The 58,388-nt window shown below is 44.4% G+C and overlaps 5 protein-coding genes across 5 annotated transcripts; 3 read left to right on the plus strand and 2 right to left on the minus strand.

Annotated features, from left to right (window-relative positions):
* Window positions 4,190-6,422, plus strand: LOC8076043 (aluminum-activated malate transporter 10). Its single transcript, XM_002452720.2, has 3 exons — window positions 4,190-4,746; window positions 4,897-5,034; window positions 5,139-6,422. Exons 1-3 carry the CDS (start codon window positions 4,398-4,400, stop codon window positions 6,152-6,154), a joined length of 1,503 nt encoding a protein of 500 aa, XP_002452765.1. The 5' UTR covers window positions 4,190-4,397; the 3' UTR covers window positions 6,155-6,422.
* LOC8076044 (probable serine/threonine-protein kinase WNK4) lies at window positions 13,909-18,603 on the plus strand. The gene is made up of 7 exons (XM_002452721.2): window positions 13,909-14,686; window positions 15,082-15,119; window positions 15,710-15,937; window positions 16,023-16,243; window positions 17,006-17,163; window positions 17,234-17,627; window positions 17,715-18,603. The coding sequence occupies exons 1-7, from the start codon at window positions 14,609-14,611 to the stop codon at window positions 18,431-18,433; spliced, it is 1,836 nt and encodes a 611-aa protein (XP_002452766.1). The 5' UTR covers window positions 13,909-14,608; the 3' UTR covers window positions 18,434-18,603.
* On the minus strand, window positions 21,200-23,726 carry LOC8076045 (DNA-directed RNA polymerase III subunit RPC10). The gene is made up of 3 exons (XM_002454447.2): window positions 23,532-23,726; window positions 23,322-23,409; window positions 21,200-21,639 (listed from the first exon to the last, which is right to left on the minus strand). The coding sequence occupies exons 1-3, from the start codon at window positions 23,643-23,645 to the stop codon at window positions 21,509-21,511; spliced, it is 333 nt and encodes a 110-aa protein (XP_002454492.2). The 5' UTR covers window positions 23,646-23,726; the 3' UTR covers window positions 21,200-21,508.
* Window positions 23,896-28,021, minus strand: LOC8073912 (probable N6-adenosine-methyltransferase MT-A70-like). The gene is made up of 7 exons (XM_002454448.2): window positions 26,828-28,021; window positions 26,453-26,551; window positions 25,796-25,879; window positions 25,327-25,676; window positions 24,743-24,959; window positions 24,487-24,566; window positions 23,896-24,386 (listed from the first exon to the last, which is right to left on the minus strand). Exons 1-7 carry the CDS (start codon window positions 27,923-27,925, stop codon window positions 24,194-24,196), a joined length of 2,121 nt encoding a protein of 706 aa, XP_002454493.1. The 5' UTR covers window positions 27,926-28,021; the 3' UTR covers window positions 23,896-24,193.
* Window positions 42,276-43,129, plus strand: LOC8073913 (mitochondrial import inner membrane translocase subunit TIM23-3). Its single transcript, XM_002452722.2, has one exon. It carries the CDS (start codon window positions 42,364-42,366, stop codon window positions 43,018-43,020), a length of 657 nt encoding a protein of 218 aa, XP_002452767.1. The 5' UTR covers window positions 42,276-42,363; the 3' UTR covers window positions 43,021-43,129.

Genomic DNA, 58,388 nt, shown 5'->3' on the forward strand with positions numbered 1-58,388 from the left:
AGTGTCAAGTGACTCAGTGATGTCTCGAAAGTTCCGGCCTATGACCAACTTGTGTATGCACGCACACAACAAGAGCGCACACAAATAATTGTAGTAGCAACATCGAGCGGTGCGCGTGTCTCAATGCTCCAATAAGAGTCGTTACGAGAATATAAGTTTAACTAGATTTATAAAGAAGATTATATTTTTTATCTCTGTTTATTATAGAAAGATAGTCACGACTCTAATGATACTAATCATGTATCATAAATTTTATTTATTTTGTTTTATATATCTAGTTAAAGTAAAAAAAATGAACTTCTCAAAAGTGACAATAATACTTTTTATTGAATGGATAGAATACTCATTATTCAGTAGTTGATATCATGTTTTCCTGTGACACATGTGTGTTATCCTTTTATCTTTGAAAGGCTACTTGTCATCTGATTGAGATATATTGGCACAATACACTATCATGCCTGATATTACTCTCTCCATTCTAAATAACAAGGTGACGACACCATCACAATGGGAGGTGAGCAGAACTGTGCCTGCGCTAGCCAGAGGGCCTGGCTCCAAAAAAAAACATCCAACTCCTGTGTTTTTCTGAAGTCAAGCTAAGACCCATGAGTGGCTCGCTGAGGCCTGGCAAGCCTGTTCAACCAAGCAAAAAAAAAAAAAAAAAACAAGCAAACACTACAGAAAACCTGGTTAGAAAATAGCGATGGAACGGGACACCGCCTTGGTGTCCATGTCTATGTAGTACCTAACTCGTTGGTGTCAACGAATTTTGCTGCAGAGGTGACAGTTACAGAAAGAAACATGACAAGCAAGAAATATCTCAAACGGAGCGGTCCACTGCTTGTACGGTCCTGTTGCACGGGCAACTGTGTCTAGTGTGCCACTTTCAGGCTATTGCATTGGTACACATCACTTGCACGGCCCCCCTGCTGCACCCCTCGTCTAGTCATTCCGAACCAATTTGCAATTCCATGGACTCCACTCCACCACACCACCAGATCGATCAATCCAGGTTCCAGAAACGAGCAATGGACAGTGACCGATCACACAACCCACCTCGAACCCAGTAGCTAGGTACCATGCATCTCCATCCGTTCCGTGCGTGTGCGTGGCTCCATTACCGTCCCCGGCCGCGATCCTGAACCACCAGTAGCTAGCTAGCATGCATTCCCGGCCGCTCGACGCTCGCTCGTCGGTGCCGATCCAAGGATGCCCCGCCACGAGCCATTCTGACATGCATAATCCGCCTGTCTCTCGGCTTCAGGTGACTCGGGCGTCCTCATCGGCCGTACGTACGTTCCTCCATCGGAGTGCCTCGCCACTGTGTGCGCCATCCATCATATCGACTGGCACTGGCCAGGTTCCCAACGCCGGAAGCAGAACGGGGCGACGCCCCGTACGAGAAAGTGCGCCGCGGCAGGGGAACCGAGGGGGGGCCGGGGCCGGGGGCCGCCGTCGGCACGTCGGCCGTCGCTCGCAACTTGTTGGAGTTGGCGCGTGAATCGCGATGGATATTTCGGCCGCGCGCTCTGTTGGTTACAGCTGCGGCGTGCTGCCATGCCACTGCCCACTAGCTGAGGCAGGAGCACGCTAGCAAGATAATTTGCATGCAGCTCGATCTCGGTCTCGGTTGCTTCCACTCCATGGCTGATCTGGAGAGTGGAGACGGAACACCAATCAGATAAGCATTATCTGTTTTTGTTCCCCACGTTGAGGAGATTTCAGTTTATTGGAAATTAAAACGACCACTCGTGTTTCTAGAGAGGGGGAAAAAAGGAAAAACAATTGAGAAACTTGAAGCCAGCATCTCGCATATGTTTCACACACCTCCAGTTTATAGAATTCAAACATGTTTTTGTCTGTCCATTTCAGTTTCGGGTTCCAATTGTTTATTTGGTACCATTTTCTTGGGTTTGCAGGAAATGGTGGAGGTAGCACTGCTTGTTTTGTTTCCATTATCCGTTAGAAAGAAAAGAACCATGCATGTGAAATCATCACGAAATTCTTGTGTGCTGCACATGCGTTCCAAAAACCTTTTTTTTTTTTTGCCCCCTCGGTTTACAAAAGCTCTTAAAGTCCCAAGTAAAGATCATTCTTTTTTATTTTCTATATGGGAAAGGAGAGGAAAGGAAACTGGACTATGATTCTACTATGAAACAGCGGTGCATGTGCATCCACTGATATGACTGGCTAGGTAGTACAAAGAGCATGGCTGCCGGCGGGGTAGTGCGATGAGTCCAAGTACAAGTAGTACCACGGGTTCCACGATCCAGTGGTTTCTTCTCTGCTCTTTTTCCTTGCACTTTCCCTTAGGGCCTACGAGAAATCGAATATGCTCTTGAAATCCAATTTGGCTGCGATTGGAGGGAATTTGCCTGCATTTGGACCTTCTTTCATCCAACTACATTTCTATTGAAACAGAGCTGACCTTTAGGTCCACTTTCTATGCCTCCAATGTTTTAGAGGCGTTGATTTTTTTTCTCATCCTGTTTATATTTTTTCACGTCGAATATTATCTTACTATTACTAATTGAAGGCTTGAAAGAAACATTTACGTTAATCCTCATGAGATGCGTTACAGAAAAAGGTAAATCTTAAAAATTCTCATAATAATCATAAACATCTAGACATTAATTTTGTAGATTCTAGCTAACCATCACCATCAATACTAGCTATTGCATCTATTCTATTTTGGATAAATAAAAGCTATCCACATTTGCCATTATGAAAAGACATAAAGCAACCTCCTAAATTTGCATGTAAATCACTGGTCTTTGTCATTATGAAAAATAATTTAAAAAATCTTCTAAGTTTACATCTAAATTACCCACCTCTATTATTATCATCATGAAAGATAATTTAAAATAATCTCTAAAATACCCTAAGATAATGCAAACTAAACCCAAGTTTGCAATTAAATTACACATGCCTATATACCAATTGGAGGTTTCCCTCCATGTTAATCCTCATGAAAAGCGTTAGAAAACAAAGATAATCTTTAGAAATTCTCACAATAAGCTAACCACTGATTTGGTAGACTCTAATAGTTATTGTCAATAAGATATATTGGATTGTTCTGATTTATATAAAAGTTTCCCACATTTTCTATTGCAAAAATTACATAAAGTAACCCCTAAATTTGCATCTAAATTTCTCACATTTATTATTATAAAATATATTTTAAAATAACCACATGAATTTGCATCTAAATTACATTATCAAATATAGTTTACAATAACCAATAAATTTGCTTCTAATACTCACCACTATCGTTATTTGTATCTTTGACCATTGATTTCAAAAGGATTGTATAGATACATATCATAAGATTTATGTTTTTAGATCCACTAGGAGAAATACTTTTATAATAACATAATTCATATGTTGTGAAACTATAATGATTTTTATAAATGGTTGGTCAAAGGTAGCAATGTTTGACTTAGCACAAAACTAATATGACATATAAAAAAGAACAGATGGAGTACTGCTGAGAGAAATTTAAATATGTTCATTGGTATTTGAATCAAAGGTGGTTACATCTTATATACTAGACAAAGAAAGTAATTAAGAGGTAAGAAAAATGATCATGATCTCTTATAGGAAGGCCTAGAAAGAATGGCACTGTTCGGCCCAACATTGTTTGGTCCTCTTAAAGTCTTATCATTTCCTTGCTTTGCCATTTCCGACCCATTTCAACTTATGCATTTAAAAAAGCACTAAAAACATTTTAAACCTTTTGGCCACATTTTACCAGCGCCATTTGTTTGAATCCCCAATGTGGAGTGGCATTCTCACAATTAGCAACCTTTACATGGCCCTTTAGCTACATTGGCTGATCAAAATCGCTCTCACCCAGAAACTAGAAAGAAAGAAAGAAAAAACAAGCCCACAAAAAAACTTTGTGGCGAACAAACATATATTAGCTAGGATGATAAGAAATCGTGCCCTATCTGAACGTACTACCACACTAGCAATCCTATTGCCGATCCACTCGCGCGCATTTTTCTCTGGCCAATGCGCTTTCCAAAATGCATGTATGGCTGTTGCACTTAGTCGTCGGCCTGCTGCGTGCGATGCAGCTTTTGTGCGCCGGGTTGGTCTTGTGCTTTTGTGCCCTACGTCAAAGTCCAATACCCCCCATGTTTGCTATATATATATATATATATCAGTCTCCGGCTTTCTCACAACATTCCATGACGAAGAGATCAAGAAAGCCTAGCATTTTCTCTCATTCCTCTGCTGGAAGGAGCTAGTGAGACAAACAACAAGAGTGCATCCAACAGAGACACACAGAGGTCAACCTCACAGCAGTCAGTCATATTCTGTTGCTGCGTTTCTTACACGCTTACAATAGGGACCCAACCGGTGTTGGCAGCCGCGCTCGTGAACCGGTCAGCATGGACGCCGCCGCGAGGGAAGCGCAGAGTGGTCTGGAATGGCGGGTGACCGTGCCGGAGGGCGCGACGGTGACCATGGAGGAGCACGAGGCCGGCGGCGCTGCCGCCAGGGCGTGCGCGTGGCTGCTGGCTTGCTTTGCCACGGCGTGGAGCTGGGTCGCCGGCTTCGCGAGGAAGGTGTGGAGGATTGCCGCAGATGACCCCCGGAAGGCGGTGCACGGGCTCAAGGTCGGCCTGGCGCTCGCGCTCGTCTCCGTGTTCTACTACACCAGGCCCCTGTACGATGGCGTTGGTGGGGCTGCCATGTGGGCCATCATGACGGTCGTCGTTGTCTTCGAGTACACTGTTGGTGAGTCCCTCCCTGAGTCGGCTTTTGCTTGGCAGAGTCAGTGCACGAAGATGAATTATGCCATACATATATATATATGCGTGCGTGCGTGCGTGCATGCGTGGATATATATTGTCCTGACCTGCAGCTGGTCTTTGCATGCATGGGCAGGTGGCAGCGTGTACAAGTGTTTCAACAGAGTCGTTGCGACGGCGAGCGCCGGCGTTCTCGCGCTCGGCGTGCACTGGGTGGCGGACAGATCCGGCGAGCTCGAGCCGGTCATCGTCACTGGCTCCCTCTTTCTGCTGGGTACGTATTTTGTACTGCCATTGGTGATAGTAATAATCTCTTAACCGACAACGATATATAATCACAGCATGCAGCACTAACACCAAAAGTGCATGTGCATGCAGCTGCGGCCGCCACCTTCTCGCGGTTCATCCCGACGGTGAAAGCGCGGTTCGACTACGGCGTGACCATCTTCATCCTGACCTACAGCCTGGTGGCCGTGTCGGGGTACCGCGTCGACCAGCTCGCGGCGCTGGCGCAGCAGCGGCTGTCCACCATCGCCATCGGCATCTTCCTGTGCCTCGCCGTCAGCATGCTCATCTGCCCCGTGTGGTCCGGCGCGGAGCTGCACCTCCTCACCACGCGGAACATGGACAAGCTCGCCGACGCCGTGGAGGCCTGCGTCGAGGACTACTTCGCGGCGGAGGAGCCGACGCCGGCCGCGCGGCAGAGCACCAAGTCCAAGTCGGACGGGTACAAGTGCGTGCTCAACTCCAAGGCGTCGGAGGACGCGCAAGCGAACCTGGCGCGGTGGGAGCCCGCGCACGGGCGCTTCGGCTTCCGCCACCCCTACGCGCAGTACGCCAAGGTGGGCGCCGCGATGCGCGCGTGCGCCTACTGCGTGGAGGCCCTGAGCAGCTGCGCGCGCGCCGAGGTCCAGGCACCCCCGCACGTGAAGCGCCTCCTCCGCGACGTGTGCGCCAGGGTGGGCGCGCGGTGCGCGCGGGTGCTCAGGGAGGCGTCGCGCTCCGTGGCCACCATGACCACTTCGTCCTCGTCCCGGACACTGGACTTCGCGGTGGCGGACATGAACACGGCCGTGCAGGAGCTGCAGGGCGACATGCGGACGCTGCCGTCGACCGTGCTGGCCGCGAAGCTGCTGGCAGCAGAGACGACGTCCCTGATGGACACCATGCCTGTCTTCACCGTGGCGTCGCTGCTGGTGGAGATATCGGCGCGGGTCGAGGGCGTCGTGGACGCCGTCGACGAGCTGGCGACCCTCGCGAGCTTCAAGCAGGTCGACGACGACGACGATGATGACGACAAGAAGGGAGAGACCGAGATGACGATCAAAGTGCACCCGTTGAACGAGCCGGACACCGACGAGGAGTCACCGGAAAACAAGACGAGGAAGGCTTGATCGATCGATAAACATGAAAAATCCTCGATCTATCTCCAAACCAGGACGGCAGATCAGACACGACGACGAACTCGACGAGATTTAGCTTGGCCACACCATTTGATTATTACTACATATATATTATTTGAAGGCCTCTTCATTATTATTTTCCGTGGATCGGATGAGTTCACGGCTGTATACAAGGGAATAAGAGCATAAGACCGGGCCGGCCGGACCATCATATATAGCAGTTGTGTACATAGGTTTTACAGATCAAAGCATTTTGACACGGATCGCGCGCAGAGGCAAACAAAACGACGGCACTGGCGTACCACTCATGCACGTGTCATTTGTGTATAATTTACAAAGTGATCGTGTCAGCAGCTTCGCATACACCCTCTGTGTTCTCCTGGTGGCTGGTGCTTTTCCCCGGCCGCAAGTTTTAATTTGTCTTGTGCATGTTGTTGCATTACAGCAGCGTCACGCACTAGGGGGGACGGGGACCTAATGCCGGTGCGCGCGCATTGCCTCACGATCGCCACACCATGGCTCGCAGATTACAGAATGAGGGGCCGGGAAAGGTGATGGCAGCGTGCCGCAATTCATCATTTGTTTTCTTGAAAACACAGGGTACACAAGCACCTTGGAGAGACTAGTCGGTATGATATCATATTAGGAATGTCAAAGTCACCACATGATTCGTCGCTGATTGCTCAAAAAAAAAAACATGATTCGTCGCTGTCGAAGACACATCTCACACCTGTAAAAAAAACTGAAAAAGTGAAAAATGCAAACACGCACTTATAAATGATGAACCTGAATACTCTGTCCATAAAAAAAATGTAACTATGGGTTACAGACTTACATGTCAATTAAATTACTTCACATTGAATCATGTTTTATCTATAATTGGTCAAACTTGATATACTAAAATACTGACACTATTCTAAAATTGCATTCTTTTGGAGGCAGAAGGACTAGCTAGTTCGCCGCAACCCATTATTTAGTCCATGAGCGCATAAAGGAATGAAAGCCGTGTCTCTCCTTAGCTCGCTGCGTGATAGGATTATATTCAGACTTCAGAGGGATCGGAGCTGGATGTGGATGGGATTCGGCCTGGCTCATAGTGGAGTACAAAACTTCTGCACTGAAGAAACAGGTAGCCGATGATGATGATACATCATTCATACATATGCATATCTGAAACAGCAGGAAGGACCAAAGTAATAAGTACTAAAAAGCGCCGACGAGCCACTACGCCGGCAGCTCCGGCACGAGCTCGATCGGTCAGTCTGATCTCAGGATCTGACCAACAGCTGAGGGATAAGGATTTCGCAAATATTTAATGGAATGGGTAATTGAGACGCAACGCGATTAAGTGACCCGCGTAACGTCATTAGATAGGATTTGATCGAGCGTTCTGTCAGCAGACACTGCAATCTTAAAACTTCGGTACCGCCTCTCATGTGCTCTGAGCAACATGCTAAAAAGCCTAAAGTTTCGCACTCGCAAACAAACTAGCACTCACGGCTCTTTATATATCCATCAACTTGCTTGCTCTGCAATTTAAGCACTGGTCGTATGGAAATTAACCGTAAACCGTCGGTGCAAAAGTTTATAAGCCACATTCTCAAACCATTGTCGCTTCAACGCCAGAGGAAAAAAAAATTGTATACACGCCGGAGCCCGGACTAGAACGTGCGGAAATCCCGAAAATTCGTACCGGAGCCGCCTGCCGACGAGCCCACTGAGATGGCCCAACTAGCTAGCGACAGCAACGTAGGTTTGTTGTTTCCAGCACGTACTGTTCTATCGATAGGCTAGTAGTTGATGTTTTTTTTTCTTCTTTTTATTTTTTCCTTTCCATTTTTTCCTTTTCTTTTTTCTTTTCTTATCTTATTTCTTTATCTTTTTTATTTTCGTTCTTCATTTTTATTTTTTATGCTTTATGTGATTTTTATTATTCTTTTCATTTTTTCATATTTTGTATGTTTCTTTTATTTTTTTTATTTTTTTCTTTTCTTCTTATTTATTTATTTATTCAATTTATCTTTTATTTTTTGTTTCATGTTAATTTTCATTATTATTCTCTTTTTTTCTTTTGTATGTTTTATACATGTTTCTTTTCTTCTCTCGATATAGGCCAATGGTTGGCGTCTTTTTTTCTTTTGCTTATTTTCTTCTTTGACTCATACTAGGCCGACATTGGTTTTTCGTTTTGATTTCTTATATATTCTTTTTATTTCTTATTTATTTTTTATTTTACTCTAATAAGTTATTTTATTTTTTCACATACATATTTATTTCTTATTTTTCTATATGTTTATTATTTCGTTATTCATGTGTTACATGCGTTTTCTTTTCTTTGCTATTCTTTTTAATTTTTATGTTACTATTGTTTTTATTATAGTTAATTATATTTTTTGTTTCATTTTACTTTATTTTTATATTTTACTCCTTTTTGTATTTCTTTATTTTCTATTTTGTCTTAACATTTTCTATATGTTTTAATTTTCTATTTTACCTTACTTAATTATTTTTTATGTTAAGTTTTCTTATTTTCTATTCATGAGATGCTATGTTCATATAGTATACATATGATGTCCTACGGTGTTTTTTGTGGTGTTCACGTGGTATATAATGTCATGTGCTATAAATTCATTTTTTAATGCTCATGTAGTATACATGTGATGTTGTGATATTTTTTTATGTTCTCATGTTATAAGTATGATGTTCTATCATGTTTTTTATGTTCATGTGGTATAAATGTGATGTTCTATAATATTTTTTGATGTTCATGTAGTATACATATGATGTTCTATGTTTTTTTTCTAATATTCACGTGTTATATATGTGATGTTCTATGATGTTTTTTTAATGTTCATGTAGTATATATGTAATGTTCTGTGTTATTTTTTGTTATGTTTGTATACATGTGATGTTCTGTGTTATATTTTGTGATGTTCACATAGTATATATGCGATATTCTAGATGTTTTTTATGTTCATGTGGTATACATGTGATTTTCTGTTTTTATTTTTTTGTGATGTTCACATGGCGTACATGCAATATATTTTTGGATGTGGATATCGTATAATTTTAATGTTCTATGATTTTTTTTATTCATATAGTACTTATGAAAATAGCATGTGATGTATTTTTACTAATTTGATACGGTTTAATAAAAAAAATTCATATATATCATATATAATAATATGGTGTAGTGGTAGGGAATGTGATCCTAAACCATAAGTTCAAACTCTTCTACCACAATATTTTTAATGTTTTTGTGAATGTTTTATATTTTCTAGAGAATGGAAAAAGTGCACGGAAGAACGGCATCGGAAGAAATTTACGAGGCTTCGTGGCACAGGAGATTGGGCGGGAAAAGGGGGCAGGTCTTAGGTCTGCTAGGCTCCATAACGCGGGAGAGCGTGTGAGAAGTGTGAGAAAAACAGGTGGAACCTGCCAGATGGCCCGTTCTATCCGAACGGCTAGACTGTATCAGACCCTTAGAACGTGGCAACGCTCCACATTCCAAGAACAACGTTCCAATTTGTGAAATAGAAACATAATGAAAATAAAAATATAATGAAACATCGTTCCGGACACTGATGAAACATGATCCACAACACAGGAACCACATCCACTTGGTGGAAAATCTGAGGCCCAAAATTCAACTGATGGAAGAAAAAAAGAAGAGAGGGCGCATGATGAGTTCAACTATCTAATTTATCTTTATTATTGATTTAGAATTTTCTAATTTTTACTTTTAGTGAAAACTTATGCTAATTAATTCATTCATGATATCAACCTATTTAATTAGGATCATGCTCATCGTTTCGGGAACATGTTCCAGCTATACTTGGCACGTGTTCCATTAATAAAAGAAACGAGATTAAGCTATATACCCTTTGTCCCATGAACTTAAGAAACAACAAACTATGTACCGCCTTGGCATACTATGACCCCAACATTGCGAGAACTTGGCTGCTATGGTCATGCACACGACACAGGGCAACAACCAATAGAATGACATATGACAAGCTCCAAGAGTATTGCTCCCCAAAGTCTAATTCCTCTTTGGTAGAGTTTTTGTTGAGACTTTTCCAGCGACTTAATCAAATAACCTTTCAAACATGTCCATGTAAAAATGGCTTGCGAAGTTATAACCAAACTAAATATAAAGAAGTTGAAGTCGTTTTGGCCTCTAAACCGAAGCCCCATAATATTGCTCTTTCTGGCTTCACTATTTTTAGAGACGCCAAAATCTTACCAAAGAGGGTCTAAATAAGAAGAGGCAGCCGCATATAGACAAATCTCCTACAAGTTATAGATGCAAATTAATGTTAAAAGATTTTTTTGAGTGAAAAATGCTAAAAGATTAAGACTGTAATCTTGATGGGCCACGAGATTCTGGGAACCTACTCTTCTGGTCCAAGACGAATTCAAGTTTGGCTTGTTTAGCCACTTTTCGGCAGTGTCGATGGCCCCTCGCTCCCTGTCCCCGGAAAAAGGAAAAGCCATGTGGATCAGTTGTGGGCTAATTTCTCCTTCACTCCAACAATACACTATTGGTGTTCTTTCAACCCATTTTTCTTTCTTTAGGACTCTTTTTTTTGCTAGACATTGAAACCCACTGCCGTGTATTTGTTCTACGCATGCAAGATTTTTATTCTTTATGTATAAACTAGCAAAAGTGCCCGCGTGTTGCAACGGAATCATTATCGATTTCTAACTTTTGTCTGTCTCATTGTCTATATTTAGTGGTGGTGGCCTTGACCTTATTGTAGGCAGAGACAACCATCCCTTAATGTAGACACTTTTCTTCCTTAAGAATCATATCCTAATCTAAATAGATCCCTCTTCTCTAAGTACTCTAAATAAGAATCCAAATATAAAATGATTAGATATATAATATATTGTAAAAGAGTTGACGAGCTCCTTGTATTTAGATCTGAAAAGAGTAGACAAACATGCCTTGTATTTGGATTGAAAAAGCACTTGTGGTTAGTTAGTTATAATAGAAGACAAATTATTGGGCACAAGAAAATACTACGATCGTGAGCCATGATAATAGACCTATATACACTTGTTTTTTTAAAAGACAAAATAACTATTAATTAAGTTCTTAATAATAGATGATGTATTTGAAGTATTTCTAGCTATTAGTCTATGTAATATGTGTATGCCCCGCCACTTCGCCACCACATATAAATATCTATTTAGATAAATATTTAGAAAAAATAATATATGTATACTTTTATGAAAATATTTTTTAAGACAAATCTATTCATATAATTTTCACATTTGCAAACTTAACAATTTAAAAGTTATTGATGATTTATATTCCCGATGTTTGACCCAAACCTTATCAAAATGACTTCTAAATTCTATACAGAGAGAGTAGTGTTTTGAAATTTTTAAATAATTTTTTAAAAATACGATAGATCGAGAATTTTTAAAATTTAGGTGGATACATAAGAAACCTAACCAGTGCATCTACAATGAGTTCGCATCGGGCCTTGTTTTTGTTTTTGTTAACAGAGATACGTATTTGTTTTTAAAAATATTGTTGGAGGCATTGATTCCAGTGCGATTGTGATTGAGATCCGCGTGGCATACACATAGGACTAAAAAAACATGTCAGGATAAAGAAGGACTGGTTGTGTGGCTGAAAGAGGAAAACTGAAAACGCAAGACGACCTGGCCTACCCAACGTAGAAAGACGGCCCGAACCGAGGAGGACCCGCTGCGGCGCTGCCAATCCTACTCCAATCTCAAGTAAATTGGCTAAAACCGAGTCAATTTATGGTTATAGATTGAATGAAAATCTAAGGTAAACTGAAATTTTGCTTCTTTATTATTAGATATAGATATAGATATAAATATTGTGTTCTACCTAAATTTCATGATGTGTTCCATATGTACAATGTCTCCCCTATGTAAGGTCTTGTTCCGCTAAACAAACTTTTGTTCTTATAACTAGCAAAAAGTGGCCCGCGTAAATACACAAAGTAGGTATCTTTTTTTTCATTTAGAATTTTTTCTTAAAAATATTTTTTTGCAAATAGTTTTGTTTCTTTTTTTTATTGTATTGTTCTCAACACGCCCTTAGTTCATCCATCCGCAACTCCATGCAGAGCTACCATTGATCACTTTCTTAGCTTAAAGCCACTGCCAACTCTCTCTCTCTCTCACACACACACTATATCCTACGCTTTTGCAATTTGCAATGTCTATCAATATAATGCTAAATTAAGGTAGTCTTTAGTTTCCTTTTAGTCAACCTGCGTTTCTCATTCTCAATAAAACCATAAAACCACTATCCAAGTCTCTCACTAGTTGTTCAATTTCTCTGCCTCTCTTCTACATACATACTGAGTGGCCATGTCATCGCACCAACATCTATCGACGCCCCAAGAGGCCAAGACTTTCCAAAGAAACTAGAGAGGGAAGAAGAAAAGGCAGGGGTTGAGGAGGTATGGTTGAAAGGAACCTAGGTGCAAGGTTGAGGGGGAAAGGATTAGCTTCAATACTTAAATACTTTCAACGGACAATCTGATACAGAAAGATGAATGCACCAAACAATCTAGGGCTGGGTGGTTCTTCAGAAAAGAACTAACTTGACAGTCCAACTAGGTTATGTTAGAATTGGACTTATTATTGAGTTGGTTGTGCAAGAGAATGTGAGGATTAAACTTTCTGGCAGATGATGTCAACTAATCTTTAAATTTATTGGAATTAGTTGTTAGAAGTGCACTATGGAGATGAATACATTTTCCAACGGACCTATGTAGACCGTCTAGTTAGTGTGTTTTGTAGATGATTGTTGGAACACTCTTTGGCACTGTTTGTCAATGACTCTCTCTCTCTCTCTCTCTCTCAATTTATGTTGCGTTTTTGGCCATGTTTTCAGTAGAGGGAGGTATGGAGCTTGAGGAGAGACAAAAGTAACTATCTAGATATCTCATGAACTTGGGGGTGAGGAACGCCTCTCCCCTCCTGGCTCAGTGCTCCTCTCCTTCCTACACCGCCATGCTATATACTCTGGTCGAACTTTTTTCTAGCAATCTCTTTGGAGTGTCCGAGCTCCTCCTGTCCCTATGCATGGGGCTCGTGATCGCACCCTCGATTACTAAGCTCGTGGCCATGCCCCTCTCGGATGGGCGAGCTCAATGTCATGCTCCTCTTCTTCCTCCTACATGGCTCTTTTTATCCGTGGGCAAGCAATGATGGAGGGGCGAGCCAGGGGGTTCAAGCGACGATGGTGGTGCTAGAGGCAATGTCGGTGAGAAAAACAAGCTAGACGAGCAACGTAGAATAAATACGAGTTTGATATAAAATATAGTACTCACTACAATTACAGATGATGATATAAACTCATCTATCTCATTTGACTCAATCACTTCTCACGAAACAAGATGGATTCATTCCTCTCAGTGACACTAGTGGAGATGATTCCATCCTGCAAGAGAGTGACGTGACTAATTTATTTTATCTCATTGCCGAACCAAATACACGTTGCTGATTGAGTAGCGTGTACTAGCACGATAACGTGTCCCTTGCTTTGCCAAGAGACAAATACAATTCGGCAAATATTTAGGTTCTGTTTAGAACGCACGTTTTCTATCTGTATTATGCTATATATGCTATAAATAAAATTTCCTGCGTTCAACGAGAGCCTTCGAGTTCAAGGGGAGCAGCACCACGTTTGCTGTTTTGTTTCGCAGCGGCAAAAGAAACCAAAACGGAGATAGGCTGCTCGCCGGCTCCCCCGTCGCAAATCGCAACCAGACAGAACAACATCCGCAAGGCCCGAGCGCCCAACTACTATTTCTCCCTCTCCCACCTTTTCCTCCCCACCACCACCACCTACCTCCCTCCTATTCGTCGTCGCCTCCCACCACCACCCCCTCCTCCTCCTCCTCCCCGTGCAGACCTCCGCTCCGCACCGCCAACCCGTCGTAACCCTAGCCTAGCCTAGCCTAGTCCAGCCTGGCCTCACCTGGCCCCGCTCCGTCCATGTGCGCCGCCACCGCCTCCCCGTGTTCGTAGCCGCCGCCGCCGCCGCCGCGGGGAATCGTCCTCCTCCCATGGGTTCCGCATACGCCGCCGAGAGGACGCCGATCGAGGGAGAATGAGGTGCTGCGTCTGCCGCGTATCCTCCGCCGGGTGCCGGGCCATGGGCGTTGCGGGACGGGCGAACCCGACGTCGTCGCTGCGCAGCCGACGCTGCCTCCGCATGCGGCCGTCGTACGCCCCGTTCTCCGAGCCCTTCACTGAACGCCCGGCACCCGCCGCCCCGTCCTCCTCCCCATCGTCCCCTGCTGCTGCCGCGCCGAGGGCGTAGGAGCCGCGGCCGGACCACCGACATCTCCGGCGATCTCGCTGGCCAATCTCTCTTTGCTTCCTCCCTCCCTCTCTCTCTCGCTCTCGCTCGTAGAGTCATTTGCTTGTCGGGGCTGATCCGGAATGGAGGTGTTTGGTTCTGGGGATGAGGTGGTCGATGCTGAATACGCGGAAGTAGATCCAACCGGGCGGTACATGCGCGTAAGCTCCTTGTCTATCAATCCCTGTCTGACTTTATCCTGTCATGGATTCGTATTCGTATTAGTACATTTTAGTTCTGTTCGTTGTGAATGTGATATTGTGATTTGACATCTCCATGGTATTATGTTAAGCTTTAATGGTCACTCAATTAGTCAATTTACTGAAAAACAATGCATGCATACATCATTTTATTTTAGTGAAAGAAAATGCATCCTGTCTCTTGATGTTGACGTGTTTCTGATTAAAACAATATTATTCTGAAGAAATTTATGTTGATGTGAAATGGAATGTTTTGAATTTTAATGCTCAGTCATGAAAACAGGTCATGCAAAAAAACGCACGAAAACGACATGATTCTGCCAGTTGTATTGATCTGATTCTCTTTTGTTGTGCAGTATAATTTGATTCTGGGGAGAGGAGCTTTCAAGACTGTGTATGCCCTCTGCTCCACATTTCTTTGTTAATAGATTCCTTTGCTTGCAATTATTCCCTCTGCTCCTTGGCATCCTCTTTGTCCACTTTATATTTCCTTGTTAAATAGATTCCTTTTGCTGGAATTGGTTGTTTAACTTTGAAAATATATTGGGTGAAAAGGTCTTGCAAACCTGCAAGATGCAGTTGAACATAGATGCACGTTTTAACTGGTCATAGGCTTATATCAAGAGCTGCGAGCCTGTGACCAACTTTTAAAAGTAGATAGGTTTTTGCTAGAGTCAGAGTGTCGAGCTGTTCAGCTGATTCGTTCCTCTGGCATTTTGGTGGTTGGCATGACACTTGACAGTAATAACCATAGTTTAAGATATATCTATCCACCTCTCTTTCACATGAGGAGAAAGACATTACTGTTGCATGCCAAAATGGATTTACTGCAATTCAGAAGGAATATGCTTATTAGAAATTCACTACACAACCATAATGGCACATGACTTATCATGTTTTTTTCTGAATTGTCTTCAACTCTTTAGAATATCTTAATTTTGGTATGTCTAAAATTTCGCATATGCTTTTATTAAATTTGTATAGTTACAAGGCATTTGATGAGGTCGAAGGCATTGAGGTTGCATGGAATCAAATCAACATAGATGAGGTGATGCAATGTCCAGATAATCTTGATAGGCTCTACACAGAAGTTCATCTTCTGAAGTCTCTCAAGCATGGAAATGTTATGAAGTTTTATTATTCGTGGATTGATGACCAGAGTAAGACAATTAATGTCATCACAGAGCTGTTCACATCTGGAAGTCTCAGGCAGTAAGTAACCAGTACTAATAACCATTCTTTATTATTGCTTCCATTCTTATTGAGAAATGACACTTGGACCTTTGTGTGTTTCTAGTTACCGTCAGAAACATCCACGTGTTAACTTGAAGGCAATAAAGAATTGGGCAAGGCAGATTCTTCATGGGTTGGATTACCTGCATAGCCACCAACCTCCAATTATCCATAGAGACTTGAAGTGTGATAATATTTTTGTTAATGGAAACCATGGAGAAATTAAGATTGGAGATCTTGGACTAGCTACAGTAATGCAAACACCTAGGGCAAGGAGTGTTATTGGTAATGATCTTATCGCTTTATTGCTTCAATTTCTCAATTTACTATAAACAAATCTCTTGTTGATCTAATGTCCTTCAGACTGGAGAGATAATCTAGGTGACCATTTCATTGATACCGATATTTTTTATTCCCTAGTTATTCTTGATTGGATTTGAGCTACCTAGGATATTGTGGTTGCACAGAATTTGCCTATCAGTGGTTGTCAGTCTTATTACATGCAGAGCCAATTAGCCACATACTGGTCCAACTTGCTGACATGTGACATCTGCTGCATGCATAAGCATTGTTTCTAAATGGCATATGCCTCATTCAAATCAGCTTGTTTTGTATCTATGGATGCAAGTTGGTATCCAATGGTGTTTTCTGAGCTAGGTTTTGGATATTGCCCCATGCCATTTTAGATCCCCTCTCCACAGGCACACACACATACATGTTGTCGTGGATTACTTTTTATGTGGTACCTGTTTGCACCGTGTCATACTAGACTAGGACTACCACGCTGTAGTGTAGAAGTTCCATCATGGAAAACTGCTTATTTTTTCTTATTTAAAAGAGCTTTATTGCAGGGGTGAATGACTGTAAAATCCTTGTATATGCCTGTGACCAATGGTCTCGTGTTTCCTCTGTTGCTCTTGATGTATTTTATGACATCATTGATCACCATGTTTGAGAGATTAATTATTATTGTTTGACAATGTTAAACTTTTTATCATTTGCCTGATACACTTCTATCATATGGGACATTTGTCTTACATTCTGCAGGTACTCCAGAATTCATGGCACCTGAACTTTATGACGAAAGCTATGATGAACTTGTTGATATATACTCATTTGGAATGTGCTTGTTGGAGATATTTACTCTTGAATATCCATACAGTGAATGTACGAATCCAGCTCAGATTTTTAAGAAAGTATCCACAGTAAGTGCTTCTTCACTTATTTGTAGAGTTGCAACACTATTTTATCTAAACTGCCACCTCACATCTGTAGGGTGTTAAACCTGCTGCATTGGCTAAAATTTCTGATATTCAAGTAAAGCAGTTCATTGAGAAATGTTTAGTTCCTGCTTCTGAGAGGTCGTCTGCCAAAGAACTTCTGCAAGACCCATTTCTTTGTTCTGACAATACACATGAACCTGCTGCCACTAAGTTTACGTCTCCAGCACCTAATAAAACAGTAGATATTTCTCTGGCGTCTTTGCATATGGATGTTGACACTTTTGAATCTAGCCCTACTAATTCAGGCAAGGAGAATGGTTGTGTTGCTCCACATACACCAGTCCTGGAGTTCACAAGAACCAACAAAAATACAGAGCTAAAGCTAAAGGGCGAGAAACTTGATAACAACTCTGTCTCACTGGTTTTGCGAATAGCTGATTTGTCTGGTATGCCTTACTTCGATACATCTCTTTTTGAACCTAATTTTTTTGTATATGTTGGTGCCTTAACAGCTAATACCTTTCTGATTTCAGGTCATGCAAGAAATATTCATTTCCTCTTCTACTTAGACTCTGATACAGCTATGTCTGTAGCTGCTGAAATGGTTGAACAATTGGAGTTAGCGGACTGCGATGTTACTTTCATTGCTGATTTTATTGACCTTTTGATAGTGAATCTTGTTCCCGGTTGGAGACCTGTAAATGAGGCAGCAGCAAACTCGTATAGGCAGCCTGAAAGTGAACTTGCAATCGCTTCCCATCAGAACATCCCAAAGTTGGTACCTGATTATGCATTAATTGATGGTATGATGCACCCAAAAGATGTGAATGCATCATCAACTGGTTTTCTTGATTCTGTCTTAAGTGCAACTAACCTAGGAGGATCACAAGGTTCTGAAGGTTCGGTCATTTCTGTACAGCTTGCTGAGAGTTCCAAAAGTGTGAGTGACTATGGGGCTGAGGATTACAGTACTACTATGGACTGTGGTGGTGTGTACAAAGAGGGAATCAGTAAAGTAGATTGCAGCCATGTTTTAGATGATGGATCGAGGTCCATTTTCCATATAGATCAAGCATCACCTTTCTTGGAGTTGGCCAGCAGTGGTTCATCAACTTCTACGGATAATCAGGATGTGCTGAACGGGGAGCTTGTTTTGATTGAAGCTCAGTACAAACATTTTGTTGATGAGTTGACAAGGATGCGAGAAGAGGCTATGGAAGGAGCTCGAAAAAAGTGGTTGCCAGATAAATGACGATTTTGTTTGAATTTGGCATTTCTTCTAAACATCATAACTCATAAGCTATGTTCGATTTCATGTTCGAAGTGTGAGAAACGTTAATAATCTGTTTTAGTTAAAGCATTGATGTAGTTTGCAAGTCAGCAAACTTCGAGGCTGCCCCCACCTTGATCAGGTGTCCGTTCTCTCGTTGTGGGTGCTTGCCGGCCCTGCCTGGGTGGCGATGTGATAACGTAGAGGCCAGTGGAATAATCAAAATTAGCCATTTGATTTCTCACAAGCAAATCACCGAATATCGAACATCTTGCGTCGTGCATGACTGAAAAATAGTCACGAGCTGTCTAAACTTCTCACAATCAATAATATACGTGCGTCAATTAGTTTAACCCCTCACCCCCAACACACCGCCTAAGGGCACTCACAATGCAGACTTTATCATAGAGTCTAAAGTTATTTATTACCTCGAACAATGTGGAATTGGAGTCTAAAAAAGACTTGGAGTCTTATTTTTTCTACCTCTTTCTTCAATAAATATGCTGCCACATCAGCAAAATACTATAAATAATATGTAATTAAATGTCTTGGACTCTATAATAGAGTCTTGCATTGTGAGTGGCCTAAAAGGAAAAGGTTTTGGATTGTGGGAAGGCAAATGTTCCTCCTCTAAACCCTCGTACTCCGTCAAGTTTCATAATTCTTATGGGTTTAGCAAGGTTGAGATCGAACCTTTAAAGTATTTCCTTTGAAAACACCAATACAACATGTATAGGTTAGTCTTAAAAAAATACTTTAACAAAACTACATAATATATTTTTATGTATATACATTGTAATTACAATATAAAATCATAGTCAAAGCTATGTTTTTTAAGACCGTATTGTTGTCCAAATTGACAAGATATGTGGAGATGGAGGTAGTCATTTCTATTGTAACCTATCTATAAAATTAAGATATAGCAAATGTATGAAACTACATTTAAGATAAATCTACTTAGATGACTTTCCAATATCGTTTCAAATTATAAGACGTTTTTTCTTTTCTAGATACATTTATTTTATTATATCTAAGTGCATAATAAAAATTATTTATCTAGAAATGCCAAAACATCTTATAATTTAAAACAGAGAAAGTATTTTTCTAGTCAAATGTCTAGAATGAGTGACTCTAATCTCAAGTGTCAGTTTTTTCTTATTATAGGGAGCCCTCTGTCTTTCTTTGTCTGACTTTGGTTAGCTCAATTTTTGAACAAAGAGCATCTCCAATAATTCTAAAAAACAATTGATAAATCAATGGGTTTTCTAAGTCATAAAAGAAGCAAGGAGCATATTTGTTGGCTTTCTCCAACAATTTTTAATATCTCGCTTCTAAAAGCTAGAATGCAATTTTGCATCAGGAATCTTGCAAATCACCTCAACCATTTTTATATTTTCTTTCTCTCATGTACATTTACATTGGAAATATTGTCATTTCTCCTTATTCTTCCCCACATCCTTCCACCTCTAGATCGACTGATTGGATGCAAGGGTATATTTTCATGCCATTGGACCAATTTTACCAAGTATGGAAAGATTGTGAGTTGAGATAAGAAGTTGTTGAGAGCTTTTTTCAGTCTTGCCAAAAAAAATCAAAATCATTAGTAGTTTTTAAACTCTTGGAGATGCCCTAACAAAAGAGAGAATGAAAATGGTATAATATATACTCAAACCATCCAAAATTATAAGACGTTTGACTTTTTTGACACCAAATTTGACCACTTGTCTTTTAAAAATTTACGTAAAATATTACTTTGTGGCTTGATTTATTAATAAAAGTTCTTAAAGAATGATTTAAATTTGACTATGTTTGTATAATTTTTTTGAATAAGACGAGTGGTCAAACTTGGAGTCAAAAAGGTCAAATGTATTTTCCTAATTTGGGATGGAGGGAGTAGTAACTTATCTTCTTTCAAAACATTTAATTAGTAATATATACTTTTATCCCAAAACCACGGATAAATGTAGTGAAGCGGACGGAGTAGAAACTCTTTCAATTTCACTGCTCAAATACTCTATCTAATGCGATCACTGAATTCTCATAGAACACTTTGGTGATTTGGACTCTATGAAAGACACTCTGTTCTACCAGATGCTCTACACACAACGGCATCGTGAGTATGCGGCAAGTCACAAAAGTGCTGTTAGAAAATCTGGATCTACATTTTGACATGTGGAGTCAAAGAAATTTGCTTAGGCCTTGTTTAGTTACAAAAAATTTTAGAAAATCGACACTGTAGCACTTTCGTTTGTATTTGACAAATATTATCCAATCATAGACTAATTAGGCTCAAAAGATTGTCTCGTCAATTCCGACCAAACTGTGCAATTACTTTTTATTTTCGTCTATATTTAATACTCCATGCATGCGGTTAAAGATTCGATGTGACGGGAAATTTAAAAAAAAATTCAAATTTTTTTGGGAACTAAACAAGGCCTTAGTAAATTACCCACGCTACCAAGTACCAACGGTAGGCAGCGCGTTGAAGTCACCAAACCAGAACTGAAGCACATACATTCCAAAACGCTTCACTGCTAGTAGTGTAAGGTCAATTTAAATTGGGGTTCCATTCTCATTAAACGGGGTGCCAGCCACACAAGTATATTTGATGACATGGCACGTAAATTACGATGAAGTAAATTTGATGGCATGGCACTAAAATTATGAAGAGAGAGTAGAGATAGATTTCATCTATGAAACTGGGTGTACACTCTTTTTTAAACTTGGAAACTGTTCCACACTAGCATGAGGGACATAAGTTTACCCAATCACACATTAAATGTTTTAAGTAGCCTATTAAACAACAAAACTGAAACTATGCATAGAACGTTCATCATCACAAATAACTCTAAAAATGTGTCACTCTTGGAAACTTAATGAAACTTTCCGTTAAGATTGACCTACTAAGCGCAACATGAAATGTCTCTAGCAACCAAAAAGCGATGCCATAGGTACACGCTGATTAAAAGAAGCATTACATGTGCAACAGGACATATCAACACTCAAAAACTGAAGAAGCACAGGGAGCGTAGTGTAAGCAAAGCGTGAATGTTAAGATCAGTCCTCTCTCCATTCATGCTGGCATTCCTCTTTGCAACACCTGTATATTGTTGTCATCGGTTCATCAGCTGATCGAATCTGCATCTGCTTGAAGTATGCTTCTCCATGATTGCATCTTTGGCATGTAACTGCGAGTTTAGTGAATGCACTTTAGCAGAATATGGTTTTGCACATTATCATGTATATATACATGCATCCAGGTCCAGGCCACAAAGTAATCTAAAGCAGATACAAAGGTAGTTACTTCCCCACCGTTTTCATGAAGAAAAAGGTCCATCCATGTGGTTATATCGTATAAGAGTTAGGCTATCAATCTGATTTCACAAATTGTTCAAACTTCAAACAATATGCCTCCACTGTGGCAAACTTGGGTACGGGGCTAGTAATCAAGTTTAGTGAATGTACTTGGTGTGTTATGTTGGCACATCACTTGTTCAGCTCAGGTCACAGATAAAAAGTGAAGTTACTTAGATGTGTGATGTGTCTAAGAGAAGGCTTCCTCTGTATAGCAACAATCACTAGTGAATTATGGATATTGCATCACATAATATGCTATCTGTCTGCCCTTCAAAATCATTTTCTAGAAGAATTATTTCTTCCATCATGCAAGCGATGACAGGTACATGCCCTATTAGATCACCAGTCACCACACCACCTAAGACTGCAAGCATGACATTCCAACATTTCGACAGTAACAACTAAGACTGCAAGCATGACATTCCAACATTGTGATCTTATGTTAATAAATAGGTATCTCCAAGAAAATTTGCAGCATGTCACAACAAAAATGTTTCAAACATCTGATTTGAATATTTCCTAAAAACATCTGATTTAATACTCCTTGATCCTTGATAAGTAGTGAATATTTTTTAACACAAAATTTTAAGGTTTCAGGTTTCTTATCTGCACTCAGCAGATACAATACCTAATCTGATTTAAGTTTGAAAACTAAAAGTGGGCAGGATGAAGCTAGTAAGAAACATGATATGCTTTGATCTTATCATCTCACCATCTCTCTCTCACCCCCCCCCCCCTCTCCCCTTCCCCTTCTCCTTCCAAAAAGAAAAACGATTCGGTCATTGTCTCCACTGGACACTGTGGCTCAGACTTCGCCAGCTCAGGAGCGGGAGGAATGCTGTCCATCCACCGGCATTTTCTGCTTCCATACCAGTGATGTTGACTCCTTCCTCACCGAGCAAACCCTCTATCCAGTTTCCCTGGATCTGAGGAGGAAGATGAGTAGGAGGATATGAAGCAAGATGAAGAAGACATGGCGCCACGCACAGCAGAGGCAAGATGTTGATCGACACAATGTCTCACCCCATCTTCTCTTGCTTTGGATGTATTCTTTTTTAAGCCAAAGGACCTCTAGCTGATCTGGTTAGAGGATTCCGGCGGCACCCCTCAGGTCCTGAGTTCGATCCCCCTTGGGGGCGAATTTTCAGGCCTGGGGGTAATAAAAATCCCCTCGCTTGTCCCACTCCAAAGTACAGGTCTGTGGCCGTCCCGTCTCACGGGGATGCAGGTGCCGCTGTATATGGGTGGGGCCAGGGTTCGGGGGTTTTTTCGAGCTGCGTGAGAAGTTCTTCTTAATGGAAACCGGTGGGGGACGTAAAGAAAAAACAAAACTCAGCACTACTACAATAGTATTGACTTGCTTTGACTCAAAACTTCAAGGCCAGAGTTCAGAGATGATGCCAACGATGCCCAATGGTTAACAAATAGACAACAAAGCAATCGCCTAGGGAAAGAACCGCATCATACTTCGGAAAACTGAGCAGAGTAACGAAGAGCAGGGCGGATAGCTCACCTGCGGTCTTAGGGGCCGACTTCATCTCGTCCGCCGTGCTGAAGATGGGCTCCACCTCCTTCTTGACCAACCTCGCCTTCTTCACAATCTGCGGCGCCACGAAGGAAAAAAGGAACCGCATCAGACACAGATCGATTCGAGGCAACAGAACGACAGGGAGCAACGAGACAGAAAATGGTTGCAGCGAGGAAGAGGTACTGGGCGATGGACCTTGTTCTGGATGGGGCAGACGTAGGGGCAGACGGAGCAGAAGAGGCGCAGGCGGTGGCTTGCGGTGCCCGGATCGATCTGCAGCAGCATCCCACACACCGGGCAGAATTCCATCGCCCTCCCCCTGCCGCCCTTCTCCGCCGCCGAGCTCCAGACGTCAGCGTGCCCCCGCCGAATAGTCGGGGTTTCCTTTCCGGAGAGGCGGAGACAAAAACCCTGGCTTATTGGGCTTGGCCCGGGTTGTTTGGAACTTTGGACGGATCTCTCAGGCGATGACATCATGGGCCGGTGAGCAACATGAGTGTCAAAAAGATGGGCCGTGGGAGGACACTATCAATTTTTAGACATACATATGCACTTGGAATAAGATTATTGCCCCCACAAAAGAGAAGCAGATTTCCTTTCAATTTTTGGACATACACATGCACTTGGAATTTGGAAAACAAGACAAGATAGGCCCTGATTACATTGGTGGCAATATTTTGCTGGGGCTGTTACAGTGCAATTTTCTTTCACATGATATACTTATGAAACGATCCTCATCAGTAACCAAATACAACTGAGCTGCCTAATTTTACAACAGGGGTAACGCTAACAGTGATGAAAACTATATGATCAGTAGTGGGTCCTGACACGGTGACTTGCAAATAAGTTTGCAAGCATCAGGCGGGCCTCTCGCCACCATCTGGCGCAGCAGCCTTCTGTGAACTACTTTGGTCAACATCCATTGGTGCGCTTGTCCTGGGAGGAGACAGTGGCTGGACCTCAACATCGGGGTAAGCAGCCTTGTACCTTGCTCTCAACCCTTCATCAACAAGCCTTACCCCTTGTAATTGGTTACCCAGTGAAAGCCATCTGCCCAGGAGAAAAATGTAAGTTGAAATATAATAGTGTGCATCTGGTTAGAATGAGACAGAAAACTTGGCCAAGAAGAGAGGCAACGATTAGTCCGCACCCAGCTTGTGTATTATGCATTCTTGCAAACAGTTCCAACTTCCTTGTCCTTGGGCTAATTCGTTCTAGCATTGCGTACATCTGCACAAGGCAGATTTGAAACATCAATCCTGTTCTTGAATGGCACATTTCAAAAGGCAATAAAATCTTAAGTTTTCAGTTTTGCCTTGGGATATATGCAATTTTGTTGGAGGAAAGGCAAGCATCAAACAATGCTTTTGCAAGCAACATATAGTAGCTAAATAAAGATTTAATACCTCATCAGGTTTTCTGCTTGTTTCACGGACTTCAGCAACAATAACATCGGTATCTATATTCCTGTTCACTAAAGGGTTTCCTTTTATTCCAACAAGACAATGTTCTTTGCTGTGATTCAACCAATGGCCAGTGCGGCCAGTTCGAATGATACGTTGAAGTTGATTGGTCTTCACCCAGATAATTTCTTCAACACGCTTGTAACCCCACAACTCCAGACTGAGGATTGAAAAAAAAAAAGCCACAGTGAATAGATTAAAGATATCAGGTTTCCAAATGCAGAAAGTAACATCTAGAGACTCTAGAGGGCCATTGGTCTAGAAAAAGATCAGAAGAGGAGCTAAAAAAATAAAGACATTGTGCTGTAATAAAGTGCACACCAAAGAGTAAAGGAACATTTCTAAAAGTTGTAATGATTTTTGTCAATATGGCACATATCATCTACATTGAGTAACAAGTATATGATATGATTTTATGAAGCATGGAATCAAAACCCTTCAACAGACATTGAGATCTTGTTGGATAAAACATATTGTTAGTTGTCACAGTAAAGCTAAAAAAAAAGGTTCAAAAACAGAAAACTTACCATTCACGCCCAAGTTCCATGGCACGACCAGTGACCCATAAAAAAATCAAACCATCAGTTTGCAAAGCTGGAACATTAAGCGTCCTCATTTCATCATCAGCCATTGTGCCATATGGTAGCTCCATATGAATATCCCAAGGGGGGTCAGCCATAATTACTCCAAACTGTCCTAAGATGTCCATCCTGAAGTTCCGAATGTCACAGTTTATCCATTGCGATTCTCCAAGCTCTATTTCTGAACAATATTCAGCTCTCTGTGGCTTTATTTGCCTAGGTGGTGCGACAGCACCAGCCATCATTTGAGGTACATCTGGTGTTTGATCAAGCTCGTAGTGGACATACTTGCAAGTCTGGACATTGTAGAACATATGTAAGATACATACTTGCAAGTCTGGACATTGTACAATATAGATAGAAAATTCAAACAAATACATGGACATTATATCACAAGAAAGAACACTATGATCACCTTTGTGTGACGGCATGTGTCTAGGAAAGAGCAATCTCCTAGGTTTGTATCAGTATGTGGAGCTATAATACGACGAAAATGGACCTGCTCACAGTGAAACAGAATTACATAAAAATTGACAGTGATACCTAAAAACCATGTGAGAGGGATCCAAGAATTCAATGAATCATAGGAATATAAATGAGAAAATCATATTGTGTGATGTTAATAAAATGATACATTTCCCAACAAAGTAAAACCTTATTTTTGCAGGTTATAGCCACACGCTGTGTGAAAATAATTTAACTTAGGTTTGCCACAAAATATCAGTTATCGTCTTTCCAAGTTTCTAAATAATTTGCAGATAAACATACATAAACCATTTCTCCTGACATTGACTTCGAGAAACAAATGGAACTGAGATTTTGTCCTTACCAGTTTGATCTCATTTTAAAAACTAGAACGAAGCACTAAAGGTAAAGGATGGTTTTGAAGATTACGATAACTAAGTAAAGATTCTAGCTTTGCCATAAAAAATTGTGGCTAAGTGGTTAATGTCAATGGACAAACTGATTTCTTATAAAAGTGATGGCATTAAACGTGGTGTGTGCTTTTTTTTTCTTCAAAAAGAAGAGAAACTATCAAAGCAGGGAAGCCAAGAAGAACATTAACACTGACCTTATCACAGGCCACAAAAGAACCTGTTTGGCGTCGGCAATCTTCTTTAGTTAAGTTGGTACAGTATTCCTTCAGCTGGGAGCCACCCTTTGTTTTAAACTGAAAGAAAGAAACCAGAGGTCATAAAAAAAAGGTGATAATCAAAAGGTCATAAGTATACCAATAACTTGAATATAGAGTAAATCGTAGTTCTAATGTGTCCGGGTGCAGAGGAGGCTACAATTTTGGGAGTTAGCAACAGCCAGGTGATAACGATGAAGCACTGAACACCAGAAAATAAAGTTGCCTAGTCTTTCACACTAACCCATCAAGTAGTTTACCAGTGGCACTCCAACAACTCAGTTAAGAACATCACAGGGTGAAGAAAGAACAAACCTTTGCAGCGACAGCAGTCTCCTTAGCTGTAGGCCGGTGAATAAGATCCAGCAGCTCCTCTCCAGTCTTTGTATTCTGCTTCTCTCTATATGTCTTCTTGTTTAGCAGCAGTTCAAGGTCCTTAAGATCATCCTCCTCTGTCCTCAGCTTCAGCTGTGCGGAACTCGGCCCAGGACCACCACCCATTGGGATAACTGCCCCTGGTGCCATGAATGGTCGCTGCAGCGGCATCAACCCTGGCGGCATTCTCGGCATTGGCATGCCCCTGGGGCGTGGGAACATCGGTGGCATTGGGTGACCCCACATATCCGGCTGCTGCAGTGGCGGAGGCCTTGGTATGATGGCGCTGTTAGTATCAGTATCGGTGGGAGCCACCTGTGGAGTTGGCGGAGGTTGCATTTGGATCACAGAGGCGGATTCTGGTAGCTCTTTGAGAAGCTTGCTCCGGTCGATGGCCCAGACCATAGTCATCTGCTTGCCCCCAATGAAGGCCTCCTCGATCTGCAATCCGCCGCTGTCTTCCGCGATGCGACGGAGCGCAAGAGCAACCGCAGCGGGCGCGGAGCCCCCAAGCTCCGCAGCGAGGTCGGCCAGAGCAGCACGCTCGGCCTCGCTGGCGGACGACGTTTCGGACTGCAGGCGGCGCGCGAGCGCAGCGGCATCGATCTCGGCAAAGGGGACGAGCTCGAGGAGGCAGACGGCAACCATGGTACGCACGGCGTCGATGCCACCGCCGGTTCCCGCGCCCCCCGCGGCGGCGGAAGCTGGGGAGGAGCCCGGCGAGGTCTTCCGGCGGGTGGAGCGGGCCGGGTCGGGGAGGGCGCGGCGGTGCTGGGGCCTGAGGCTGGGGTTCTGCACGTGGATGCTGGCGTTGGGGTACAGCGTAGGGACGAAGGGGCGGCCGTTGAAGGCGGCGATGAGGCGGAGGGATTGGTCGAGGGAGGGGACCAGGTCGGGGACGAGGTGCTGCAGAGAGCCGATGAGTTCGAGCTGCGCCTCCCGGCGGGTGGAGATGGACTCCTCCAGTGTCCGGCACTGCTCGCGCATGGTCGCGAGATCGTCGCCGCCGCCGGGGGCGGCGTCGGTCTGCGCTTCCATGGCCGCCTTAGGCGACGAGATCGACGAGGGTTTTGGATCGTGGTTGCGGGCTTGCGGCAAGCTGGGGGCCGCGAAGGAAGAAGGGGAAGGTAAATTCCGCGGGCTAGGTGATAAGCTACATTCGGCCCAGTTTTGCAGTCCAGATTCGAGATCTTCGACCAAAGAAGGAAAAAGTCTACTTTACGTCTCTTAACTTTCGCGAAAGTCTGATTTTCATCCCTAAACTCTAAAACCGGACAAAATACATCCCTCAACTTTTAAAACCGTGCACATTACATCCTTGACCTGGTTTTGAAAGTGGTTTTAGCTTTTTCTTTTTATTTATTTTGGCTGAATTTTTTGAAAAATCACAATAAATCACATAAAAATCATAAAATAGAAAACTCAATTTTATTGGACTTTAGATAAGTAGATCTACACATTGAATATATAATATAGTATGTTCTAGTACAATTTTTTTTATGCATCTTTAGATCTATGTTTTTCTGTAATTAATTAGATTAATTATAGCTACATTTTCTATGGTCTAATTGTGATGAAATTTATATGGTGAGCTAATTATTCTATGTTTGAGTTATAGTAAAAAATTTATACTCATTGAATCATGTATTACTGAGTTATAGATTTATTTAGGTTTATGCTTGTTAAATTATAATAAATCTATAACTAAGTTATACATGATCTAATGAGTATGAAATTTTTACCATAGTTTAAACATATAATAATTAGTCTAACATAAAAAATTCACCACAATTGGACCATACAAACTATAGCTATGAATTATTCTAATTAATTATAGAAAAACATAGATCTAAAGCTACAATAAAAATTTTGTACTAAAGCATACTATATTATATGTTCACTATGTAGATCTACTTATCTGGAGTCCAACAAAATCAGATTTACTATTTTTATGAATTTTATGTGATTTACTATAACTTTACAAATATTCAGCCAAAATAAATAAAAATGAAAAAGACAAAACTGCCTTCGAAACCACTCATAACCATGTTAGGGACGTAATATGCATGGTTTCAAAAATTGAGGGATGTATTTTACCCGGTTTTGAAGTTTAGGGATAAAAAACAGACTTTTGCAAAAGTTGAGGGACCTGAAATGGACTTCTTCCTTTATGACCGTGGGCATGACGTGAGGCCTAAGTCATTCTGCGGCAGCTGGGCCGCCCTTCTGTGGCTCAGATTTGAGATTATTTATTAAAAAAAACTATTTTTCATTTTATAGAAGTATACCATATTATATGTTCGTAGATAGTCTAATAAAATTAGAATTTTTATTTTATGATTTTTTAGTAATTTACTATGATTTTTTAAAGATTTAGCAAAAATAAATAAAAAAGATAAAGATAAAATCTTCATAGCAAAAACTTTGTACTAAAACATACCATATTATATGTCCACTGTGTAGATCTACTCAAATGGAATCCAACTGAATTGAATTATCTAGTTTATGATTTTTCTGTGATTTACTATGATTTTTCAAAAAATTAGCCGAAATAAATAAAAAAAAGCACTGTCACGGTAGCAAAACCACTTTTAAAATCGCTCCAATAAGGTGAAATGCATGGTTTGAAAAGTTAAGAAAGGTGGTTTATCTGGTTTGGAGCTGAGGAGGAAAAGCGGACTATCATGAATGTTAGAGAAGAAAAGGTAGGATTTTTCTTTATTTATTAAAAAAAAACTATTTGACCTCACCTAGTTCTTGATCCCTTCCTATTTTACTCTCTCGAACGCAAAAAAAAATTCCCTAGGTGTTTAGAATTACTTCACAAACTCCGCTATGGAGCATCTCCACAAAAAACTAGAGTACGTCGAGCACCTTTTTAGTTGCTCTCACAAATCCATCCTTCTCCTAGAGTGCATGGAGCTGAAAACGGTTTGACGAAACATAGAGCAGAGCTGAAAATATGGAGTGGAGCAGTCCTAAACACTCGCTTAGGGTATGTACATCACTACACGTCAGCGGTTTCATACTTAGTCTCATGCAATGCCATGTAAGATTTTTTGCTTATATGGAGGAAAGAGACAGGTGGAAGAGAAAGAGGTCGTTGTTTCACAAAACAACACCTCATGAGCTAAGATTTAGACTATGAGAACAATTATACCATTGTATGAGTTGAGTTGCCAAATAAATGATTTTTTAGATGATTTTAAGCGGACAATGTGACATGCCTCAATTATATACCTAGTGTTTGATTTTTTTTTAAAAGATTTTGTTTAATTTTCCATCCTCTACTACAAAAGAAGAGTAACCGTCCTCTTTTCAGGTTCCAACTGCAAAATATGTACACATCCTCTCTCAACTGCAAAGCTACTACAAACAAGATGCCATTCCTCAATTTTTTAGTAGCATGCAAATCATATGTCACATAACCTTCTCTCCCTCTTATGTCTGATGTGCTCAAAAGTGAACCACTAGGGTGCAAATTGATCGATATAAAATGTTCTTGTTAGTATAAATATAGGAGTAAAATTGCAGCATAATTATCTAACCATCTTCTTTTGTTTATTTATTGGTGTGGCAAGTAAAATTGTGTCACACACAAGGTTTCGATGTGGTAGCACACGAGACATAGAGAAATATACTAGCTAGTCTAAGAGATCGAGCCCTATGTCCAGTGTGGGAGGGAGATTTTATTTGATATGTCTGATTGCTTGTAGTTTAGTTAGGGATGTGTTACAAGAGGTCGGAGTAATAACTTTGTGTATGTGAGCGCGCATCGCTTCGCTATTTCCCTGGTAGGGATTTCCCAACCTCTTATATAGTTGAGGAAATAGGGTTTACAAGTACAAGGAGTTGGTGATGATGCCTCAGCATGTTTGGTGTGATCTTGCTTGTTTGACTCATTGCCATCTTATTGCATTATTGGTGGCAATTCTCCTCCGATAGTCCATATGTCTGTTAACTAATAAGTGTGTCGATGAGGGTACCCTAAGTACTTGTATATAAGATAAGGTACTACCACTATTATGGACTACTATTTTTTATCCACCTTTTCAACCACCAACGAAAAAACATGATCTTTTCCATAACCCTATCATATCCACTTACTTCGCCGCATCGTTTTTTTGTTTAAATGAAATCTTTAGCTACATTGGATCTAGAGCACTAGTGCTCAGTGATATTGACACTAATAGCATTATGAACTACAATGATAAAGAAACCTAACAATTTCTACAAATACAATCCGCCTCTTGTTAACCTCTTGGCATATAAGGGGTCAATCTGGCTGCACTTTTTGGAGTAGTTTTTCTGTGAGAATCATTCTTGTTCAACCAAACGGCATAAAAAAACATAAATTTTGATGGAGAATAGACAAAATCATTTCTCTCTAGTGGGATCTTGGATCTAAAAAAGCCGCTCCTCACTGCTTCCAATTCAGTTCCTACAAAAACACTTCTCTTATATGTTCCTCACCCTGTTTTCCCACACCAATCACTAATCAAAGAGCTAGAGCTTAGAATCAGAGAGGTAGAACTATACCAAACAGAATTTTTAACAAGCTGATCACAAATGCAGAAGGGAACTCCCGTGAAAACAAGATATATGCATGTCTTCGTCGTCCAAAATATGTAAGGTACGAGTGTGTCTCCAATACAGAGAACAATTAGATGCAAATCAAAAACGCAGTGGCCGTTTTTGGGATATAGATGAACAACCAATTCGAAGGAGTTTCCTCAAAAAAAACCAATTCGAAGGAAGAAAACACAGCTCTATTCAGCTAGTTTCTTGGGCCATCCAGTCATTCAACATAAGGAATAACAAATCAAGACACTAGCACAAGACCAAAATTAATCTGTAGAGATCCACTTACCAGTGACAGTTTTTGTTCCGTTATGAATGAAGAATACATGAGTGATATTGGTTCGGCTCATCGCCTCTTTCCTGATGATACACTCAAGAAGGATATGCATGAGCCGAAACAACATCACGCCATGTCGTCTTATTCTCTCAATAATTTCCCTCTGAATCGGATGCATCTATTAGCGAACGCTTTATCTGTGTATTCTGTAAGCGATGAGCAACCGAAGGATTGTGGGCTTTAATAGCGAACTAGTTCCATGTATGGACAGCCTATATATGAAGCAGGCAAGCAAGCTGCAGCACTCAGCTGTCAGCACATTTCCTGACTATATGGCGCTAGCTCCTGGACATGCCCAAGGATCAGGGGAAAACTATGCCCGTCGACATCGCTGGTGGGATCCCACTGACCTGCAGCTAACCTCTCCGATCTGACTTGTTTTAAGCACCGTGATAAAAAAACTGGTTATAGTCCTTTAGTATAGGGCAAAAACAAACTAGTCCCAATGCCAGGCTGCCCCCTCAAGAGTCGGTGAAATTGAAAACAGTGTCAGTTTGGATCATTGTACTTGTCAAGAATCTTTGTCCTTTCACGATTGGTATGTTGCGCAATAAAACTCACCACCTTGTTGTCCATGTTCCTATGATTCTTGTAGTATGCGTTTGGTTGCGGATGCCACGGTACTCAATTTACTTACTATACTAGATAATATCTCAGACAGTTTGAGCCATTATTTTGTTTACATTTCTTAAATTAACTAATCTGTATGCGTAGCCTATCACGTAGGAAAAGACGATGGACCTTGGAACAAACTCTACATGTACGTAGCCAGCTTATCAAGTGGATTGTGAATGAAAAATCACATGCATAAAACAAGATTAACAATTTATAGCAATCTAAAAGTTGTAAAATGAAAAGATTTATCACATCTACTATATCACACATGCGGAATGGCCTCTAACTGAGTTAATTAGGTGGTCTAAGTAGCACTCCTTAGGTTTGGGTTCGTCTTCCTGTGGGAGTAAATTTTCAAGGGTTAAAAAATATCCTCTCATATGTCCAAATCACGTGCTCAGGATTTTCTCAACCTCAATGAGAAGATCTTCTTAATGCATTGCCTGAGGTTGTCTTAGCAACAAGGTTCAGGACACTGGGTGGGGGCGAGGCCCCGAGTAGCTGACAGTGAACATGGTCTACGGAACATAGATAGATTTGACTTTGCATGGTTTTCTAATTTGTATAGACAAATTGAAAAAAATTATTAATTTATTAACAGATCTTTTAAGACCAATCTCTATATATATATTATGTAGAATGTTAGATCGTATACGTGAATTCGGCAAGAATCTAGCGAGAAACTATGGCCTTGTTTAGATGCAAAAAGTTTTTGGATTTTGATATTGTAGCATTTTCGTTTTTATTTGACAAATATTGTCTAATTATAGAGTAACTAGGCTTAAAAGATTCGTCTCGTGATTTACAGGTAAACTGTGTAATTAATTATTCTTTTTATTTATATTTAATACTTCATGCATGTGCCGTAAGATTCGATGTGACGAGAAATCTTGTAAAGTTTTGGATTTTTGGGTGTATCTAAACAAGGCCTATATTTCAATACCGTGCGAGTTTTATATGTTGTCATCTCTGCCAAGGTAATGGCCAGTTCATGGTGACTGAGTAGCATACGAGGCCACATGCATACGGCGGTTTGCCACTGGACAGGGGACACATATACAATTGTAGGAGTACTCTATATAAATAAATACACAGCAGAGATGAGATGTTTTTATTTTCTCTCCAGGCATTAGCATATGAGTTTGCTTCGTACTCGCCAGCCAGGCAAGGACGATATGGACGTTTTATTTGTTCGTACAACACCAGGCTAGAATCTTTTTTGCATGTGGAATTTAATATGGCTGGCCAGATGGATAGCAAAAAGTCATGTATACTACATAATCAGTCTCGTATCGTAAATCAAACAATCTTAAGATATACTATTTTTATATGAAAAAACTAATTTTTATGATATCAAACAAATATTATTAGATTCATCATACAATATACTACTAGAGCGAGCCAAATATTTCAAACTTAACATATTTAGTTTGTTGAGAAAAACTTAACATATCTATTGTCATAAATATTTATAATATTTTTTACAAAGTTAATCAAGTACAACGGCATCTATATCTCTTATATAAAGATAATGCCCACTAGCAATTTGTCTTGCCATACAAAATGTTCACATCAACATCCACTACTACATGCCATTATATCTTTATTGAAGCTATTCACATTAGCAAACTACATCATTTACTAACATGTATTTAGTTGTCCACATTATTGTAAAGATTGTGGAACGAGATGCCTCTTCAGGATCTCGTGTGCGTGTTTATATAGGCCGGCTGAACCGCCTGGCACAACTTGAACAGCAAGAATACAATCAGATGATCTACATGAGATCTCAACAAACTACACGCACACCTTAATCACCTATACACGCATAGATATAGATACATTCAGTTAGCCTAGTATAGACTTATACACCAAGATATAACAGATCTTAACACCCTCCGTTGATCTCAGCTGGGCACCAGATTGAGATCATCTCTGAACTTAACCATCTTGGTGTGCGGCAGTGCCTTTGTAAACCCGTCAGCAATCTGATCTCCTGAACTCACATGTCTGACATCTAGCAGCTTTCGTGCAACCCTTTCACGTACAAAGTGATAATCTATTTCTATATGTTTGGTCCTCGCATGGAACACTGGATTTGCTGTCAGATAGGTAGCACCTATGTTATCACACCACAATTTTGCAACAGCAGAGTGTGCAACCTTTAATTCTGTCAGCAATCGCTGCACCCACATCATCTCTGCAGTAGCGTCAGCTAGTGCCTTGTATTCTGCTTCCGTGCTTGACCGCGATACGGTTGCTTGCTTCTTAGCACTCCAGGAGATCAGATTATCACCAAAGAACACTGCAAAACCCCCTGTTGAGCGCCTGTCATCAACATCTCCTGCCCAGTCGGCATCAGTAAAGGCGCTAACCACAGAGGAGCCTGATGGACGTATCCGCAGTCCATACTTGATTGTCCCTTGTATATATCGAAGAATACGTTTTACAGCACTCCAATGTACTGTTGTAGGCGAATGGAGGAACTGACACACCCTATTGACTGCATAAGAGATGTCCGGCCGCGTCAGTGTTAAATACTGCATTGCACCAACCACACTCCTATATCTTGTGGAGTCCTCAGGGCCGAGACGTTCTCCTATATTTGCACTGAGCTTTTCTGTGCTTGACAAGGGGGTGCTACTGGGCTTGCACTTGTGCATACCGGTCCTGCGGATAACATCCTCAGCATACTTTGCTTGCGACAGTACTGCCCCTTCGGAATTCCTCTTCACTTCAATACCAAGGAAATAGTGCAAGTTCCCAAGATCCTTGAGTGCAAAATCTTTCTCAAGGTCCTTCAATAACGCACTGGTTGCATCAGAAGATGAGCTAGCAACAATAATATCATCTACATACACCAAGATGAAAACAATTATTCCTCCTCTGTTATAATAGAATAACGATGCATCTCCCTTTGAAGCCTTGAAACCCAGTGTTTCTAGTTTCCCACATAACCGGGCATGCCAAGCTCGCGGTGCTTGTTTAAGGCCATAAAGGGCTTTGTCAAGCTTACAAACAAACCCTGGTTTCAGTCTGTCAGCATATCCAGGTGGCTGCCTCATGTACACTTCCTCTTCTAATACGCCATGCAAAAACGCATTTTGCACATCTAATTGTCTCAAGGACCACCCTTTTGATACAGCAATGGATAGAATCAACCGAATTGTGGCAGCCTTGACTACTGGACTAAAAGTATCCTCATAGTCAACTCCATACCGTTGTTTGAAACCCTTAGCAACCAGACGTGCCTTGTACCGGTCAACAGTACCATCTGCTTTCTTCTTTATTTTGTATACCCATTTGCAATCAATGATATTTTTCCCTTTAGGAGGAGGAACCAAGTGCCATGTCTTGTTCCTTTGAAGTGCATCAAACTCACTGTTCATAGCTGAAACCCAACGCTGGTCTCGCAGTGCTGCATCAACAGACGCAGGTTCTTCTGATGAGGAAGCTGCCAACATGCCCCAACGAATGGTTCCATCAGTTCTGGCCTTGGGTTTACTGATCCCATGCTGAAGACGAGTTGTGGGGCGTGTGGCAGCAGTAGATGGCACAGGAAGAGGCACAGGGCCGCCTGTCGCAGCAGATCCTGAGCCGGTGTTGAGCTCAACACGGGCAGCGGGTGCAGCAGCGGGTGCAGCAGATACGGGGGACGGTACAGGCTGCCCCCCATCCCCCGGATCCGTCTGTGCCTCGGACGATGCAGAGACGTTCGTGGTCGACGCGCCCGCGGGCACAGAAGATCCAGGTGCCGTTGTCGCCGAATCAGCCCCGGATCCCGAAGACGATCCAGGCGCTGCACCAGAGCCTGCGTCCGCATCAGCACCGGGGAGCGCGCCGTGGTGGTCTCCTGGCAAGCGACACATGAAATGACGCCCAGCAAGAAGTGCACTTGCATCAACTCTTGAACCTGCGTCATGAGAATTTGTGCCACAGCTTGACAAACGGTTAGTAGGAGATGCAATATCACGTTGGTCTAACAGAATTGCATCCTCAAACCCAGCATTAGAGTTTAACAAGGAGTCGGGTAAGATAGACAGTTCGGCCCTAAGCTGGGCGCCAGCGTTGGGGCGAAGAAGAGCAAAAGGAAAAACTTGTTCATCAAAGACAACATCCCGCGACACATAAACGCGACCAGTGGACGGTTCCAAACATTTAAACCCTTTGTGCATGTCACTGTATCCCAGGAACACACACCGCGTGGACCGAAACTGGAGTTTGTGAGTATTGAAAGGGCGGAGGTTGGGCCAACAGGCACACCCGAAGCTCCTAAGGAACGAATAATCCAGTTTGTTGGTGAAAAGCTTTTCGAATGGTGTAAGATTATGGATTACTCGAGAAGGAAGACGGTTTATGAGGAATACAGCTGTGGCAAAAGCTTCATCCCAATATTTGAGTGGCATAGAGGCGTGAGCTAGCAATGAAAGACCTACTTCGACAATATGTCGGTGCTTGCGCTCGGCAGAACCATTCTGCTGGTGGGCATGGGGACAGGATACATGATGCACTATGCCAATACGTTTGAAAAAGTGATTCAATGACTGATATTCCCCGCCCCAATCTGTTTGCACTGCTAGAATTTTCGATCGAATTGCCTTTCTACAAGGTGTTGAAAGTCATGGAAGCATTGACAAACTTCAGATTTATGACGAAGAAAATAAATCCAAGTGAATTTGCTAAAATCATCAATGAAGCTCACATAGTATGTTTTTCGTCCAACAGAGGAAGGCGCAGGGCCCCATACATCAGAAAAAATAAGATTCAACGGACCAGCAGACGTGCTGGTCGAAACAGAATAGGGTAACTGATGACTTTTTCCTTGTTGACACGCATCACACACTTTATTTGGACTATCACCAACAAAGGGCAAACTATGGCGATTTAGGACCTGCTTAACAACATTGTTTGAAGCATGACCTAATCTATGATGCCAAAGAGAAAACGATGGTTTGACACTTGCTCCAAGAGCTTGTTTATTTGGACTGGACTTGCATGGATGAGACTTCAATGGATACAACCCCCCTTCACATCTGCCGCTGTGAAGAATCTTCCTCGTGCCCTGTTGCTTAATAGAAAAATGATGGGGGTGAAATTCTAAGAAGGCATTATTATCACTTGCAAGCTTATGAACAGAAAGAAGATTTTTTGTGGCCTTTGGAACATGGAGGATACGATTCAGACGAAGATTGCTGGTAGGGGTATGCAAAACACTAGAACCAACATAATCGATCTCCATACCTGCTCCGCTGGCCGAGTGTACTTGATCATGTCCACCATATCGATCTCGAACGGTGAGTTTTTCCAGCTCGCTGGTCACATGATCTGTGGCACCTGAGTCGACATACCAGTTGGTGTCCACTCCATATTGAGTGGTTGCGGAGGAGACGCTCTTCTGCTGCTGGTGTGACGCACCGGCGAAGGAGGAATCAAACCTCTTGCGGCATGTGGCGACTACGTGCCCCTCCTTGTTGCAGAGCTGGCATTGCACCCCAGATAGGAAGTTGGGGTTGCGTCCTCCACCGCGACCTCCTCTCTGGAAGCCACGCCCATATCCACCACGACCGCCGCCGCCACGTCCACGCTGACCGTTGTTGCCGCGGTTGCCGCCCTTGGCAGCCATGTTGACGGACGGGTTGTTGGAGCCCTCAGCGTTGTTGCGGATCTCAAGGCGTTGCTCGTGGCTGGTGAGTTGAGTATACAGATCGGTCACCGTGATTGGCTCCACGCGGGTGGTGACCGCGGTCACCACGCTGTCGAAGTCGCGATCGCTAGCGAGTCCGGTCAGGATGTATGAGACCATCTCATCATCTTCCAGCTTCTTGCCGGCGGAGGCCATATCGTCACCGAGAGCCTTCATCTTGGTGACGTACTCGGCGATCGTCGAAGACCCCTTTGACGCCGTGGCCAGAGCCATCCGGGTCGCAATGACCCGGGCTCTGGACTGAGAGGCGAAAAGCCCCTCAATGGCAGCCCAAGCTTTGGCTGCAGTCTGTGCCGACGTAGTGACTTGGGAGAAAATCTCTTTGGAAAGAGAGGTGAGGAGGAAGTTGAGCACCGTCTGGTCCTTGGCATGCCACACAGAATACTCAGGATTGAGTACCGGTGGCTTCTTGTCGTCGGCAGCGCCATCTGCCTTCGCCGGAGTAAGGTACTGCTCCGGTGGCTTGGAGGATGGCTCGATGAAGTCACCAAGTTGAGCGCCACGGATCGCAGAGAGGACGGTGAGCCTCCACATCGCATGATTTGTTCGGGTGAGCTTCTCGCTTACGGGTAAAAACCCGACTTGCGGCGATGCAAACACAGCGGAGGAAGAGGTGGCCATGGATCAGCTCCGTAAGGATATTGGCTCTGAATACCATGTAAAGATTGTGGAACGAGATGCCTCTTCAGGATCTCGTGTGCGTGTTTATATAGGCCGGCTGAACCGCCTGGCACAACTTGAACAACAAGAATACAATCAGATGATCTACATGAGATCTCAACAAACTACACGCACACCTTAATCACCTATACACGCATAGATATAGATACATTCAGTTAGCCTAGTATAGACTTATACACCAAGATATAACAGATCTTAACAATTATAATACTAAAAATCATCCACTAACATGTATTATAATATTTATCCAATCATATTAGGAAATATAATTAAGTAACATAATTTCATCAGCGATTCGTGCAGCAAAGCGCAGGGTGTTCTTCTAGTTTTTTATTATGTCAATGTTAGTCCAACGTAACATTAGCCCCGCCCAAAAACGAATGTGAGCGCAAGCTAGATGATGGAAGGCCCACTAATCCATTGTGTCGTCCTGGGCCCTTCAACTCAAATTAAATACAAAGAAAAATGTATTGCAAGACATCTATTTTTTTTAAGAAAAAGAAAAGGTCAAGAAGCGAGGAAAAGCTAATCGTATTTGTTTCTGCTTATTATCCTGTTCTAAATTATAAGTCAGCTTTTTAATTCATACATTTTTACTATGCATTAAAGGGTGCTTATGATTTGGGAGTATAATCGACTCACTTATAAGAGCAACTCCAAGAGCTTAATTAAACTTAATAGCCAAATTTTATTGTTTAGCTAATTTGTAAAATAGAAAACTGCTTAAAAAAGAAGAAGTTCACAACAATCTTGCTATTTTACAAAATAAGATAGCTAATGTTAGTGGTTGGCTATATATTGCCACCGAAAATCAAGGGATAGCCAACTTTCTATCGTACAAAACCAGATAGCACATTTGTTGGAGCCTACTTTTTACTTTGCAAATTATAAAATAGCCTTCACAACAAGAATAGCTAAGATGTTGGAGTTGCTCTAAAGCCTTGTTTAGTTCACCCTGAAAACCAAAAAGTTTTCAAGATTCCCCGTCACATCGAATCTTGTGTCACATGTATGAAACATTAAATATAGATGAAAACAAAAACTAATTACACAGTTTAGCTATAAATCACGAGACGAATCTTTTGATCCTAGTTAGTCTATGATTGGATAATATTTGTCACAAACAAACGAAAGTACTAGAGTACCGAAAACTTTTCACTTTTCGGAACTAAACAAGACCTAACTATTCTATCGCAAGAACTTTTTTTATTCTTGATTTTGTTAGTTCAAAATTCTAAAGCAGCAATCAGAAAAGGGCAAAAGGCAGAAACAATAGAAGTTCTAGGTGAGATTCTTGTTTTTTTACTAAGAAATCTGACTATAAATGGAAATAGACATAGCATTAGTCCAATGTACAAGGAGCATTGCAAATGGCCGTCGGCTTCCTTCAACCGTGGAGAGAGAGAAAAAAATGCAACCACACAAGAAATACTTGAGGAAAAGTAACAACACCCCCATGGATAGGAAAAGGTTGCTTAATTAAGGCCTTGTTGGGAAATCCAATGAATTGTGGAAGTTGTTTTCTAAAAGCTAGATCATAGAAGCTAAGTTGTGAAGCTGTTTGGGTTGGATTATAAAAGCTAAGGTGGACAACTATTTATAGAAAAAATACCATAGTGCCCTCATTCTTTTGCTGCTATGTGCTATGGAAGAAAGAGAGGGGCATGATAGTCTTTTGGTGTCTAAAAGAAGAAGCTAGGTTCCGGAGCTTATCAAATTATGGAACGTGAGGCCTTGTTTACTTCCCAGAAAATTTTGCAAAATTTTTCACATTCTCTGTCACATCGAATCTTTAGACGCATGCATGGAGTATTAAATATAGACGAAAATAAAAACTAATTGCACAGTTTGGTCGAAATTGACCAGACGAATCTTTTGAGCCTAGTTAGTCCATAATTGGACAATATTTGTCAAATACAAACGAAAATGCTACAGTGTCCATTTTCCAAAAATTTTCGGAACTAAACAAGGCCTGAGGGTCTTTAGAAGCTAGCTAGAAGCTATGGCTGTTAGATTCTAGAAGCTAGCTTCTACAATTTTTATGAATCCAAACAAACCCATCCTATATAGGAAAGAATGTCTCTTAGCAGAAGGCACGACCTAATAAGGTTTGACGGGCTATCACGACATGCCTACTCAAGGTCGTTTTATGTCTGCCCACGGACTGCACCTATGATTCAGGCATATAAGCCTATAAGGATTGGGCTATATCGTGTCAGTCCATCTGCTTGTCGAGCTCGTCGTGCATGTGCACATCCAGGCCCGAGCGGCTACGTCGTTGCCGCCGCGCTGGCTGTCACCGACGAGCGTTGTTGTGCCCCGCGCTAGCCGCCATGCACAATGGCCGTCGTCAGGTGTGCGCCGGGTCAGCACGAGCATGGCGGACTTCAGGCCGCGCCGTGCCTGTGCCTGGGCCAGACCACGGGACCACGAGCCTTTTAGCCACCTATATATACTCCTTGGCTGGAAGCATGCCTCTTTTTTTTTTATTACAAAATCCACACTTGATTGTGGGCTGCTCTGCTGAAAATATGATGGCAAATATTCAAAATATGTTCTCAAGCTAGAAACGACGACTACACATCACGAGTGAAAGGACAAAGGAGGCACATACAACCTAGTTTAGATATTGTATGTATCAAAAAGATCTTACATAAATTATTTGAAGGAATAAATTTCAAATAAAAAGAATTACATTATAGTATTCAGAACGGAGGAAAGTTGAGTTTCTTTCCAAAGTAAAGGAAATTTGCTCTCTCTTGCTATGCTGGCTCGATGTTTTCATATCTCTTTCCCTTCATTCCGAACAACTCAAAGTATCCATTCTTTTTTTTTCGAAAGACCTACAGTTTTTCAGTGTCTACTATATCTTATTTCTGTGCTTTTTTTTCATCCCTCGGATTTTTAATCTTTTATTTCACAAACAGGTCATTTAAGGGCCACTGGAAAGGACGCAAGAATTTTTAGATATGACCAACCTCGCATAGCATCCGGATATACTAGCAGTGCGAGGAAATAATTTGTATTTATATTACGCGGTTACTCCCTTCCAAGCTCCAGTCCAGTCCAGTCCTACTCGTACCAGTGGCCTTGTTTAGTTTCCAAAAAATTTTACAAAATTTTTCAGATTCTCTGTCACATCAAATCTTTAGACACATGTATGAAGTACTAAATATAGACGAAAATAAAAACTAATTACACAATTTGATCGGAATTGACGAGACGAATCTTTTGAGCCTAGTTAGTTCATGATTGGATAATATTTGTCAAATACAAACGAAAGTGTTACTATTCTTATTTTGCAAAACGAAAGTTCTACCTCAGTCAACAACACGTCGGTGGACGCACCCGCACCGGAGTCCAACTCGGTCTCGAGTTCTCGACGTCCCGTCCTGTCCCGTCGGCCTCGCACTGATAAACCCTGAGCCCAACGACGCCACGATCAATCATCTATATCGACCAATCGCAACATGCCCGCGCTGCGTCTCCTCTAGTCCTCTCGGTGATAACGCCTATCTCTCTGTCCGACCCGAACGCCGGCGTCTCAATCGATCGGCCATGTCGTGCGCCATCCCTGCATCCGACCCTCGCGACAGCACCTGGCAGCCGGATCCGGCCCGGCGCCACGTCGCTCTGCCCGAGTACGGCGGCGGCATCGCGTTCCCCAGCGTCGTCGCTCTGCCCGATGAGCACGGCGGCGGCATCGCGTTCCCCCACCCGGCGTACCGCGCGCTCTACGACCTCCCGACGTCGCCCGAGGTCCTCTTCGAGGAGGAGGCGCACCGGAAGGGGCTCACCTGGGGCGAGGACCTCACCCTGTGCACGGGCGTCGGGTACCTCACGGGCGCCGCGGCGGGCGCCGTCGCGGGGCTTCGCCGCGCGGCCGTCGAGGCGGAGCGCGGGGAGCCGCTCAAGCTGCGCGCCAACCGCGTCCTCAACAGCTGCGGCTCCGTGGGCCGCGCCTACGGCAACCGGCTCGGCGTGGTCGCGATGCTCTTCTCCGCCACCAAGTCCGGCGTCAGCGCGTGCAGGTCTGGCGCGGACGACTGGATCAACACCGCCGTCGCCGGGGTCGGCACCGGTGCGCTCTATCGCTTGCCGGGCGGGCCGCGGTCTGCCATCGTCGGCGGCATTGTCGGGGGTCTCCTGTCTGGGGCTACCGTTGTTGCAGGGAGGCCCGTGCTTGGGAAATTCGCGCCAAATCTTGGCATCTGAAATATGTGGTGTGCTTATTACGGTCTTACGGGTGGTGATGTACTATTGGATGTATATATAATTTGATTTGAATAGGAGGAGTGTCTCAATTTACATAGAAAGAATAATCAAAAGAGAATACCTTTTATGGGACTTTCTTTTTCTGAACTAATTTGATTCCTTTGCGAACACAATGATGATATGTGCCCTTATGTGTTGATGAGTTTGTGATGAGTGATTATTGAAGATGATCAACTTTGATTGAGTTTGGAGACTAACCACTATGTGTGTGCGTGTGCAACATATCTCTTAGTTTTGTTGATGTGCAGGTATAGAGCACACAGACGGTCCATGGACATGGTGAAGATCAAGTAGAGACGAGTCGTGTCGATGGACTATGAGTAATAAAGGTCACTTGTGAAGCTTGGACCAAAAGACCAGCAAAGTGACTGGAACACTGACGGTGGTGGTTGACACTTGGAAATATCAACAAGCAAGAGGACATGATGAGTAGACTGTGTTAACCAAGTCAAGATAACGACAATATAAAAGTTCAACACGTGCAATAGCAAAAAAACAAGTATTATATCTTTAAATAGGACAGAAAAAACAACACACCATGCAATAGTGTATCAATGATACAAGTAGCATACTAGGATAAAAAATGTTATACCATATAACAAATGAGCATATAGCCAGAAGTACAACATCCAACTTGTCCAGTTAAACTGCAGCAAGTTAGTTTGATAAAACAACAGTAGCCATATCATGAAACTACTAATTAACAGTAGATCTCAATGAACAAACTCTTATTTAGACATAAATAAAGCACAATAAGGACAGGTACATGAACAAACATTCAATTTTCATTTAAACATACGGTGCAACAAAAGCCACTTTGAATCGACACTACAACATGCTCATCTCTTAGTGCCTATTTGGCATAGCTCATAGGTGCCCTAGCTCCTTTTGTACTATAGCACACTATTCTATCCTGCACTACCCTATTCATGAGCCAAAATGGCTCCAGCTCCAGCCAAAAGATGCTGAAAAAGTGAAGACATCAGAGGAGCTACGTATCTGGGGCTTTGGCAGCTCCTCCACAATACTGCTATAGTATTGCTAAAATTGTGGAGCCAAAGCCACATAGAGCCCCTCCAAACAGGCCTACTAGAAATAAAGTCACACATATGTTGCAAAGGCACCAAGAACACATGGTCAGTCGGTCGGCCAATGTGGGGCTACAGGTGCTACAAGGGAGCTACCAGAGAGTAGCTCGTTGATCGAGGGTTAATAGCACGGTCACGCCTGCTACAAGCACGCTGAGCTCGTCATACAATGGCGAGCGTTGCCAAAGAGTAGAGGTCATTTCCTCATCCATAGGGGACTACTAATTAATAGTTAGAGTTAGTGTTACCTTCACGATTGAAGTCACAAGAGCAAGGCGACTCGCGGTCACAATCATGATGATCTAGGTAGTCATGTCGCTAGGAGAAAGTCACTAGGGCCGGAGACTCACGCTAGCTAGGTAGTAGCAGGACATGCTAGAGTTGCCCTTAGAGATAAGTACTAGAGGGAGGTGATTGCCTTCTACGTCTGATTTTCATCTATGAAAGGTATAGCGTAGACCTAGTCATTGCAAACTTGTTGTTCAATCAATCAAGTTGAACTCTGGTCTAGTAAATCGATCTCTCTATTCTTTGTTCCTGTCTCTGATTTTTGTGATTTTCGTGGTCATTTTGCGATTTTCTTCGACCTGAGTTTTTCTACTTGTTTGGGCTCGATCGTCTATGTGCTATTACCCCTGAGAAACTTCTTTAGCCATTGGTTTTGGCATATTCTTCGCAACCACAAAGATCTAGGATTTTGAGGAAATTTGAGAAAACCCCAAGTGAGAAGATGAGTTTTTTTATTTGCTTTGATTTTGAGGCCCTTTGGTGTTTGATATGTGGGATAAGTTTCTAAACACCCTCAGAAACCTCTATGCAAAATATGGTTTTGATCCGAGATGCTTTAGGCAAGAATCACCTTTTTAGAGATTGACTCGGGTTGCTATGTAGAAAAACTGGCTAGATCGGTTTCTAAAACCGACCAAGCTGGTTTATGCGGAAAAACTGGCTATGTCGGTTTTGAAACTGGCTAGGTCAGTTTGTGCAGCAAAGCCGACTAAGCCGGTTTCCATGGCTGCACTCAATTGGATTCCGTTTGTCTTTTGCTTCTCTCGATTATATTTTCTGCTATATTGTTTCCGTTGTTGTTCTGCTTCCATTATTTTCCCATCGTCTGTTCAGAGTGCTTTTGAGTACATCTTGTCACTAGTTGGCATGTATGAACTGAGTTCAGAGATTTTAGGGTTTATGATGCTTTGGAAGATTTTGGGGTTTGGGATCGCTTTGGGGTTGGTTTAGGACATATGCCAGTTTCTCGCCGGAGAAAATTGAATTCATCCCCTCTGCCCCCTTGCTCGGCCCTTGAGAGGGTTCCTCCGGCCATGTTTTTCATTAGGTACTAGATCTCGTTGTGAGCTTTAAAGCCGTATTTGATAGGGATGTTTGCATGTGTCTTTTTTTCTTTGTTGTCTTTTTAGTGTAATTTTCAAGGACCGGCATGCAGTGAACAATCAAAGGAAGAGGATTACCAATTTGGTGTTTTTGTATCTTATTTTTTAGATATTTTTTTTCATGTTGCCACTCTTCTATACTAGCCTTTGTTTTCTTTATATATATTCTCTCATTTCAAATTATAAATTGTTTTGACTTTTCTTGATATGTACCTGGAAAAGGCAGAATGACTTATATAATTTAAAATGAAGAAAGTATCGGATGTGAAGCGCTCTTCTAGTCTTGTATCTATAAAAATAACTGAAGAACAGAACACCTTCCCGGGTAATTTGATCTTTATTTTTTGTTGAAATTACGCCTCGTTAAACGATTTAAAAATAGAGAAATTATACTAGAAGTACATTTTAATTGTCACAGACACGCCGCTCAGTTTGAATTGTTATCATATATTTGTCTTTTACATGCAGTGGCGGAGCTAGAATTTGAAACTTGAGTATTCCCACTTCTATGTTATAAAAAAAGTCGAATTTATAGTCTAAAATATAACCAATAACACTGCAAATCAGCATTTTAAACCAATATTTACTTTCTAGAATCTAAACTTCTAATTGAAATGCTAGTTTTTTACCTGTTTTGAGCTCAAATGTAAGAAAATACTATAGACTATAGCATTATACATTTATATATGTAAGAAAATACTATAGTTTCAAAAGTTTGGATGCCCCTCGTGTGGGGGTATAAACCCCTATACCCTTACGGCTAGACTTGGGCCAGGAGGCTTGGCCCATTACGAGACAAGCTCAAGGTTTGATCCGACAGCTCGGAGTTTCGCGCAAGGAAACAAGACGTGGAGATCAAACAGGATTCTAGTCGGTTAGAATAGGAATTGATATCGAACTATCTATGGCAATTGTAACCGACTAGGATTAGTTTCCGGATCTGTAACCCTGCCCTCCGAACTATATAAGGAGAGGCAAGGGACCCCCTAGGACATCATATTCTCTCAACACAATCCAATACAATCAGACGCAGGACGTAGGTATTACGCCAACTCGGCGGCCGAACCTGGATAAAAAGTCTGTCTGTGTCTTGCGTCACCATCGAGTTCGTAGTTCGCGCACCGTCTACCGTTAAACTACTATCGTGGGTATACCCTAAGGTAGACTGCCGACTAGCTTTCGTCGACAGTGGCGCGCCAGGTAGGGGGTGTGCGTGCAACTTCTCCGGCGAACAAGATGGTCACAATCCCAGCTTCCGCGACCGTACCCGAAGGCCTCAAGTTCACCGTCGGCCAGATCACGTGGACGACGCGCGGCGGTGGCCTTACGACCACGGTTTCGAAAGAAACTCAGATCCAATCTGAGATCACGTCGTCTCCGACCACCCGGATGGCGGCACCGAGCGCCCGACCACCGTTCCCGCTCTACAAGGGAAAGAAGATCGACTGCTCGGACCTTCTCCAAGCGCTTGATCGCGCTGATTCCAAGCTACTCGAAGCCTCCCAACTAGTAGATGGAATCCTGCGCCAGTCTGATCAAGCCGCTTCAACGGATTTTTTCAAATCCCGCCAGCCAACTCGTATCGTTACACACGAACGGCTGGGAACGTCTCTGACGATAACCTCAACTCCCTCAGGACGGACCGTCAAGCTCAAGGAGGAAGATTATCCTTGCGGCCTGAACAACTCGGCCTCTCTCTACTCACGGCACATCCAATCCGTTTTCAGCAAGGCAGATTGGCCGCCGAAAAGGAACGATCGACCTGCTCGTCACTACGTCAACATGGTGACGATCCGAGAGCTACGGGACGGTCAGGCTTCCAGCACCAACTCGAGCACTGGTTCCGTCCCCACCGAAGTTATAAACTCCAAAGACGAGGACTACGACCTGGATTTGCCTTCACACCCTCTGGGTTTCCCTCGTTTCTCGGTATTTCCCTCCCGGCGAGGGGACATTGTTTTCAACGTCAGCGCCGACGAGCCGGTCGTTGATGGAGAAACGGACGAGCAGAGGCAGCTCCGCGAGCAGCGCAACGCCAAACGCGCCCGACGACGCGCAGATGAGCAACGACAAATTCCACCGCATAACCTCAGCGACGCTTTTGACATGGTCGGGGACCAGCCAGTCTACAAAACGCCAAGCGCCAACGTGGCTGTCGCCATGGCTAATCTAGATCGGCTCCTTGATACCCCTGAGTGCTAGGGAGTCCGAACCAGCGTCCGAGCGCACCTGATTGCCGCAATGGGACAGACAGCCACTCTACTCAAGAGAGTCTAGGACGTCTCTTATACGGAAGCCACCTCCGACCAGACTAATCGTAGCCGGACCTCACCGCCTCCCAGCAGGCATCACCGCAGCCGCTCTCCCGACAACCATCGAAAAGATTCACGGCGTAACGATGGTGGTCGGGATACTGACGGTCACCGCGAGCAGAACCGCAGGTGCGGTCAAGAAGTAAACCAGCACAGGGATCTCCGATACAACATCCCTCCCAAAGATGCCCGGGACCGCATCAACAGGCGCGCCACAGAGAGAGCAGTCCACGAAAACCTGCGCCGTATCGAGTACGATGCAACGCACGGCCCCCCAGGCCTAAGACAGTTCTCCTCACACCTCCGCCAGGTCGTGTGGCCCCACAATTTCAAGCTCGAAAAACTTAAAAAATACGACGGCAAGGAAAATCTAGAGAACTGGATCACTCTCTATGAAATTGTCGTCCGATCAGCAGCGGGAGATGAGCACGTCATGGCCAACTACTTTCCTGTAGTCCTCGACCAGGCTGGTCATCAGTGGCTCCTTGGCTTGCCCGAGGACTCCTTCGACTCTTGGGAAGAGCTACGCTAGGCTTTCGTCGACAACTTCATCGCCACATGCGAGCAGCCTGGAAACAAGTATGACCTCGAAAGGATAAGGGACGGGAAGAATGAACCTCTGCGCGATTACATCCGACGATTCTCGGATATGCGCCTTAAGATCCCAAAGATTTCCCACGACGAGGCCATCTCTGCCTTCATCAAGGGCCTGCGTTTCCATGAAGCGCTGAGGAACAAGATGTTGCGCAAACGGCCAACAACGGTGGCGGAGCTCCTCGCCACGGCTAAAAATTACGCCGATGCCGACGACGCAGAGAAACTAATCCGAGACGATGCGAGAGGTCCCGACCAGCCTCCCCGGCGAGATGACGGTCGCGGTCGCTACGACAACAGGAACCACCGCCGCCCCGACAACCGCGATCACAGAGAAAGTTGGGATCGGCGCCGCGACAATCGCGACGATTTCAGAGGAAAGCGCCCCCGCGACTACGACCATGAAGTGAATACGGTCAAGCGTCCCAACGGGCGGCGGGACTACCAAGAAGACTACAACAAAACGTTGAAGGGACCGTGCCAACTGCATCCAAAGTCTAATCATACCATGGAGGAGTGTCGCGTCCTCAAAAGCATCTACACACGGCGGGCCGCCCAAGACGACTCCACCAAGAAAAATGGCAGGCAAGACGGGCACGACCACGAAGACGAGGACGAGGACCAAGATAGGGACCCCCGACACCAATACGTCAGCCCCACTGACGTGGTCCACTCCATCTTCGGGGGCAAGGTCTCCATCGAATCTAAGCGAGAGAGAAAACTATTAAAGAGAGCCTGCCTCAACATAGACAGCACGGACGGGATGATCGCAGACCCAAAATTTCCCCCGTGGTCGCACAGGGAGATCTCATTCAGCAGGAAGGATCAGTGGGCTGCTATCCCAGAGCCAGGTCGTTTCCCTCTGATCCTGGACCCTTGCATCAACAGCATCAGATTCGAGCGCGTGCTCGTGGACGGGGGAAGCTCCATCGACATCCTCTTCCGCAACAGTCTGCCCGCCCTCAAAATATCTCCTGCACAACTAAAACCCTACGATGCTCAATTCTGGGGGGTTTTGCCAGGTCAGAGTTCAGTGCCCCTCGGATAGATAACATTGCCTGTCCAATTCGGCACACCCGACCACTTTCGGACAGAGTTCATCAACTTTGTGGTCGCGGACTTCGACGGGACCTACCACGCTATACTGGGCCGACCATCGTTGACAAAGTTCATGGCAGTCCCGCACTACTCATACCTGGTCCTTAAAATGCCTACAGAGAAGGGTGTCCTAACCGTCAGAGGCAACGTCTACACCGCGTATACCTGCGAAGAGGAAAGCTTCAAGATTACCGAGGCAATCGACCTCTCAATCCGCATGGCAGAAACAGCAACCCAAGCCACGCAGCTGCCTCCCGACCAGCTCCCATTACCCGAGCAGGAGACCGCCAGAAAGAACTCAAAATCCAAGGAGTAAAAGAAGTGCAGCTGGTCGACGGCAGCCCCGAGAAGACGGCCCTCATCGGGGCCAATCTGGATCCAAAATAGGAAGACGCGCTCGTCAGGTTTCTAAGGGACAACGTGAGCGTTTTCGTATGGAAACCCGCAGACATGCCTGGCGTCCCACGAAACCTGATCGAGCACTCCTTAAATGTCTCGAAGACCGCAAGACCAATGAAGCAAAAGCTGCGACGGTTCGCTCGTGACAAAAAGGAGGCTATTAGGACAGAAATAACACGGCTTCTAGCAGCCGGATTCATAAAAGAAGTGTATCACCCCGATTGGCTCGCCAATCCGGTTCTTGTACGCAAAAAGAATAATGAATGGAGAATGTGCGTTGATTACACTGATCTCAATAAACACTGTCCTAAAGATCCTTTTGGTCTCCCTCGCATCGACGAGGTGGTCGACTCAACGGCCGGATGCGAACTCCTCTCTTTTCTAGACTGCTACTCTGGTTATCACCAGATCTCGCTAAAGGAAGACGATCAGATAAAAACATCCTTCATTACTCCTTTTGACGCATATTGCTACACGACCATGTCATTCGGACTCAAAAACGCCGGAGCCACTTATCAACGGGCCATCCAACAGTGCCTCCACGACGAGATTCGTGATGACCTCGTCGAGGCCTATGTAGACGACGTGGTCGTCAAAACAAGGGATGCGAACACCCTAATCGACAACTTAGACCGAACTTTTAAGGCGCTTAATAGGTACAAGTGGAAGCTTAACCCCAAAAAGTGCATCTTCGGTGTTCCTTCTGGTATACTGCTCGGCAACGTTGTCAGTCGTGACGGCATACGGCCAAATTCTTCAAAAGTAAAAGCAGTACTTGACATGCGACCACCTAAAAACGTCAAGGATATTCAGAAGCTCACCGGATGTATGGCCGCCCTCAGTCGCTTTATCTCAAGACTAGGAGAAAAAGGCCTCCCTTTCTTCAAACTCTTGAAAGCGTCGGAAAAATTTTCTTGGACAGAGGAAGCCAACGCCGCGTTCACTCAGCTTAAGACTTTCCTCACTTCACCGCCTGTACTTACAGCGCCTCAGTCCAATGAAGACCTACTCCTTTACATTGCTGCAACCGACAGGGTTGTTTCCACAGCAATAGTGGTCGAGCGAGATGAGCCAGGTCATGTCTACAAGGTCCAGAGACCCGTTTACTTCATAAGCGAAGTATTAAACGAGTCCAAGGCCAGGTACCCACAAATACAAAAGCTCATATACGCCATTCTAATAACGTCAAGAAAGCTGAAGCACTACTTCGACGGCCATCGAGTCTTGGTAACCACCAGTTTCCCTCTCGGGGACATTCTGCGCAATAAAGATGCCAACGGCAGAATCGTAAAATGGGCGATGGAATTATGCCCATTTTCCCTAGAGTTCCAGAGCCGCACCACAGTCAAGTCTCAGGCCCTGGTCGATTTCATTGCTGAATGGACAGATCTCAACGAGCCTCCCGTTCCCGATGTCTCCGACCACTGGTCAATGTTCTTTGACGGATCCTTGAACATCAACGGCGCCGGCGCTGGGATACTGTTCGTGTCGCCTAACAAGGACAAACTGCGTTACGTCCTTAGGATCCTCTTTCCGGCGTCAAACAATGTCGCCGAATATGAAGCATGCCTACACGGCATAAGGCTAGCCGTTGAGCTGGGAGTCAAACGCCTCTATGTCTATGGCGACTCTGCTTTAGTTATCAACCAGCTCAACAAGGAGTGGGACGCAACCCACGAGAAGATGGATCTCTACTGCAAAGAAATTCGCAAATGGGAAACCAACTTCTACGGCATAGAGTACATCCACGTGGTCCGGGATAAGAACCAGGCAGCAGATGTGTTGTCAAAGTTAGGGTCATCTCGGGCACAGATCCCGCGGGGTATTTTCGTCCAGGACATCCACGAGCCAAGTGTGGGCACAGGACTGGTCGAAAAACAACTCACTGAGGCAATGCTCATAGACGATGCCACTCCGACAACCAGTGGCCGCGACTGGCGCACCCCGTTCATAAGATATATATCGGACGGGTCAGGCTTTTAGGACTGAACAGAAAATGAACGCCTCATTCGATGATCAAAGAACTACATACTGGTGGACGACAAACTTATGCGAAAAAATGCAAGTTCTGAAGTACTGCTCAAATGCATATCCCAAGATGACGGCATCAAGCTCCTATAAGACATACACGCTGGATCCTGCGGCAGTCACGCCGCATCCAGAACGCTAGTCGGGAAAGCCTTCCGAGCAGGTTTTTATTGGCCAACCGCGGTCGGCGACGCAGAAAAACTGGTCCGACACTGTGAGGGGTGTCAGTTCTTTGCTAAAAGGACCCACGTACCTGCTCATGAAATTCAAACCATCCCATCATCCTGGCCCTTTGCCTGCTGGGGGCTCGACATGATCGGGCCATTTAAACCAGCTCCCGGCAACTTCAAGTTCGTTTTCGTGTTAATCGACAAGTTCTCCAAGTGGATCGAATATATGCCTCTGGTCAAAGCAACCTCCGAGAAGGCTGTGGAATTCCTTAGTCAAATCATACACAGGTTCGGGATCCCAAACAGTATAATCACCGACCTGGGTACTCAGTTTACTGGCACCACATTTTGGGACTTTTGCGATGACAGGGGCATAGTCATAAAATATGTGTCAGTAGCTCACCCACGGGCCAATGGTCAAGTTGAGCGCGCGAACGGAATGATCATTGACGCCCTAAAGAAAAGGCTGTACACCGAGAACGACAGAGCACCCGGTCGATGGATGAAAGAGTTACCGGCCGTGGTCTGGGGCCTCCGAACTCAGACCAGTCGGAACACAGGAGTGTCTCCTTACTTCATGGTTTACGGCACCGAGGCAGTCCTGCCGTCTAACATAACCTTCGGTTCTCCTAGGATCGAAAACTTCGACCAGTCAACAGCCGACAACGCCAGAGAACTCGAAATCAACTGCATGGAGGAAAAGCGTTTGAGTTCTTGTCTCCAAACAGCAAAGTATCTCGCGGCAATCAGGCGATACCACAACAGGAACGTTAAGGACCGTTCCTTCGTGGTCGGCGATCTGGTACTTAGGTGGAAAACAAGCCAAGAGGGAATGCACAAGCTATCCACTCCATGGGAAGGTCCCTTCGTGGTCGCCGAAGTTACACGACCCACGTCCTACAGATTGGCATACCCAGACGGAACACGCGTGCCTAACTCTTGGCATATAGACAAACTGCGCCGATTTTATCCATAAGTTCTAATAACTTTCGCTTGTAAATATCTTATAGCTGTCAATAATAAAGGTTTCTATTTTTTTTTCCTATACTTTGTTACACGCAGAACTCGGAAATCCTTCTGCACCAGAAGCTCTTAGCGACTACAAAGTCAAATACAGTGGCACGTCACTCAGATAATTGTACAGCGCTCAAAACAACAGTCATGACAAAAGCAAACTTTATTACAAACTTTACATACAAAGTTTACAATAAATACCCTGACGGGCAGACGCTAGTCTATTCCTACAGACTACCCTATTGGCCTACTGCTCGGGCTGATCACCCGCCTGGCCCTGCTGCCCGGACGAAGGGGTCGGGGCCACCGGCGCCTGGCTGGTCGAGACCGCAGGCGTCGACCGCCCATCTCCCACAATAGACGTGCCCGACAGCTCCCGGGCCGACCTGTCTGAACCCGGCTGGTCGGGGGGAGTGGCCGTTCCGCATAGATTGATGTCGCCGATCACCGTCGACGACAAGTCCAGCAGACCACCCCGAAGCTCGTCCGCCTCCTGCGGACCGACCTCCTTGGGGTACCCCTTCTCCAGCCTGGTCAAGTCGACCAGGGGGTAGTGGGCGCGCACCATGCTAAGAACATGCGCGCCAGCAAACTCCCCGGCGTCCTTCATAAATTGCTGGAGCCAGTCCCACGCCCGTTGCGCCTTCTCCACTGGAGTCAACCTCGGCGCGCGGGGCTGGCTCTCCGGGAGCTCGGGACTGATCAGATCCAGGACCGGGGATACTCCTTTCCAGATCTTACAACAATTGACCTTCTAGGAGTCCCGGTCCTTGATCAGCTCGTCCAGGTGCTTCTTGGCGTTCACTTTAAGCACTGCAAATCAAGCAAGACGTTATATCAAAAGAAACAAAGGGGCGACAAGCGGCAGATAACGAGGCGGCGCGTATTACCAAATAACTCCCGGTCCTTCCGGCCCAACTCCTCTCCTGCTCGGCGCCCGGACTCCAGCGAACCGGCAAGCTCTTGGCTGAGCTGCTCCTTCTCCTGTCGGAGCCGCGCCACCTCCTCCTCCAAGTCTACGTGAATCATAACCTGGTCAATAAAGCCAACTACACAGCTACACAAAGCTGCTCGGAGCGCGTGACTGACCTGATCGCTGCCGGTACTGGTCGGCCAAGCGACGGGTAAGCTCGAGACGATGCTCCTCCTGGGCATTCATCTCGGCCACCTTCTCCCCAACCTCCGACCGCAGCTGGTCTACCTCCGCGGACAAGGCCTTATTCTCGGCCACGATTCCTTCGATCTGGTCGAAGCACCGTTTCCGGTACTTCGCCGTTTTCATTGCGCCCTGCAAAAAAGAACACATGTCGAATACGGGAACACTGCACAAAGTTATCCAAGCAACACACAGGACCACCTACCTTAACCTCGTCCACGAGGCGTTTAGCCACGCGCTCCACCCTCGCGACCTCCTCCGTCTCCGCGAGCTCCTCGTGACCAATAAAGTGGTCCCCGCGTTGGCGCCACACATAGACGTGCTGGCGACCATCACGGGGACGACCTTGGACCTCCTCCACGTCGTCATCGGAGGCCTCCTGGGGCTCCTCGTTCACCGCACTGCCTCCGGCTGCGGTCGAGGGCATCACTGGTCCCTAGTATGGGCCAGGGGAGCCCACGGACAAAGAAGCCCCTGCTCGGGGCGGTGTCGGCACCCTCCCTTCTTCGGCTGGAGGAGTCGGGACTCTGCTCCCCTCCTCTGCAGTAGTACTCGGGGGAGGGGTCCCTGTTGCCTCCTCACCCCTCGGCTGAGTGCTCGGCGCAGCACTCGTCGGGGCAGATTGATCCTCGGTGCCCGCCGCCGCTGCAGGTTGCCCTGTGACCTGTGGTGCGGCGTCTTCAGCAGCGGCAACAGGAGCGGCCGTCCCCTATTCTGCAGCCTGGTCGGGGTTGACGTCCGACGCCACGCTACATAACAGAGCGATATTTTCGACAACAGCTCAAAAAAAGGCCAAAATACGTAAGTCGAACACTTACAGGTCCGATCGACGGTGGGCCGCGGTGAACCTCCTTCTTGCCCGGCCGGTTGGCACCTGTGCCCCCATCTCCTCCATGCGAGGCGCAGGAGGGTCGCTGGCCACCCGATCAGCAGTGGCCGGCACGCTGTCCGGACGGCTATGAGGCCTCCGGACCAACGACGGTACGGCTTCCTCCTCCTCCTCCTCGTCGTCGATCCGAACAAACCGACGGCGCTTTGGCGCTCGGCTGCTCTCTACCGGCAGCGTCGGTGCCGGCGACGGATCCGCGGGCAGTGGCCTTTTCCCCGTCACTCTATCCTCGGTGGTCGGGACGGGGCGGGCCTGGTCTTCCTCACTGCTGGTGTAACGAGTACACCGATCAGTGTCTTCCTCTGGCGGATCTTCTCCCGCAGGATTCTCCATTCCCGGTGCCAGTGATACATACACTGTGCACCGGTCGACATCTCCGATCTGCAAAAGTAACAAAGATAAGTTAGCTGCAGACAATATACGGATGCTAAAGCGAAGTAATCAATAACATACCTTAGGCGCTGGTCGCCCCAACTTGAAGGCTTGCACCCGATCACTGCCACGGATGAAGCCTCCGTCCGCGAAGTTGAACAGCTCGTTCAGCAGCTGCTGTACCTCCGCCTTCTCCAAGATTTCAGGTCACATCCTGGTCGGGTCCACGCTTCCGGCATACTCGTACGCCGAGTGCACCCTCTTCTGACAGGGCATCACCCGACGACAAATGAAGTTGCCGACCACGCCAAGCCCGTCCAGGCGCGACCAGTCGATCAGCTTCATAAGGTCTGCCACTTGACCGTCGAACTCTGGGCGGTCGGTCCAGCTCACCCTCTTCTCAGGGATGTACCCCATGTCGCAGAACGTGGAGCTGCCTGGTTCCTCCCTGATGTAGAACCATTTCCTGTACCATTCGATCAGGGAAGTGTTCCATGGACAGTGCAGGTAGCGGTTCTTCATTCCGTCGCGAAGGTTGAGGTATACTCCACCAGCAACCTTGGAGCCTCCAACTGCTCCCTTCTTTCTTAAACAAAAAAGATAGCGGAAAAGGTCGAAGTGCGGCTCTATGCCAACATAGGCTTCGCACAAATGGATAAAAGTAGAAATAAGAAGGATTGAGTTCGGGTGCAGATTGCAAATCCCGATCTCATAATAAAGAAGAAGACCCTGAAGAAAGGGATGAACAGGAACCCCAAAACCCCTCTTAACGAAGTCTTCGAACACCACGATCTCACCGACACGGGGGTCGGGGAAGCTCTCTCCTTCCGGCGCTCTCCAGCCGCCGAGTTCCGGGCCGTGCAGAAGCCCCATATCGACGAGGTCACCAAGAGACTTGGCGGTGCTGCGGGACTTCTTCCACTCCTTGGCCATCAGCTCGGCCCTCTTCTTGGAGTCGCTCTTCGCCATTGGAGTTGAGGAAGTGGATTCGAGTTTGGAAGGTGTAGATGATTGAAGGAGGCAAGAGTGGAAGGCTTGAAGGCAATGGCAGGGTAAGCAGTAAAGGGGGAACTGTCGAGCTCTTATAACCCACAACTTCACCCCTCCCACTTCTCGCATCCTCGGGAAGTGGGCGGGCCATACGGCGGATGCGGCGTTTCGGTTTTCAATGATTATCGACAATTAATGCGGCGGAGTTTTCGTACAAATTGATGGTTTCCTTTTCTCAAACCGCGCAAAGGGCGGCTGTACAGTTGCCAGGCGCAACTTTTCATGCATCCATCTGACATCCCGTCAGAAGGTCTCATCACGTCAACTCTTTGTGAGGACAAATTTTCAAAACAAGCAGACAAAACTGGTAGGGAGTCAACAATCCGGGGACTGCACCGACCACCAAGCATTTGATGCTCGGGGACTGGTCGCCTAGTCTATCGACTCGGAACTTCAAAGTCTGCACCGACCACCAAGCATTTTATGCTCGGGGACTGGTCGTCTAGTATATCGACTCGGAACTTCAAAGACTGTACCGACCACCGAGCACTTGATGCTCGGGGACTGGTCGCCTAGTCTATCAGCTTGGAACTTCAAAATATCGCACCGACCACTGAGCGCTCGATGCTCGGGGACGGGTCGTCCAATATAGCAACGCAGAATTCTAAGGAGCGCACTTGGTGCTTGGGTCCTGGTGGTCATTCTATTGTACACCCGGGGACTGGTCGATTAGTCTATTCAATTGCAGACGGACTGGTAAATTTAATTTTTTAGACCTTGCTACAAGGCTCATACTTCGCCTTCCAGCAAGCTCGGGGACTACATCGGTACGATGCATCTGGCGATGCATCTCAGTTACAGAATTTCTTTGAGGACTTTTCTTTTGACCCTGGCACCACGTGCCTACGTCACCTACTACCAGGCTCGGGGACTAAGTGGGCACACTTCACCTTGCGGTGAATGTGCTTGCTTTTTTGAGGTTTATACTTTTCTTAAAAGTAAAGTGGGCACACTTCACCAGGAAAGAAATCTTTTTTAATTTAGAGCACCATGCATTCTTCGAACAACCAGCTTTTTCGATGTCGATGTTGATCAACTGTCTTTTGAGTTGGTCAAAGTACCGTTGCAACTGTTTGGACGACTTTTCTGTTTACTGAAGACGTCAAGCCTCACTGATCGAAGAAGCTCAAGACGGCGTGTTACATCACAATACATGGTGCTCGGGGACTAGCTGTGGGGGTATAAACCCCTATACCCTTACGGCTAGACTTGGGCCAGGAGGCTTGGCCCATTACGAGACAAGCTCAAGGTTTGATCCGACAGCTCGGAGTTTCGCGCAAGGAAACAAGACGTGGAGATCAAACAGGATTCTAGTCGGTTAGAATAGGAATTGATATCGAACTATCTATGGCAATTGTAACCGACTAGGATTAGTTTCCGGATCTGTAACCCTGCCCTCCGAACTATATAAGGAGAGGCAAGGGACCCCCCTAAGACATCATATTCTCTCAACACAATCCAATACAACCAGACGCAGGACGTAGGTATTACGCCAACTCGGCGGCCGAACCTGGATAAAAAGCATGTCTGTGTCTTGCGTCACCATCGAGTTCGTAGTTCGCGCACCGTCTACCGTTAACTACTACCGTGGGTATACCCCAAGGTAGACTGCCGACTAGCTTTCGTCGACACCTCGTTATTATATAGAAAAATATTTACCTAGGAAATTACTATTTTTATTATTTAATATATAGTAGTATATATTTTTTTTTCTCTTAGGCCTTGTTTAGTTCCCAAAAAATTTTGC

Source organism: Sorghum bicolor, chromosome 4 (assembly GCF_000003195.3).
Source record: "Sorghum bicolor cultivar BTx623 chromosome 4, Sorghum_bicolor_NCBIv3, whole genome shotgun sequence".
NCBI classification, from domain to species: Eukaryota; Viridiplantae; Streptophyta; class Magnoliopsida; order Poales; family Poaceae; genus Sorghum; species Sorghum bicolor.

Bases quoted from the DNA above. Each gene is read 5' to 3' on its own strand.
- LOC8073913 (XM_002452722.2), top strand. From the start codon at position 42,364: ATGTCGTGCGCCATCCCTGCATCCGACCCTCGCGACAGCACCTGGCAG.
- LOC8076044 (XM_002452721.2), top strand. From the start codon at position 14,609: ATGGAGGTGTTTGGTTCTGGGGATGAGGTGGTCGATGCTGAATACGCG. The intron at 15,938-16,022 runs GTAAGTAACCAG...GTGTGTTTCTAG, and splicing joins ACATCTGGAAGTCTCAGGCA to TTACCGTCAGAAACATCCAC. The intron at 16,244-17,005 runs GTAATGATCTTA...TACATTCTGCAG, and splicing joins TAGGGCAAGGAGTGTTATTG to GTACTCCAGAATTCATGGCA.
- LOC8076045 (XM_002454447.2), bottom strand. From the start codon at position 23,645: ATGGAATTCTGCCCGGTGTGTGGGATGCTGCTGCAGATCGATCCGGGC. The intron at 23,410-23,531 runs GTCCATCGCCCA...GTGGCGCCGCAG, and splicing joins TCTGCCCCATCCAGAACAAG to ATTGTGAAGAAGGCGAGGTT. The intron at 21,640-23,321 runs GTGAGCTATCCG...CTAAACTCGCAG, and splicing joins GTCGGCCCCTAAGACCGCAG to TTACATGCCAAAGATGCAAT.
- LOC8073912 (XM_002454448.2), bottom strand. From the start codon at position 27,925: ATGGAAGCGCAGACCGACGCCGCCCCCGGCGGCGGCGACGATCTCGCG. The intron at 25,880-26,452 runs GTCAGTGTTAAT...CACTGTGAGCAG, and splicing joins CTTTTGTGGCCTGTGATAAG to GTCCATTTTCGTCGTATTAT. The intron at 25,677-25,795 runs GTGATCATAGTG...TACAATGTCCAG, and splicing joins ACACATGCCGTCACACAAAG to ACTTGCAAGTATGTCCACTA.
- LOC8076043 (XM_002452720.2), top strand. From the start codon at position 4,398: ATGGACGCCGCCGCGAGGGAAGCGCAGAGTGGTCTGGAATGGCGGGTG. The intron at 4,747-4,896 runs GTGAGTCCCTCC...ATGCATGGGCAG, and splicing joins TGTCTTCGAGTACACTGTTG to GTGGCAGCGTGTACAAGTGT. The intron at 5,035-5,138 runs GTACGTATTTTG...ATGTGCATGCAG, and splicing joins TGGCTCCCTCTTTCTGCTGG to CTGCGGCCGCCACCTTCTCG.